The sequence below is a fragment of the Dendrobates tinctorius genome, unplaced genomic scaffold (assembly GCF_039654945.1).
Source record: "Dendrobates tinctorius isolate UK_male_01 unplaced genomic scaffold, ASM3965494v1 ptg000059l, whole genome shotgun sequence".
In the NCBI taxonomy this organism is placed as follows: domain Eukaryota; kingdom Metazoa; phylum Chordata; class Amphibia; order Anura; family Dendrobatidae; genus Dendrobates; species Dendrobates tinctorius.
The window spans coordinates 10,441,965-10,502,912 of NW_027361727.1; the positions used below are offsets into that span (position 1 = coordinate 10,441,965).

At 47.8% G+C, this 60,948-nt stretch overlaps 1 protein-coding gene across 1 annotated transcript; it reads right to left on the reverse strand.

Moving 5' to 3' along the window:
• Nucleotides 1–43,585: 43,585 nt before the first annotated feature.
• Nucleotides 43,586–57,711, reverse strand: CTR9 (CTR9 homolog, Paf1/RNA polymerase II complex component). The gene is made up of 25 exons (XM_073578387.1): nt 57,524–57,711; nt 55,798–55,896; nt 54,794–55,033; nt 54,507–54,624; nt 54,330–54,419; nt 53,539–53,687; nt 52,945–53,052; nt 52,605–52,712; nt 52,286–52,522; nt 51,876–51,965; nt 51,666–51,794; nt 51,247–51,430; nt 50,641–50,729; nt 50,372–50,557; nt 50,115–50,202; nt 49,333–49,481; nt 49,109–49,225; nt 48,093–48,238; nt 47,928–47,999; nt 47,713–47,848; nt 47,406–47,555; nt 46,187–46,353; nt 45,884–45,965; nt 45,615–45,730; nt 43,586–45,393 (listed from the first exon to the last, which is right to left on the reverse strand). Exons 1-25 carry the CDS (start codon nt 57,566–57,568, stop codon nt 45,000–45,002), a joined length of 3,489 nt encoding a protein of 1,162 aa, XP_073434488.1. The 5' UTR covers nt 57,569–57,711; the 3' UTR covers nt 43,586–44,999.
• Nucleotides 57,712–60,948: the final 3,237 nt, after the last annotated feature.

Consider the following 60,948-nt stretch of genomic DNA (forward strand, 5'->3'; position numbering starts at 1 on the left):
CCATCTCTCCTCAGCAGCCTCCCATCTCCTCTCCTCAGCAGCCTCCCATCTCCTCTCCTCAGCAGCCTCCCATCTCCTCTCCTCAGCAGCCTCCCATCTCCTCTCCTCAGCAGCCTCCCATCTCCACACCTCAGCAGCCTCCCATCTCCACACCTCAGCAGCCTCCCATCTCCTCAGCAGCCTCCCATCTCCACACCTCAGCAGCCTCCCATCTCCTCAGCAGCCTCCCATCTCCACACCTCAGCAGCCTCCATCTCCACACCTCAGCAGCCTCCATCTCCACACCTCAGCAGCCTCCATCTCCACACCTCAGCAGCCTCCATCTCCACACCTCAGCAGATTGCCATCTCCTCACCTCACTCCCCTCTGCAACTTCCTGCAAGTCCTCACACACTGCCCGCCTCCTCTGCCGATTTCAGCATCTTCTGGCTCCCAGAAACGATACATGTTGCTGCTCTGCTCGAGAATGAAGAAGAGCGCGCAGTGTGTCACATGACCTGCGTCAGGACCATGATGCACTTGGTCCTGCTGCTGCTGCTTTAAAGGTACAGCACCGATTTCTGGCCGCTGCATTCACTAACAACACTGTAGGTGTATCTTTAAATCACCGCAGTGTTGTTATGTATCTGGCTTGCAGCGGCCATGAACTATTGCACCTGTAGCCCAAACAGCAGTATCAAGAGATCCGGGCCCGGTCTGCCAGCGCATCCGGGCCCCTCTTTTTGCTACTGTTCATGGGGCCCCATACAGTAGTAAGGGCAGTAATCCCCTGATGGCGGCCCTGGGTAGGGGGGACAGGAAGCGGAATGCCGGGGTGTTGGCCAAAAACAACAAAAAAGGGAGACTTGGTAGAGGCTTCACTGGGATGGTTGTTGTAGGCGAACTCCGCCCAAGGGAGAAGAGAGACCCAGTCATCTTGGTGAGCATTGGAAAAATGCCGAAGATAAGATGTGAGCGCTTGATTGACTCGCTCGACTTGGCCATTCGACTGGGGGTGATATGCTGAGAAGTCCAAGGTTATCTTCAACAATCCGCAGAGAGCTCGCCAAAAACGGGAGGTAAATTGCACTCAACGATCCGCGACAATATGCTGAGGGATCCCATGGAGGCGAAAAACATGAAGCAGGAAGATTTTCGCCAACTCGACAGCGGTAGGCAAACCTGGCAGTGCAAAGAAGTGGGCCATTTTGGAGAACCGATCCCCGACCACTAGGATCACGGTACATCTGGAAGATGGAGGCAAGTCAGTGACGAAGTCCATGGCAATATGAGTCCATGGGTTGGCAGGAACAGGTAGCGGATGCAGGAGTCCCGAGGGAGGACGTCGAGGAACCTTGTTCCGGGCGCAAGAAGGACAGGAGGCGATGAAATCTTGGACGTCTCTGCGAAGCGAAGGCCACCAGTAATGGCGAGAGGCAAGCGAGAGAGTCTTTCTAATTCCAGCATGACCGGAAAATCTTGAGGAGTGGCTCCAGCGGAGAACCTTAGATCTATCTCCACTCCGAATGAAGGTCCTACCAGACGGTGGGGAGATCAGGCTTACTGGTGCCACGGTAAGAATTTTGGCAGGATTGATGAGATGAGTGGGACCCTCCTCCTTGTCGACAGACAGGAATGACCGTGAAAGAGCATCCGCCTTGATGTTCGTCTCCCCAGGTCGGAAGTGGAGTTCAAAGTCAAATCTTTCAAAAAAGAGTGACCATCTGGCCTGCCATGGGTTGAGCTTTTGGGCGGACCGAAGGTAGGCCAAATTCTTGTGATCCGTAAAAATGATGAACGGATGGAGAGCACCCTCGAGAAGATGGGAGACGCCATTCTTCAAGAGCCATTTTTATGGCCAAGAGCTCTCTCTCTCCCACAGCATAATTGCGTTCAGGGGCCGATAAAGCTTTGAAAAAGAATCCGCAAGTGACAGTGCGACCCGAGGAAGACTTTTGCAGCAGAACTGCGCCTGCTCCCACCGCAGACGCGTCGACTTCGAGTATGAATGGCCTACTGGCGTCCGGGCGATGAACTACAGGAGACTTGGCGAATTCTTGCTTCAAGACTTCAAAGGCAGTCTCTGCATCCGGAAGCTAATGGTTGGGATCTGCTCCTTTGCCGGCAAGAGTGGAGATGGGTTTAGTCAAGGAAGAAAAATGAGGGATAAATTGCCTGTAATAATTGGCAAAACCCAAAAAGCGTTGAATGGCCTTAACTCTGAGAGGGCGAGGCCAACTGAGAACTGCCGAGACTTTTTCTGGATCCATCTCTAATCCCGATTTCGAGACGATGTAGCCAAGAAAAGGCAATGAAGTCTGCTCGAAGAGGCACTTCTCCAACTTGGCAAAAAGGTGGTTCTCTCTGAGACGTTGGAGGACTTGGTGAACGTCTCGACGATGTGAAATCAAATCGGGGGAAAAGACCAAGATGTCATCTAGGTAGACCACGACACAGGAGTAGAGGAGGTCTCGAAAGACATCATTAACGAGTTCTTGAAATACTGCAGGTGCGTTGCAGAGCCCAAAGGGCATAACCAAATACTCATAGTGTCCATCTCGCGTGTTAAACGCGGTCTTCCATTCGTCCCCGGAGCGTATGCGAACCAAATTGTAGGCACCTCGTAAATCAAGTTTAGAAAACACACGAGCCCCCTTCAAGCGATCAAAAAGCTCAGAGATGAGTGGCAGTGGATACTTATTCTTCACCGTGATCTGATTTAAGCCACGATAATCGATGCACGGACGCAGGGACCCATCCTTCTTCTTTACGAAAAAAAACCTGCTCCTGCAGGGGACGGGGACTTTCGAATGAAGCCTCTGGCTAAATTGTCTTGGATGTATTCAGACATCGCTTGTGACTCTACCGAGGAGAGAGGATAAATTCTACCCCGAGGCGGGGTTGAGCCAGGATCGAGCTCAATGGGGCAATCGTAGGGACGGTGCGGAGGAAGAGTCTCTGCTTCCTTCTTGTCAAAAACATCCAAAAAATCATGGTACACTGACGGCAATCCATGGGGTACAAGGGGAGGACGGTGGTTACCTACGGAGCGCACCGACAGCAGACACCGAGTCCGACACGACTCCCCCCAGCGCAGGACGTTACCACTATGCCAGTCCAAAATGGGCTCGTGGAGCCGCAACCAGGGAAGACCCAGCAGGATGGGATGAGAAATACCTGCTAACACGTAAAATGTAATTTTCTCCTTGTGCAGAACCCCTACCTGTAACTCCACCTCATGGGTAACTAGGGTGACTGTCTCCAACAGGGGTCGACCATCTACGGAGGCGAGAACCTGAGGTTTTTGCAAGGGCCTCACGGGGACGGAAAGTTTACTCACCTCCTCTAACCGAATAAAATTTCCGGCGGCACCCGAATCCACATAGGCCACTAGGGAAGACCGCTTACCCCCGACATGCAAGAGGACAAACAAAGTGAGAGGGAGAGAGGTATCACATACACCTAGGGAGGCCTCTCTTACCTGGCCTAGGTGGAGAAGTTTTCCGGACGTTCCGGACAGGTTCGGATGAGATGGGCACCGCTACCGCAGTAGAAACACTGACCGTGGAGGCTCCTCTCCCTTCGACGCTGGTCAGAGAGTTTCAGGCGGTCCACCTGCATAGGTTCGGGTGCCGGAGGTGAAGGAAGATTTCTAGCTCGAGGACTGGGAGGTCTGCGGACAGAAGAAAATGGACGAGAGGCCCTTCTCTCCCTAGCCCGCTACTGAAACCGGACATCAATCCGAGTGGCTAAGGAGATCAGATCCTCTAGGACAGTTGGGGTATCGCAACCAGCGAGCTCATCCTTTATGCGACTCGAAAGGCCCCGCCAAAAGGCACCCACCAAGGCTTCATTATTCCAACCTAAGTCGGAGGAAAGGGTCCTAAATTGAATAGCATACTGACCCACAGTTAGAGAACCTTGGCACAGGTTGAACAAAGCCTCTGTGGTAGAGGCTAAATGGCCCGGTTCGTCAAAAACCAGACGAAAGGTGTCAAGAAAAACGGAAAGCTGAGTGACTACTGGATCATCTCGTTCCCAGAGAGGATTGACCCAAGCCAAAGCGTCCCCCTCCAGGTGAGAAATGATGAAGGATACTTTGGCTCGGTCTGTGGGGTACTGTTGGGGGAGCAATTCAAAATGGAGACGGCACTAATTAATAAAACCCCGGCATAATTTGGTGTCCCCGCTATACCGGGGAGGTTTGGCTAACCGCGGAGGATGGGAACCCGCAGCCAGAGGGGCAGACGCGGCCCAGTGCAAAGCGAGCAAGCGACCGTCTACTGAAGCCATATAACTGAGGATATGTGATTGGGTGTCTCGCTGCTGAGCCAATTCCTGTTGCAAACCAGCCAACTGGGCAGCGTTACCAGGATCAGAGTACTGAAGGGCGGACAGACGCTAGTCCATAGTTTTCATAAAGGACATCATGCGCGTTGGATTCTCCCGAAGGAAAACTAACTCCTTTTGAGCGGCCGTGGCTCCAGCGGGGTCCATGGCCTGATTATGCTGCTACAGCTGTAGCTAGTGAGAAAGAGGACAGAAAAAGGTAGCCGGAAGTGGACCCTCTGGGTCACGGTTCCAGAGCCCCCCAGGGGCGAGTACCCAGGTGAAGACCACCCCCTATACAGGGAGCATTAGGGACAAACCTCCAGGGGATAGAACCGCGACAGCCGGAACCAAAGGGGCGACCAGGCAAAAATAGATGGGTAGGGAGGCACAGCAGTATCCGTAGAGTTTGGACACCGAGACACGCTGGGAGCAGGCAAGGTACCGGTCAGGAGAGCCAGGGAACACAAGGACTGGAGGCTGCAATAGAGAAAGCGCACAATGAGAAGTAAGGAGTAGAGGGACGGAGCACAGGACGGTGCAGAGGGGGACCAGGTGGAGGCAGGGAAAGGACACAGATGGCACGGACAGAGACTGCGCAGGCAGAGCGCAGCAAACAGGTACAAGGAGTGGAAGCAGCGCGCAGACAGACACACAGGAGAGGGGGCCTGAAGATACAGCGAACGCCGCACGGTGCAGGGTCACCGCATACGATAATCAGGCATCTTACCTGTCCCGACGCCAGGCATATGTAGTGATGGGGGCCGCCATGTTGGGGGCGGAGCCAGCGCGTCACGCTACCCATGAGGCAGTGCGCCGGAAGTTAGGCTGTGGGAAGGTGCTGGACGCCACTGGAGCCGGAGACCGGGCGCGGGGACGTGCTGCAGGACAGGAGCGCGCCGGGTGGAGCGCGCCGAGGGGTGAGGGGACGCAACAAGAGGGCAATAATGACTTCACGTGATCTAGACTGTATGCTTCTGTTAATACATCCTAGAATTGCATTTGCCTTTTTTGCTGCTGCATCACACTGTTGACTCATATTCAGTCTGTGATCTATTAGTATACCCAAGTCTTTTTCACATGTGCTGTTGCTTAGCCCTATTCCTCCCATTCTGTATATGCTTTTTTCATTTTTATTGCCCAGATGTAGTACTTTGCATTTTTCCCTGTTAAAAACCATTCTGTTAGTTTCTGCCCACTTCTCCAGTTTATTTATATCTTTTTGAATCCTCTCTCTCTCTTCTCTAGTTTTAGCTATCCCTCCTAGCTTTGTGTCATCAGCAAATTTAATCAGTTTACCCTCAATTCCTTCATCTAAATCATTGATAAAGATGTTGAACAATACAGGGCCCAGGACAGAGCCCTGTGGTACCCCACTTGAGACATTCTTCCAACTGGATGTGCAGCCATTTATGACCACTCTTTGGGTCCGATCACTAAGCCAGTTATGAATCCACCTAACAGTTGCCTTGTCCATTCCATACTTAGTCATTTTTTCAATAAGGATTGTATGAGATACTTTGTCAAATGCTTTGCTGAAGTCAAGATATACTATACAGCATTTCCTTGATCCACCCAATCAGTGATTCCGTCATAGAAGGAAATTAAGTTAGTCTGACATGACTTGTTAGTTACAAACCCATGCTGACTCTGTTTAATCACTTCATTCTTATCCAGGTATTGACATACATGTTGTTTAATAATTTGTTCAAAGATCTTTCCTGGTATAGAAGTCAGACTCACCGGCCTATAGTTGCCTGGGTCCACCTTCTTCCCCTTTTTGAAGATAGGAACAACATTTGCTCTTCTCCAGTCTTATGGGACTTCTCCTGTTCTCCAAGAATTTTCAAAGATTGTGGAGAGGGGTTCAAAAATTTCTTCTGCTATCTCCTTCAGCACTCTGGGGTGTAATTCAACTGGACCTGGAGACTTGAATTCATTTAGGTTAGTTAAGTGTTTCCTCACTATCTTTCTGTTTATAGATATCCTGGATTCTTCTATTCCATTAATAGGACAGTGAAGAACAGTTGATGTTACATTTCCTTTCTGAGAGAAAACAGATGCAAAATAGGAATTTAAAAGTTCGGCCTTCTCAACATCCTTTTATTACCATTTCATCATTTTCATCCTGTAAAAATCCTATAGCATCTTTGACTTTTCTTTTACTTTTGACATATCCCCAAAATCCTTTATTATTGCTTTTGACATCTCTTGCAAGCCTCAATTCATTGTCAGCTTTAGTAATCTGATTTGTGCCCTGCAGGTTCTGCAGACAGCATTATATTCTTCTTTAGATATGCCTCCCACTTTCCATTTTATAAACATTTCTTTCTTCCTTTTTAGCATGTGCTTAAGTTCTGTGTTCATCCATCCTGGTTTCCTTAATTGCTTCCTATTCTTCCCTCTTTTTGGAATTGTTAACAATTGTGCTTTGAGAATTTCATTTTTCAAGATTTCCCATCCTTCCTGGACATTTTTGTCTTTAAGGATATCCAGCCATTGGATCCCTTCCAATTCTCTTTCTGAATCCCTTAAAATCTGCCTTTCTGAAATCTAACCTTGACGTCTGAGTCTTCACAGGTCTTCCTCCTCTAGTTATCCAAAATTCTAAAATAGCATGGTTGCTACCTCCTAGGGTCCCAGCCACTTTTACCTCCTCAACCATTTCCTCCCTGTTTATAAGGATTAGATCCAAGGTAGCAGTTCCCCTTGTTTTCTCCCCTACCTTTTAGAAGATAAAGTTGTCAGCAAGAGAGGATAAGAATTTCCTTGACCTGTTAGTTTTGCCTGAGAGAGATTCCCAACAAATGTCTGGATAGTTGAAATCTCTCATGACAACTATGTCATATTTTTTGGAGAACTTGGCCATTTGATGCATAAAGAGTTCATCCATACCTTCAGCTTGCACAGGCGGCCTGTAGTAAATGCCTACAATGGTGTCCTTTCCATTGTTCTGTCCTTGTATTCTTACCCAAACAGTTTCCACAGAACTCCCAGTCTCTGAAGCTTCAATCTCTGTGCAGATATACGCATTTCTAACATACAATGCGACACCTCCTCCTCGTTTATCAAGTCTGCTTCTTGCAAATAAGTTGTATCCTTCTAGTCTTGTATTCCAATCATGTGTATTGTCCAACCAAGTTTCAGTGATTCCAGTGACATCATATTTCTTTTCCTGTGTTAGTAGTTCCAATTTTCCTTGTTTGCTGCCCATGCTTTGTGCATTGGTATAGAAACATTTTAGTTTCTCCAATATTTTTATTAATTAGATTCTTTTGTCTTTGTTCCTCCTTTCCACTTCTAATAGCAGAGTTCTCAATAGCATTTGTCAGGTGTATGGCTTTTTCAAAGTCTCTGCAGATGGTTTCCAGGTCGTTTCTTGCAGTGTCATTTGTCCCCACATGTAGTAGCAGGAATACTGAGGGTGAGTGTGCACGACGGAGAACAAGCACATAGTGAGGGTGAGTGTGCACGACGGAGCACCAGCGCATACTGAGGGTGAGTGTGCACGACGGAGAACAAGAGCATAGTGAGGATGAGTGTGCAGGACGGAGCACCAGCGCATAGTGAGGGGGTGGGGTGAGTGTGCACTACGGAGAACGAGCGCATAGTGAGGGTGAGTGTGCATGACGGAGAATGAGCGCATAGTGAGTGTGCACGATAGAGCACCAGCGCATGCTGAGGGTGAGTTTGCCCAACGGAAAACAAGCGCATAGTGAGGGGGTGAGTGTACGCGATGGAGAACCAGCGCATATTGATGGAGTGAGTGTGCGCAACGGAGAACGAGCGCATAGTGAGGGTGAGTGTTATGAGCTCATTTTCTGCTCCACCAGCTGGGAGTTCTCCTTCCGTTCTCCCTCTGGTGGTGATAGGAGGTGGTGAGGTGTTGTGAGTTCATTTTTCCCTTCATCGTTGAGGTCTGATGAACTCCCTCCTCTGGTGAAGGAAGGTAGTGAGGCTGATTACCAAACACCTGGGCAGCTAGATGATGACTGGTTGGCTGGAATTGAGGACTGGATATAAGGCAGCCGACACCCCTCTGCCTTGCTGGTGATCCTGCTGGATTCTTGGAGACCAGTCTGATTCCTGCGTCTCAAAGCTAAGTTTTTCTGCTCTGCTTTGTACACTTCAGTTTTGTTTTTTGTTTTGCCTTGTTTTTTGGGAGTTCTGCCATCCCCAGCCGGGGGTAAGCTGAATTCCATTTTTGTCTCTGATCTGTTGATCTTTTGCTCTGTCTTCAGAATATACCTGAGTGCTGATTTAGTCTTTTGAAGCCTAGCTGTCACGTCGCCGTCAGACTCGGGGCCGGCTGTTCCGCCCTCAGCCACTAGGAGGCGACGGACTGTCATGCCGCCCTCAGGCTCGGGGCCTGCTGTCCAGGCCTCGGCCACCAGGAGACGCCAGACTGACATGTCGTCGTCGATCTCGGGGCCTGCTGTTCCGCCCTCAACCACTAGGAGGCGCCGTGGCTCGCGCCCGAGTGAGGGCGGCAACAATGAAAGGGCTTCTGCGCAGGCGTCTACTGGACGCAGACTCCGCTCCTCTGTCAGTCATGAAGGGGCTGGTGCATCATCATCAGGTCTGGTCCTGGGGGCGGTCCTGATGACATCACCAGCCCGGGAGCCTGTGAGGGACGACCTGATCCCTCAAATACCTTGGGACTGGGCTTGCAAGCCGCCGGATATATTCTTGGTTCCCCTACGTGTTACCTGTGATTGCCTATCGTTAACTCCGACCTCAGCCTGAACTTCTGACTACTCTGTTGCCTGCCGTTTTTGTACCTTGCATTTCTCCCGATTACTGACGCTGACCTTGGCCTGGATTCCTGACCCCCTCTACTGCCTGACGATTTTGTACCTCCACTACTCGCCTGGTTTCCGACTCCATTTTTGTCTCCCTTCCTGCTTTTCTATTGCGACCGTTCTGCTCTGGCACTCTGCTCCTGTTCAGACAGCGCTTCCTGGGCTCTGCAGTAAATCCAGATCCCTGTATAGGGGTAAAGGGTGTCGGTGCTACTCGGGGCGCTGCCATTATTCAGGAGGGGGTTAAATTTGTTACTGCTAAGATAACTATGTCAGTAGGAGCACTACATACTGAGCTTATTTCCTTTTTTGTGTTGGACAATCTATCTTCTGCAGTCATTTTGGGGATGCCGTGGCTACGTCAACATAACCCTGTCATTGACTGGCACCTGGGTGATGTGGTGCGCTGGAGTTCGCAATGCCAGGATAATTGCATGTCTGTAGCAGTAAATCAAACCAAGCTAAGAAAACACCCCTTCATACCGTTTGCTCTCAGGGATTATGGAGATGTCTTTTCCGTTATAGAGTCTGAGAAACTACCACCCCACAGAGAGTATGATTGTCCTATAAACCTAATTCCAGATGCCCGTCTTCCAAAAGGGAGAATATTTAATCTCTCTGGTCCAGAGCGTCAGGCCATGAATGAGTACATACCGGATAGCTTAAGAAAGGGGTTCATTAGACCATCTATTTCACCAGTTGGAGCTGGGTTCTTCTTTGTAGAGAAGAAAGATGGTGGTCTCAGACCCTGCATTGACTACCGGGAATTAAACGCAATCACTATAAAGAACCAGTACCCGGTTCCACTCATCCCTGATCTTTTTAATCAGCTAATTGGAGCCCGTTGGTTTACTAAACTTGACCTCCGGGGGGCATACAGTCTAATCCGCATAAGAGATGGCGATGAGTGGAAGACAGCGTTTAATACACCTCTTGGTCACTTTGAGTACCTAGTAATGCCTTTCGGACTCAGTAATGCTCCTGCAGTGTTTCAGCACTTTGTTAACGATATTTTCAGGGACATCTGTGGTGTGTTTGTCGTTGTGTACTTGGATGACATTTTGGTTTACTCCACTGACCCTGTGACACATGCTCAACACGTCCATTCGGTACTGCAGAGACTGCGGGAGAACTCCTTGTTTGCTAAGTTGGAGAAATGTGTCTTTTTCGCTGAGGAGGTACAATTTTTGGGGTACATGGTCTCAGGCAGGGTGTTCCGCATGGATCCTGCCAAGATCCAACCTATTAAGGCGTGGGTGCAACCCAAATCGCTGAAAGCACTGCAGCGATTTTTGGAATTTGCCAATTACTACCGTAAGTTTATCAGGAGTTTCTCTGAGATTGCCAAGCCACTCACGGATCTAACCCGGAAGGGGGCGGACGTGGCCAACTGGAATCCCGAGGTCATTCAAGCATTTTCTACGTTAAAAGAGTGCTTTGTGGCCAACCCGGTTTTAGTACAACCTGACTTAGACCGCCCATTTATTGTGGAGGTGGATGCCTCCGAAGTCGGAGTGGGAGCAGTGCTATCGCAAGGCACTGCAGCCCTCACTCAGCTGCGCCCATGTGCTTTTTTTTCCCGAAAGTTCTCTGCCACAGAGAAGAACTATGATATTGGTAATCGGGAATTACTTGCAATCAAATGGGCCTTTGAGGAATGGCGTCACTTTCTCGAAGGCGCCAAACACAAGGTCACCGTCATTACAGACCACAAAAACCTGACCTACCTGGAGTCAGCTAAAAGACTGAATTCCAGGCAGGCCAGGTGGGCCTTGTTCTTTTCAAGGTTCGATTTTTTTAATCACCTTTCGCCCTGGTACGAAAAATGTGAGGGCCGATGCCCTCTCTCGCAGTTTTTGCCCCACACAAGCCGAAGACTGTGAACCCGTTCCGATATTAACCAATGGGATCGTCATGTCGGCAGTTTCCTTGGACCTTCTGGAGGAGATCCGTAGGTCTCCGGAACGAGCTCCTGACACTACACCCCCCCAAAATTGTTCGTTCCGAATACCTTTCGCCTTCAAGTTCTTAAAGAGTCACATGACTCTGTTCTGGCAGGCCATCCTGGGCTCAATAATACCACCAGGTTGGTAACTAGGAACTTTTGGTGGCCGACGGTGGTCAAGGACTGTAAGAACTTTGTTTCAGCATGTGAAGTCTGTGCCCGCGCCAAATCCCCCCATAATCGCCCTGCTGGCTGGCTTCAGTCCTTGCCCACCCCTGAGAGTCCATGGACCCACATCTCCATGGACTTCATTACAGACCTGCCGACCTCAGATGGGAAAACATGTATCTGGGTGGTGGTAGACAGGTTCAGCAAACAATGCCATTTTATTCCCCTGTCTGGCTTACCTAACTCCGAAACCTTGAGCAAATTGTTCCTTGTGCACATTGTACGTCTTCATGGTGTTCCGTCAAATATTGTGTCCGACAGAGGTACCCAGTTCGTCTCAAAATTCTGGAGGGCGTTCTGTAAACGCATCGGTGTTGAGTTATCCTTCTCCTCGGCCTACCACCCCGAAACCAATGGGCAAACCGAACGTGCTAATCAAGCTCTGGAGCAATACCTCCGTTGTTACGTGTCAGGACACCAGTCCGATTGGGTAGAACATCTGCCATTGGCTGAGTTTGCCTTAAATAATTGCTACCAGGACTCCATTAAAACTACCCCTTTTTTTTGTAACCTTGGATTGCATCCGCGCTTTGGGTCGTTCTCGGCTAGGATGTCGGATCTCAACTGGGGTAGAGAAAAACATACATCGCTTGAAAACAATATGGTCTGAAGTAAATACGAATTTTAAAGGGGCTCAGGTTAGGCAGGCTTCAGCTGCAAACAAACGACGGTCCAAGGGGCCACACTTGGGGGTTGGGGACAAGGTTTGGCTTTCTACTAAAAACATCAAACTGAAAGTACCGTCTGCCAAACTGGGTCCCAGATTTATCGGCCCATATGAAATTATAGAAGTGGTTAACCCGGTAGCCTTCCGTTTGAAACTTCCGCAGTCATTTAAATTACCTAACGTGTTCCACAAGTCTCTCCTCAAACTGTATCGCTCCCCAATTCACCCTGTCCAGTCCCCTCCTCCTCCTGTTTCGGTCGGAGGGTCCTTGGAGTATGAAGTCCAGGTTATCCTTGACTCCCGCATTGTGAGAGACTCCATACAGTATCTTGTACACTGGAAGGGCTACGGCCCGGAGGAGAGGTCCTGGGTCCCCGCAAGGAACATCCATGCCAAGGCATTAATTAGATTTCATCTCCTTCACCCTGACAAACCGGGTTTTGAGGGTCCGGAGGCCCCTCCTGGAGAGGGGGGTACTGTCACGTCACCGTCAGACTCGGGGCCGGCTGTTCCGCCCTCAGCCACTAGGAGGCGACGGACTGTCACGCCGCCCTCGGGCTCGGGGCCTGCTGTCCAGGCCTCGGCCACCAGGAGACGCCGGACTGACATGTCGTCGTCGATCTCGGGGCCTGCTGTTCCGCCCTCAACCACTAGGAGGCGCCGTGGCTCGCGTCCGAGTGAGGGCGGCAACAATGAAAGGGCTTCTGCGCAGGCGTCTACTGGACACAGACTCTGCTCCTCTGTCAGTCATGAAGGGGCTGGTGCATCATCATCAGGTCTGGTCCTGGGGGCGATCTTGATGACATCACCAGCCCGGGAGCCTGTGAGGAACGACCTGATCCCTCAAATACCTTGGGACTGGGCTTGCAAGCCGCCGGATATATTCTTGGTTCCCCTACGTGTTACTTGTATTGCCTATCGTTAACTCCGACCTCAGCCTGAACTTCTGAGTACTCTGTTGCCTGCCGTTTTTGTACCTTGCATTTCTCCCGATTACTGACGCTGACCTTGGCCTGGATTCCTGACCCCCTCTACTGCCTGACGATTTTGTACCTCCACTACTCTCCCGGTTTTTGACCTCTGCCTGGACTCTCGACTCTGCCTCTGCCTGCCGTTTCTGTACCTCCACTGCTCGCCTGGTTTCCGACTCCATTTTTGGCTCCCTTCCTGCTTTTCTATTGCGACCGTTCTGCTCTGGCACTCTGCTCCTGTTCAGACAGCGCTTCCTGGGCTCTGCAGTAAATCCAGATCCCTGTATAGGGGTAAAGGGTGTCGGTGCTACTCGGGGCGCTGCCTGTCTGCAGCCCAGACTTGCAGACGGACGCGACACTAGCGACTTCAGGGCCTGTTTTTCCTATCAGTCGGTTGGCACATTTTGGATAGGGTTTTTGCGGATGGCAGACAGCAGCTTTCCTATCCTGTCCTATTTTAGTTAGCTTGGGCCCCATCATTTACTCAACCTATCTTTCTATCTGTGTTAGTGTTTTCATCTTGCTTCACCGTCATTATATGTTGGGGGCTGCCTATTGCTTTGGGGTCTGCTCTGGGGCAGTTTAGTTTTTCCCCTTTCTGTCTTTAGGCTATGTAGTTCTCCGGCTGTGATCGAGGGGTCTAGGGCACCGTAGGAACCCCCCACGGCTACTGCTAGTTGTTGTGGATAGGTTCAGGGGTCTGCAATCCGATAGCTGCCAACCTCTCTGGTTTTTCTGGACTTAGCTAGTATTTTGTTTTTTCCTCCTTCGGTGACTCATCATAACAGTGAGGTTAGTTTAATTGGTAATGGTCTGCCACCTGACGAGGAGGATAATGATTGGATCTCTGGAGTATCAGACTGGATATAAGACAGCCAGCGCCCTATCCGGGTGCTGGTGATTCAGTCTGCTTCTCCCCTTTCTGTCTTTAGGCTATGTAGTTCTCTGGCTGTGATCGAGGGGTCTAGGGCACCGTAAGGAACCCCCCCATGGCTACTGCTAGTTGTTGTGGATAGGTTCAGGGGTCTGCAATCCGATAGCTGCCAACCTCTCTGGTTTTTCTGGACTTAGCTAGTATTTTGTTTTTTCCTCCTTCGGTGACTCATCATAACAGAATCACCAGCCATACCGCAGATCCTAGGGTACTCAATAGCAGGAGAGAATTGTAAAAAAAAAAAGTGTGTCAGAATTTTTTTTTTTTTGTGTGCATATTTTTTCCTCTATATCTCTGAGGCCGTAGGGGGAATTTTTCTCTCAATGAAGATGAAGCAATTGTCTGATCGTGTGGAGCAGCTCGCTGCTGAAGTGCGGGGAATTTCCGCCTATCTTGCTCATTCACATGCTGCTGATCCAAAGATTCCTACTCCTGATGTGTTTTTTGGGGATCGGTCTAAATTCTTGAATTTCAAGAATAATTGTAAATTATTTTTTGCCTTGAAGCCTAACTCATCGGGGAACTCCGCACAGCAGGTTAAAATTGTCATCTCTTTGCTGCGCGGCGATCCCCGGGATTGGGCGTTTTCTTTGAAACCTGATGATCCTATTCTGAATAATGTGAACACATTTTTTCAAGCCTTGGGGTTGTATGATGAACCTAATGCTATTGATCAGGCTGAAAAGACCCTGTTGGCATTAAGCCAGGGTCGGGATTCGGCAGAGTTGTACTGTCAAAAATTTTGAAAGTGGGCGGTCCTTACTACCTGAAATGATGGTGCCTTGGCAGCCCTCTTTCAGAAGGGTTTGTCAGAAACTGTAAAGGATACTATGGTGGGATTTCCTGTTCCCTCTGGTCTTGACGATTCTATGTCATTAGCCATTCAGGTGGATCGGCGTTTACGTGAACGCAAAACTACACGAGAGATGTTGCCACCTGTTGAATAAATGTCTGAACCTATGCAATGTGATAGAGTTTTGTCTAGGGCGCAACGTCAGGAGTTCAGAAGGCGTAATAAGCTGTGTTTTTTTGTGGAGATGCCTCGCATATTATTTCTGTCTGCCCTAAAGGAGAGAAACGTTGTGCACACACGTTTTCTGTGGGTGGTGTTCAACCTAAGTTTCTTCTGGCAATTACTCTGATCTGCTCCCTGTCCACATTTTCCATCAAGGCTTTTGTGGATTCGGGAGCAGCTCTGAACCTGATGGACTTGGATTTTGCTAAACGTTGTGGATTTCCTATGACACCTCTGCGGACGCCTATCCCTTTGAGGTGTATTGATGCTACTCCTTTGGCGAAGAATAAACCTCAGTTTTGGACCCAGGTAGTAATGCGGGTCGCCCCAGACCATCAAGAAAATTGCAGATTTTTGGTGTTGCATAATTTGCATGATACCATTGTTCTGGGGTTTCCCTGGTTGCAAATCCATAATCCAGTTCTGGATTGGAAATCTTTGTCTGTGGTGAGTTGGGGTTGTCGGTGTGCCCTTAGTGATGCTCCTGTTTTCTCCACCTCTCCCCAGTCGCATGATGTTCCTGACTATTTGGCTGACTTTTATGATGTATTTAGTGAGAATGAGTCTGCGTCTTTGCCTCCTCATAGGAGTTATGACTGTGCAATTGAGCTGAACCCGGGGTGTAAATTCCCCAAGGGTCGGCTTTTCAGTTTATCTGTACCCGAGCATGAGGCTATGCAATCCTATATTAAGGAGTCGTTGGAGAAGGGTCATATTAGACCATCCTCTTCACCCTTAGGTGCTGGGGTTTTTTTCGTGGCTAAAAAGGATGGTTCATTAAGGCCTTGTATTGACTATCGTGCCCTCAACAAAATTACTGTTAAATATCAGTATCCGTTACCCCTGATTTCTGATCTATTCTCCAGAGTTAAAGGTGCTTGCTGGTTTACCAAGCTTGACCTCAGGGGGGCGTATAATCTTATTCGCATTAAGCATGGGGATGAATGGAAGACGGCGTTTAATACTCCGGAGGGACATTTTGAGTACCTGGTGATGCCTTTTGGGCTCACTAATGCCCCTTCTGTCTTCCAGTGCTTCATGAACGATATATTCCGAGACTTTGTGGATAAATTTTTGATTATCTATCTGGATGATATTTTGATCTTCTCCAAGAATTGGGACTCTCATGTGGAACATGTTCGGACTGTGTTCCGGATTTTGAGGGAGAATTCCCTGTATGTCAAGGGATCGAAATGCCTTTTTGGGGTACAGAGGATTTCATTTTTGGGATTTATTTTGTCTCCGTCAACTATTGAAATGGACCCGGCCAAGGTACAGGCCATTTATGATTGGGTTCAGCCCACTTCTTTGAAGGCCCTCCAGAAGTTTTTGGGTTTTGCTACTTTTTATCAGAAATGTATAGCTAATTTTTCTGGTATTGCCAAGCCATTGACTGATTTGACTAGGAAGGGTGCTGATGTGCTGAATTGGTCTCCGGAGGCTGTTTCTTCCTTTCAGGAGCTGAAGCGAAGATTCACTGTCAAGGCAGATGCCCTCTCTAGGAGTTTCCTTGCTGATTCTCCTGTTGTGACTAAGCCTGCTACCATCTTAGGCGAGGGGGTAGTTCTTTCTGCCATCTCGCCCGATTTGAGACGTGCTCTGGAAGAGTTTCAGGAGGACAAACCTGACCGTTGTCCCAGTGGAAAGTTGTATGTTCCTGACCAGTGGAGGAAGAGAGTGATGTCTGAAGTTCATTGCTCTGCATTGGCTGGTCATCCAGGTATTTTTGGTACTAGAGATCTGGTGAGTCGGTCTTTTTGGTGGCCCGCCTTGTCTCATGATGTCAGGAATTTTGTGCAGTCCTGTGGGACTTGCTCCCGGTCTAAACCTTGTTCTCGCTCTAGTGGCTTGTTGATGCCTTTGCCGGTGCCCAGGAGGCCATGGACCCATATTTCAATGGATTTTATCTCTGATATGCCTGTCTCTCAGAGAATGACTGTTATTTGGGTGATTTGTGATAGATTCTCTAAGATGGTCCATCTTGTACCACTCCCTAAGTTGCCATCTTCCTCTGAGTTGGTGCCCTTGTTTTTGCAACAGGTGGTTCGCTTGCACGGGATTCCTGAGAACATTGTATCTGACAGAGGAGTTCAGTTTGGGTCTAGATTTTGGAGGACTTTCTGTTCTAAGCTGGGAATTCAGTTGTCCTTCTCCTCTGCGTTTCACCCTCAGACCAATGGGCAGACGGAGAGAACAAACCAGACTTTGGAGTCGTATTTGAGATGTTTTATTTCTGCCGATCAGGATGATTGGGTTTCATTTTTGCCCTTGGCCGAATTTGCTTTAAATAATAGAGCTAGTTCTGCCACTTTGATGTCACCTTTTTTTTGTAACTTTGGGTTTCACCCTCGATTTTCTTCAGGGCAGGTGGAGCCTTCTGCCTGCCCAGGTGTTGACACTGTGGTGGAGAGAATGCACCAGATCTGGGACCAAGTAGTGGATAAGTTGTCTCTCTCCCAGGAAAAGGCCCAGCGGTTTTCCAACCGGCGTAGGACCGTTGGTCCCCAGTTTAAGGTGGGTGATATGGTTAGGTTGTCATCAAAAAATATCGCTATGAAGGTGGCTTCTCCTAAGTTTAAGCCTAGATTTATTGGACCTTACAAGAATTTGGAGATTATTAATCCGGTCTCTTTTCGGTTGGCTCTTCCTGTCACATTTAAAATTCATAATGTGTTTCATAAGTCCTTGTTGAAGAGGTTTGTTGAACCAGTAGTTCCTGTGGTGGCACCTCCTGACCCTGTATTGGTTGAAGGTAACATAGAATATGAGGTAGAGAAGATACTGGATTCCCGTCTGGCTAGACGGAGACTCCAGTATTTGGTTAAGTGGAAGGGTTATGGTCAGGAGGATAATTCCTGGGTCTTTGCCTATGATATTCATGCCAAAAGATTGGTGCGTTGCGTGCCTTTCATCGGGCTCACCCGGATCGCCCTGGTGGCATGGATGAGGGTTCGGTGACCCCTCCTCAAGGGGGGAGGTACTGTTGTGAGTTCATTTTTCCCTTCACCGTTGAGGTCTGATGAACTCCCTCCTCTGGTGAAGGAAGGTAGTGAGGCTGATTACCAAACACCTGGGCAGCTAGATGATGACTGGGTGGCTGGAATTGAGGACTGGATATAAGGCAGCCGACGCCCTTCTGCCTTGCTGGTGATCCTGCTGGATTCTTGGAGACCAGTCTGATTCCTGGGTCTCAAAGCTAAGTTTTTCTGCTCTGCTTTGTACACTTCAGTTTTGTTTTTTGTTTTGCCTTGTTTTTTGGGAGTTCTGCCATCCCCGGCCGGGGGTGAGCTGAATTCCATTTTTGTCTCTGATCTGTTGATCTTTTGCTCTGTCTTCGGACTATACCTGAGTGCTGATTTAGTCTTTTGAAGCCTAGCGACTTCAGGGCCTGTTTTTCCTATCAGTCGGTTGGCACATTTTGGATAGGGTTTTTGCGGATGGCAGACAGCAGCTTTCCTATCCTGTCCTATTATAGTTAGCTTGGGCCCCATCATTTGCTCAACCTATCTTTCTATCTGTGTTAGTGTTTTCATCTTCCTTCACCGTCATTATATGTTGGGGGCTGCCTATTGCTTTGGGGTCTGCTCTGGGGCAGTTTAGTTTTTCCCCTTTCTGTCTTTAGGCTATGTAGTTCTCCGGCTGTGATCGAGGGGTCTAGGGCACCGTAGGAACCCCCCACGGCTACTGCTAGTTGTTGTGGATAGGTTCAGGGGTCTGCAATCCGATAGCTGCCAACCTCTCTGGTTTTTCTGGACTTAGCTAGTATTTTGTTTTTTCCTCCTTCGGTGACTCATCATAACAGTGAGGTTAGTTTAATTGGTAATGGTCTGCCACCTGACGAGGAGGATAATGATTGGATCTCTGGAGTATCAGACTGGATATAAGACAGCCAACGCCCTATCCGGGTGCTGGTGATTCAGTCTGCTTCTCAGGTCTTGGACTTCAGCTCTGCTCCATTCTTCTCAAGTTAAGTTTGTTTTTTGCTAATGTTCACACTTGCTCTTGTTGGTCAGCTCAGTTTTTGTGTGGTCAGCCAGCCCGGCTGGGCTGTGCTGAATCTCCACTCTTATTTATCTGTATTTGCCAATTTGCCTTTTATTAGATTGGCCTCTTTTTTGCTCTGTCTCAGAATATTTCAGAGTGCTGATATAGTGGGAGAAGTCTAGTGACTTCAGGGTTAATTTTGTTATCAGAAGTGTTGGACATAATTTTGGGTAGGGTTTTTTGGCAGATTGCAGACAATATCTTTCCTTTCCTGTCCTTTCAAGTTAGTTTGGCCCCATCGTTTGCTCAGACTATTTTTCTACCTTTGTGTTTTCATCTTGCTTCACCGTCAATACATGTGGGGGGCTGTCTTTCCTTTGGGGTCTGCTCTGGGGGAGTTAGTTTTCCCTTTTCTTACTTTAGTCTTATTTAGTTCTCCGGTTGTGACGAGGCGTCCAGGACCATCGTAGGCACGCTCCACGTCTGCTGCTAGTTGTGTGTTAAGATCAGGGGTCTGCAATCTGCATAGTTACCAACCTCTCTGGTTTTCTGAGACTTAGCGTGTGTTGTTTTTCTCCTCGGTGACCCATTCATAACAGGTGAGTGTGCGCGACAGAGAACGATCGCATAGTGAGGGTGAGTGTGCGTGACGGAGAACCAGCGCACAGTGAGGGGGTGAGTGTGCACGACGGAGAACCAGTGCATAGTGAGGGTAAGTGTGCACGATGGAGAACGAGCGCATAGTGAGGGTGAGTGCGCAACGGAGAACGAGCGCATAGTGAGGGTCAGTGTGCACGACTGAGAACCAGCGTACAGTGAGGGTGTGTGTGCGTGACGGAGAACAAGCGCATAGTGAGGGTGAGTGTACGCGATGGAGAACGAGCGCATAGTGAGGGTGAGTGTGCACGACTGAGAACCAGCGTACTGTGAGGGTGAGTGTGCGCGATGGAGAACAAGCGCATAGTGAGGGTGAGTGTGCGCGATGGAGAACAAGCGCATAGTGCGGGTGAGTGTGCACGACAGAGAGCGAGGGCAATGTGAGGGTGAGTGTGCGCGATGGAGAACGAGCACATAGTGAGGGTGAGTGTGCGCGACTGAGAACCAGAGTACAGTGAGGGTGAGTGTGCGCGACGGAGAACAAGCGCATAGTGAGGGTGAGTGTGCGCAATGGAGAACAAGCGCATAGTGAGGGTCAGTGTGCACGACTGAGAACCAGCGTACAGTGAGGGTGTGTGTGCGTGACGGAGAACAAGCGCATAGTGAGGGTGAGTGTACGCGATGGAGAACGAGCGCATAGTGAGGGTGAGTGTGCACGACTGAGAACCAGCGTACTGTGAGGGTGAGTGTGCGCGATGGAGAACAAGCGCATAGTGAGGGTGAGTGTGCGCGATGGAGAACAAGCGCATAGTGCGGGTGAGTGTGCACGACAGAGAGCGAGGGCAATGTGAGGGTGAGTGTGCGCGATGGAGAACGAGCACATAGTGAGGGTGAGTGTGCACGACGGAGAACGAGCGCATAGTGAGGGTGAGTGTGCACGACTGAGAACCAGCGTACAGTGAGGGTGAGTGTGCGTGACGGAGAACAAGCGCATAGTGAGGGTGAGTGTGCGCGACGGAGAACGAGCGCATAGTGAGGGTGAGTGTGCGCGACGGAGAATGAGCGCATAGTGAGGGTGAGTGTGCACGACGGAGAACGAGCGCATAGTGAGGGTGAGTGTGCGCGTCAGAAAACGAGCGCATAGTGAGGGTGAGTGTGCACGACGGAGCACCAGCGCATACTGAGGGTGAGTGTGTACGACGGAGAACAAGCGCATAGTGAGGGTGAGTGTGCACGATGGAGAACAAGCGCATAGTGAGGGTGAGTGTGCAGGACGGAGCACCAGCGCATAGTGAGGGGGTGGGGTGAGTGTGCACTACGGAGAACGAGCGCATAGTGAGGGTGAGTATGCATGACGGAGAATGAGCGCATAGTGAGGGTGAGTGTGCACGATGGAGCACCAGCGCATGCTGAGGGTGAGTTTGCCCAACGGAGAACGAGCGCATAGTGAGGGGGTGAGTGTATGCGACGGAGAACCAGCGCATAATGAGGGGGTGAGTGTGCGCGATGGAGAACCAGCGCATACTGAGGGGGTGAGTGTGCGCAAAGGAGAACGAGTGCATAGTGAGGGTGAGTGTGCACGACAGAGAACGAGCGCATAGTGAGGATGAGTGTGCGCGACTGAGAACCAGCGTACAGTGAGGGTGAGTGTGCGCGACTGAGAACCAGAGTACAGTGAGGGTGAGTGTGCGCGACGGAGAACAAGCGCATAGTGAGGGTGAGTGTGCGCAATGGAGAACAAGCGCATAGTGAGGGTGGGTGTGCACGACAGAGAACCAGCGTACCGTGAGGGTGAGTGTGCGCGACGGAGAACGAGCATATAGTGAGGGTGAATGTGCGCGACGGAGAACCAGCGCATGGTGAGTGTGCACGACGGAGAACCAGCACATGGGGGGAAAAACCCTTTACATGGGTTAGTGGTGCTGGGAAACCTCTTTAACGTGGGTTCACCTTTAATGCATATGACGGTTCTGTCCACATAAGATTCGATGGTGGTTGTCGGACTGCTGGGGCCCGCACTAATCACCAGCACCGGACACTTTCATTCCAGTCAGAAGGGAGCGGCGGTGCACTATATGCTTGACCACCGCTCCTTTAATTCACTATAGGCTTGCCAGAGAAGGCAGAGTGCGGCGCTGCAACAGTCCCATAGAGAGTGAATGGTGGAGCGTGCGTATTTCCACTCCATTCAAACTAGGATAGAAGTGCCCCATTCTGGCGATTGGTTGGGGTCCAATCAGTCGGAAAGCCGCTGCCTGACACCTCGGCCTACTGCAGGAGATCAGTGTGATCGGCCGTCCAAAATCGGATATGTCGCATTGACATCTCTCTTAACAATCAGGAAAACTGCTGCGCATCTGAAATCTGCAGCATGTCACTTCTTTCAGTGCTTTTTTTCACCATAGAAAGCAATGAGAACATGCATAAATCAGCACAAAAGCGCAACTGCGCGCATTTGCTGAGTTTTTGGCTGATAAAACTAACTTTATTAAACATGCACTGTAGACAAATGACACAAAAACAAAGACAAAAATGCAGCTTTTTATAAGCAGCTTCTTTACTGCCAAGAGAGCAGGTTTTGCCAGCAGAAAAATTAAAAAACACAGCAAAAATGCAATGTGTGAACATACCCAAAATGTTATATTGGGAGAAATTGTAGCAGAATCTGTGTTGGCATCTAGCTCCTGCTCCTTCTGTAGAATTTTATAAGCACCAACTGCCAGCTCCTATCTCAGTAATGGGAACATCATTCTTCAGTGAAAACTGATTCTGCTCATGATATAAGAACGAAGATCAGAAATCTAATGTGAATGAGGGCCAACTCTCCCCTAAATGCAGATCCGTTGTTACCACTGGAAATCAGCAGTGATCGGCAGCCGCTTTTTCCCTTCTGTCTCTTTTGAATGAACGCTATTTAATACGTATGGCTATCTTAGGGTGTGTGCACACGCTGCGGATTCTGCTGCGGATCCACAGCAGAATTGGCCCTGCGGATCCGCAGCAGTTTTAGCTGCGGTGTACAGTACCTTTAAAGTGAATGGAAAACAAAAACCGCAGTGCCGACGCTGCAGAATTTTCCATGCGGTTTTGCTGCGATTTCAAAACCGCAGCATGTCACTTCTTTTTGCGGATTCCGCAGCGGTTTGGCATCTGCTCCATGGCAGGTGTCAAACCGCAGGGGAAACCCGCAGAGCAAACCGCAGATAATCCACAGGTTTTACCTGCGGATTTTGTGAAATCCACGCGGAAATTTCTGCAGGTGATTCCGCAGCGTGTGCACGCAGCCTTAATCAGATATCAATGAAAAGAGATGACAAGTAGCGAACGTGCTGGGATAAGATATTATCTGAGCATGCTCAGGTGCTAATCAAGTGTCTTTAGTGTCCTCGAATAATATGTTCGAGTCCCCGTGGCTGCATGTCTCATTGCTGTTAGACAGCTGCAACACATGCAGGGATATCCTGTTTGTTAGGCAATCTCTGCATGTGTTGCTGCTCTCAAACAGCCACGAGACATGCAGCCTCGGGGACTTGAACATATTATTCAAGCACGCCGACGTCACTCATTTAGCACCAGAGCATGCTCAGATAACACCTTATCCCAGCACGTTCGCTCATCACTAATGACCAGGTGTGAGCTGCAGCCCTTACATGTTTTGCACCTATGTGAATAGTTTTGAAAAAAGGTGCAAATGTCTTAAAACTAATTATAATGTAGTCTATATGTGCATCAGCCTCAATGAGGAGGTATAAAGAATAAATATGTGAATAAGTGTCTTACATGTTGTGCCACAATTAATTTACATTTCTTGTGTTTTTAGGTTTTAGGGAGCCCTGGCAATTATCTCCATGAGGTCGAGACTGCGGAAGGCTGTATGCCCACAAAATTCTGAAAGAACATCTGGATCAAGAGAGGTAAAAAGACTTCAGGAAACTTTTCATTGAGTATTAGGCTGGGGTCACACTGGCGAGGAATATGGATGAGTGAGAGGCGTTAAAAGCACGCATTACACACGGACCAATGATTCTCTATGGGGCAGCTCCCACCAGCCGTATAATTCTCAGGCATATTCCACAGTCCGAGCCAATCACAGCATGCTGCGACTGTCAGCGTACTACGCCCGTAGTACGCCAATGCAAGTCTATGGGTGCGCTAAAAATACGCATTACACACGGACCACACATGTGACTTGCGAGAAATACGCACCCAGTGTCCTTTAGAAAACCGCCAATTCAGTGCGCAATACAGTAAACTCACACTGACAGGTTTAATAAAGAAATGAAAGAATAGATTCAAGATTCAAGATTCAAAGAAGCTTTATTGGCAGGACTAAATACACATTAGTTTTGCCAAAGCAAGTGTACAGAAGGGAATAGGGATAGGGACTGTAGGGATGTTGGGAAGGGGCTGTAGGAAAGGTGGATGGGGCAGATCCAGGATGGGGCTATAGAAGTCCATGGCATAGGGAAGTTGGATGGGGGATTGGGGCTATCCAGGGTGGGGGCCATAGAAGTCCATGGCATAGGGAATAGATATAGACACATAGAAAAGATATATATACTGTATATATACACACACACAAAAGTTATTGAGACAAACCTATATATATATATATATTTCACAGAGTTCTTCGTAGCAGAATAGCCGCTAATTCATTTGCCAGCTTTTGTCAAATCATTCCCCAACCCGACATGAAATGACACATGGTTTACATTCAGTAAACCATTTCATGTTTTGTTTTGTACGTCTTTCATTAGTAATTAGATGAGGGTTGATGTGTAAAATTTGGCAGGTGTAGGTGTTAATTTAAGGGGTTAATTTGTTGTAAAAAAATGTGTGGGCTCCTGCGGTAATTTGTCAATGCGGGAGCCCACACATTTTTTTACAACGAATTAACCCCTTAAATTAACACCTACACCTCCCAAATTTTAAACATCAACCCTCATCTAATTACTAATGAAAGACGTACAAACAAAACATGAAATGAAATGGTTTACTGAATGTAAACCATGTGTCATTTCATGTCGGGTTGGGGAATGATTTGACAAAAGCCGGCAAATGAATTAGCGGCTATTCTGCTATGAAGAACTCTGTGAAATATAAAAATACAGTGTATATATATATATATTCTATGTGTCTATATCTATTATTTTGTTTCTGTTAGAAACCCTGTCATAGGGCTCCATTATATGTCCATTTTGCAAGCCGGCGAGAAAATCTCAGCATACGGATGCCATACGGATTACATACGGATGCTTACATGCGCAAAATACGCGACCACACCTTGCTTACGGATGACATACAGAGCACTATTTAGGGGTCATTCATCCTTATTACGCCTGTAAACTACGGACCGTATTTTGCATCGGTTAGTGTGACCCCGGCCTTAGGCTGGGTTAACATTACGTTTAGCAGCCCGCTCAGCGCATAGCGTTGACGGGCTGCGTTAACGGTATAGCATAATGTGATCTCGTTATGCTATACCCGCTAGCACAGATGAATCATTTGCGCTAGCAGTGATGGAGCCTCAGACGCTGCAGCCCGCGTCCGAGGCTCCGTCACTGAATGACGGCACATCGCGAACGCGTGCCGCTTTATGGCATGTGTCGCGATGCGCCTGACAATGGGGCTCAATGGCAGCGTTATTTATACCGCGGTGTAACGCAGTCCGTCAACGGACTGCCTAAAACGCAGTGTGACCCCGGCCTTTGGCTATGTTCACACCTGGTGTTTTTTTTTTCTGCAGAAAAGAAACTGCTTTTTACTGTACCAAAAAAGCTATGAGATTTCAGAAATTTCTGGCACAGGCTTGAGTAATTTTTTAATCCTGACTCAGTTTGAGCACTGAAGCGTTTTTGATTTGATATCTGTCAATTCTTTCAACGTGTTTTTTTTTTTTTCACTCCTTTTTTTTTCCTACATGTTTTTTTCGTGGATTTTAGGTTTGGGTGTCCATTTGAAAAAATAGGTAGCCCTGCATTGTTCTCTTCAGAGCACTGGTCGAGCCTCATGTATACAAGACTATGTAGGTCCAATAAAAATTGGGCTCCATGTGGTTCATCTGTGTAGCATCCAATTTTTATAGATATGTTGACAGTATTAACCCCTTTCTGACATCTGATGTACTATCCCGTCCACGGGACCCGGGTCCCTATGACCAGGGACGGGATAGTATGTCATCGCTATCAGCGGCACCGCCGGGGGGGAGCGCCGCTGATCTCGGCTGGGAGTCAGCTGATTATCACAGCTGACACCCGGCACTATGTGTCAGGGGTGGTCACGGACCGCCCCCGACACGTTAACCCCTGGCACACTGCGATCAAACATGATCACAGTGTACCGGAGGATCAGGGAAGCATCGGCAGGGAGGGGGCTCCCTCCGTGCTTCCCTGAGACCCCCAGCGCAGAGCGATGTGCAGCGCTGGGGGCCTCCTTCCCTGCAGGTCCCCAGATCCAATATGGTGGCGGGGACCTTCGGGGGCCTGCAGGGAGGCGGCTTCCTCACTGCCTGCAAAGCGGGCCTTGTGCAGCGCCTGTAAGATCGCTGATCTGTCACAGCGCTGTGTGATGTGTCAGATCAGCGATCTGACACATGACAGTGATGTCCCCCTCTGGGACAATGTAATAAAGTTAAAAAAAAGTGTAAAAATAATTTATAAAAAAATCGCTAAATTAAAAAAAAAAAAGAAAATATTCCCTAATTCATTTTTTTGAGATAAAAAACAAAACAATAAAAGTACACATATTTGGTATCGCCGCATCCGTAACGACCCGCCCTATAAAACTGTCCCATTAGTTAACCCCTTTAGCGAACCCCTTGAAAAAATAAAAAAACAAAGCAAAAAACAATGCTTTATTATCATACCGCCGAACAAAAAGTGCAATAACGCGCAATCAAAAAGACGGATAGAAATAACCATGGTACCGCTGAAAACGTCATCTTGTCCCGGAAAAAACGAGCCACCACACAGCGCCATCAGCTAAAAAATAAAAAAGTTATAGCTCGCAGAATAAAGCGATGCAAAAATAATTATCTTTTATATGAAATAGTTTTCATTGTATAAAAGCGCCAAAACATAAAAAAAGACATAAATGAGGTATCGCTGTAATCGTACTGACCCGATGAATAAAACTGCTTTATCAATTTTACCGCACGCGGTGAGGAGAGCCTTAAGATCAAATACTCAAGTGTATTATTTCACCTTACATGAGCTTTTTCAGATCAAAGTGTGACACTAAAGATGGCTGGAATTTCCTGTTTGGCCAAACCACCCTGTGCTTCATGGATCCACCCAAGCTGACGCCCACTGTGATGACCTCATGGATCCGCCCAGACCAGCTCACTGCCCAACCCACTAACCAATGGAATACATCTGGACACTCCCATTTTAGAGTTAACCAAGCCCCTTCACAAGGGACATAAAAACCTGTTTGAATCAATAAAGCTCTCTCTTTTTCGCTTGCTCTCTCTTGGAGCTGTGCCATACATTGATCAAGAGAGGTTACATCCAATTGTGTGGTGTGATTTCTTTTAGTGCGCACTGATCAATACCCATTGGGCCAGGAGCAGGCAACTAGGGAACATTATTTATTGTTCAACCTAACAGCGGAACTGTGTAAACGCACCCCCCAAACGAAATTGATGAAATGCTAGTTTTCGCTCATTCTGCGTCCCAAAAATTAGAATAAAAAGCGATCAAAAAATGTCACGTACCCGAAAATGGTACCAATAAAAACGTCAACTTGTCCCGCTGACCAACAGCCGTGAGACATGCAGCCGCGGGGACTCGAACATGGTATTCGAGCACTCCAAAAATACTCGATTAGGGCATGAGCATGCTCGGATAACACCTTATCCAAGTACGCTCGCTCATCATTAAGCAAATTGGTTGCATTTTTATGTTATTTCTCATTTTCACTGTAGCAACAAAGGAGCAGAATCGCAGATCACCCAAAGCGAGAAGTCTGGGGTGGTGGATGAGGATGACGACACAGAAGATGACAGTGACCTGTTTGTCAACACTAATCGAGTCTACTATGAAGACAGCAAAAAGGAATCCGAGAGCGAAGAAGAAAGCGAGGACGAAGAGGAAGAGAAAGAGTGAAGATCTGGTATTAATATATTAATATGTTGTAATATTTCCAGAGAGCAAAGACTCGAGTGCCTGAAAAAGAGACCTGATGCTGCCACTGCGGCAGGATCATCTGTGATGGACACATCTACAACTGAGTTGTAGGGCATGTTACACACCTGTGAGAATGGATAAGGCATTAATGGCAGAAATAAAAAGAAATCACAACTAGATCTAAATGCTACATCCCAAATAAGCAAAAAATAAATCATATAAGGGATGTGACATAGGGCCGACGTAACAAATCCACCATGAATCAGAGTACGGACCAAACAAGATTAAAGTGCATCACTCCACTCTATATTAGGCAATCCCTGCATGTGTTGCTGCTGTCCAACAAGCTCAAGACATGCAGCCGCGGGGACTCGAACATATTATTCGAGCACACCGAAGACACTCGGTTATCACCCGAGCATGCTCAGACAACACCTTATCCCAGCATGTTCGCTCGTCACTATTCTTTACCTTTCCTACAGTTTGGGTCTATTTCATCATTTTGTGTTCAGTTTGTCTTGTGGTATTCATTGATGTTTCCTGCTCGTGCTAAATGATTCAAAATCCGCATGCGGTTCATGAATCTTTGCACCACATTTTTAAAAAAATGCTCCTTGTAAATTTTTTTTTTAAGGGCAAAAAGTCGCATGTCTTGTTATAAAACGTTAGCGACTTAAAAAAAAAAATAAAAAAATAAAGTCACAATTAATTGGCTGAAAACATCACACCCCGCCCACAATGATAAGCGTAAAAAAACTGGGAACACATATATAGAGTTAGGTCCATATATATTTGGACAGAGACAACATTTTTCTAATTTTGGTTCTAGACATTACCACAATGAATTTTAAACAAAACAATTCAGATGCAGTTGAAGTTCAGACTTTCAGCTTTCATTTGAGGGTATCCACAATAAAATTGGATGAAGGGTTTAGGAGTTTCAGCTCCTTAACATGTGCCACCCTGTTTTTAAAGGGACCAAAAGTAATTGGACAGATTAAATAATTGTAAATAAAATGTTCATTTCTAGTACTTGGTTGTAAACCCTTTGTTGACAATGACTGCCTGCAGTCTTGAACTCATGGACATCACCAGACGCTGTGTTTCCTCCTTTTTGATGCTCTGCCAGGCCTTCACTGCGGTGGTTTTCAGTTGCTGTTTGTGGGCCTTTCTGTCTGAAGTTTAGTCTTTAACAAGTGAAATGCATGCTCAATTGGGTTGAGATTAGGTCACTTGGCCATTCAAGAATATTCCACTTCTTTGCTTTAATAAACTCCTGGGTTGCTTTTGCTTTATGTTTTGGGTCATTGTCCATCTGTAGTATGAAACGACGACCAATCAGTTTGGCTGCATTTGGCCGGATCTGAGCACACAGTATGGCTCTGAATACCTCAGAATTCATTCGGCTGCTTCTGTCCTGTGTCACATCAATAAACACTAGTGACCCAGTGCCACTGGCAGCCATGCATGCCCAAGCCATCACACTGCCTCCGCCGTGTTTTACAGATGATGTGGTATGCTTTGGATCATGAGCTGTACCACGCCTTCGCCATACTTTTCTCTTTCCATCATTCTGGTAGAGGTTGATCTTGGTTTAATCTGTCCAAAGAATGTTTTTTAGATGTTTTTTAGCAAAGTCCAGTCTAGCCTTTTTATTCTTGATGCTTATGAGTGGCTTGCACCGTGCAGTGAGCCCTCTGTATTTACTTTTATGTAGTTTTCTCTTATTATTATGCATTTATATAGCGCCATTTATTCCATGGAGCTTTACATGTGAAAAGGGGAAATATAGACAAGTATAATAAACATGTGTAAGACAAGGGACACACAAGTACATAAGGAGAGGGGACCCTGCCCGCGAGGGCTCACAGTCTACAGGGATGGGTGAGGATACAGTAGGAGAGGGTAGAACAGGTCGTGCGGTGGTTCAGTAGACCGAGGATCATTGCAGGCTGTAGGCTTGTCGGAACAGGTGGGTCTTCAGGTTCTTCTTGAAGGTTTCCGTTGATGGTGAGAGTCTGATGTGTTGCGGCAGAGAGTTCCAGAGTATGGGGGAAGCACGGGAGAAGTCTTGTATGCAGTTGTGGGAAGAAGAGATAAGGGGGGAGTAGAGAAAGAGATCTTGAGATGATCGAAGGTTGAGTGCGGGTAGGTACCTAGAGACCATGTCACAGATGTATGGAGGAGACAGGTTGTGGATAGCTTTGTATGTCATGGTTAGGGTTTTGAATTGGAGCCTCTGGGCAATAGGAAGCCAGTGAAGGGCCTGGCACAGGGGGGAGATTGGGGAATAGCGGGGAGACGGGTGGATTAGTCGGGCAGCAGAGTGTAGGATGGACTGGAGCGGAGCCAGAGTGCTAGAGGGGAGGCCAGAGAGTAGGAGGTTGCAGTAGTCGAGGCGGGAGATGATAAGAGCATGCACTAGTGTTTTTGTAGTTTCGTGGTTGAGGAATGAGCGGATCCGGGAAATATTTTTGAGTTTGAGATGGCAGGAGGAGGCGAGGGCTTGGATATGTGGTTTGAAAGAGAGCGCAGCGTGGAGGATCACCCCAAGGCACCGAGCATGCGGGACTGGGGAAAGAAAGCAGCCATTGACATTGATGGATAGGTCTGGTGGAGGGGTAGAGTGAGATGGGGGAAAGATGATGAATTCTGTTTTGTCATTGTTCAGTTTGAGAAAGCGAGCAGAGAAGAAGGCTGAGATAGCAGACAGACATTGTGGGATTTCAGTCAGTTGGGTCCAGATAGGTAGATCTGCGTGTCATCGGCATAGAGGTGATACTGCAAACCGTAGGATTCTATGAGCTGTCCCAAGCCAAAGGTGTACAGTTGTGGCCAAAAGTATTGACACCCCTGCAATTCTGTCAGATAATACTCAGTTTCTTCCTGAAAATGATTGCAAGCACAAATTCTTTGGTATTATTGTCTTCATTTAATTTGTCTTAAATGAAAAAAACACAAAAGAGAATGAAGCAAAAAGCAAAACATTGCTCATTTCACACAAAATTCCAAAAAATGGGCCAGACAAAAGTATTGGCACCCTCAGCCTAATACTTGGTTGCACAACCTTTAGCCAAAATAACTGCGACCAACCGCTTCCGGTAACCATCAATGAGTTTCTTACAATGCTCTGCTGGAATTTTACACCATTCTTCTTTGGCAAACTGCTCCAGGTCCCTGATATTTGAAGGGTGCCTTCTCCAAACTGCCATTTTTAGATCTCTCCACAGGTGTTCTATGGGATTCAGGTCTGGACTCATTGCTGGCCACCTTAGAAGTCTCCAGTGCTTTCTCTCAAACCATTTTCTAGTGCTTTTTGAAGTGTGTTTTGGGTCATTGTCCTGCTGGAAGACCCATGACCTCTGAGGGAGACCCAGCTTTCTCACACTGGGCCCTACATTATGCTGCAAAATTTGTTGGTAGTCTTCAGACTTCATAATGCCATGCACATAGTCAAGCAGTCCAGTGCCAAAGGCAGCAAAGCAACCCCAAAACATCAGGGAACTGTAGGGACCGTGTTCTTTTCTTTGAATGCCTCTTTTTTTCTCCTGTAAACTCTATGTTGATACCTTTGCCCAAAAAGCTCTACTTTTGTCTCATCTGACCAGAGAACATTCTTCCAAAACGTTTTAGGCTTTTTCAGGTAAGTTTTGGCAAACTCCAGCCTGGCTTTTTTATGTCTCGGGGTAAGAAGTGGGGTCTTCCTGGGTCTCCTACCATACAGTCCCTTTTCATTCAGACGCCGACGGATAGTACGGGTTGACACTGTTGTACCCTCGGACTGTAGGGCAGCTTGAACTTGTTTGGATGTTAGTCGAGGTTCTTTATCCAACATCCGCACAATCTTGCGTTGAAATCTCTTGTCAATTTTTCTTTTCCGTCCACATCTAGGGAGGTTAGCCACAGTGCCATGGGCTTTAAACTTCTTGATGACACTGCGCACGGTAGACACAGGAACATTCAGGTCTTTGGAGATGGACTTGTAGCCTTGAGATTGCTCATGCTTCCTCACAATTTGGTTTCTCAAGTCCTCAGACAGTTCTTTGGTCTTCTTTCTTTTCTCCATGCTCAATGTGGTACACACAAGGACACAGGACAGAGGTTGAGTCAACTTTAATCCATGTCAACTGTCTGCAAGTGTGATTTAGCTATTGCCAACACCTGTTAGGTGCCACAGGTAAGTTACAGGTGCTGTTAATTACACAAATTAGAGAAGCATCACATGATTTTTCGAACAGTGCCAATACTTTTGTCCACCCTCTCTTTTATGTTTGGTGTGGAATTATATCCAATTTGGCTTTAGGACAATTCTTTTTGTGTTTTTTCATTTAAGACAAATTAAATGAAGATAATAATACGAAAGAATTTGTGTTTACAATCATTTTCCGGAAGAAACTGAGTATTATCTGACAGAATTGCAGGGGTGTCAATACTTTTGGCCACAACTGTAGATGGAGAATAGTAGGGGTCCTAGGACAGAGCCTTGAAAAACACCAACAGACAGGGGGTGAGGTGAGGAGGTGGTGTGTGAGAGGGAGACACTAAATGTTCGGTCTGTTAGGTATGATGAGATCCAGGATAGGGCCAAGTCTGTGATGCCAAGAGATGAGAGAGTCTGTAGCAGGAGGGAATGGTCTATGGTGTCGAAGGCGGAGGACAGGTCCAGGAGAAGGAGGACAGAGTACTGTCGCTTGCTCTTGTCGGTTAGTAAGTCGTTAGTGACTTTAGTTAGGGCAGTTTCAGTTGAGTGATGCGGTCGGAAGCCAGATTATAACCGGTCAAAGAGAGAACAGGAGGAGAGGTGGGAGGACAGTTCAAGATATACATGCTGTTCCAGTAGTTTTGAGGCGTAAGGGAGAAGAGATATCGGGCGATAGTTAGACACAGAGGATGGATCAAGGGAGGGCTTTTTAAGGATGGATGTGATTGAGGCATGTTTGAAGGATGACGGAAAGACACCATTTGTAAGTGAAAGGTTGAAGAGGTGTGTTAGAGATGGGATGAAGACTGTGGCCAAGTTAGGGATGAGGTGAGACGGGAATGGGTCGAGGGCACAAGTGGTGAGGTGTGATCTTGACAAAAGGGTGGGAAGCTGATCTGTCATGGTGGAGAACCTGACTTTCGCAGAACAGGATTGAGCGGCTAAGAGGGGCATTGGGGGCTGCGGGCCAAAGTTTTGTCTGATCTTGTCGATCTTCTGCTTAAAGAAAGAGGCAAAGTCTTCAGCAGAAATGAGAGGAGGGGGAGGAGGTGCTGTGGGACGGAGTAGAGAATTGAAAGTGTTGAAGAGTTGTTTAGGGTTGTGAGACAGGGAGGATGTGAGAGATGCGAAGTAAGTTTGTTTAGCGGCAAAAAGCGTGGACCCAAAGCTGGCAAGGGACTGCTTGCGCTGAAGTGCTCAGTAGAATGGGTTCTCTTCCATCTCCGCTCAGCGTCCCTGGAAACCCATCTCAGTTCTTTGGTCAGGCTGGTCAGCCAGGGCTGCCTGTTGATTGTTCGAGTTTTGCTCTGCGTGAGGGGGCAGCCGAATCAAGTGTTGCTGTTATTGTGGTGTTATAAAAAGTGGCAGCAGCATCTGTGTCATGAAGGGAAGCTATGTCTGTAAGAGGGAGAAGGGACTCAGAGAGTGATTGTAAATTGAGGTGTTTGAGATTCCTGCGAGGGTGAGCGAGTTTATGGAGCGGGGGTTACGCAGTAGGAGAGGAGAGGGAAGAGAATGTCAGTAGGTTTTGGTCAGACAGGGGAGGGGTGAGTTATTGAGATTAGTGAGGGAACAGAGACGGGTGAAGATAAGGTCCAGCATGTGACCATCTTTGTGAGTGGCCGCAGAGGACCATTGAGTGAGGCCAAGGGAAGCTGTGAGCGATAGAAGTTTAGAGGCAGCTGGGGTGGAAGTGTCAATGGGGATGTTGAAGTCACCCATGATGATGGTGGGGATGTCAGCAGAAAGGAAATGGAGTAGCCAGGTGGTGAAGTGGTCGAGAAAGGTGGAGATGGCTAGTTCTGGGGGGTGGTAGATGACAGCCATTTAGAGGTTGGAGGGGGAATAGATGTGGACGGAGTGCACCTCGAACGAGGGAAGAGTAGCGAAGGGTGGCAAATGAATTGGGGTAAAGGAGCAGGTATTGGAGAGTAGCAAGCCAACTCCACCACGTTTGTTGCTGGGGCAAGGGGTGTGAGAGAAATGGAATCCGTCATAGGAAAGCGCAGCTGGAGAGGCTGTGTCAGAGGGAGTGAGCCAGGTTTCAGTGATAGCAAGGAAGGAAAGTTTGTTGGTGATAAAGAGGTCATGGATAAACGATAGCTCCTATGGTAGATTTGGATATTTATACGCCTACCTCCTGGAGAGTGTTGTTCACATGGTTGGCTGTTGTGAAGGGGTTTCTCTTCACCATGGAGATTATTCTGCGATCATCAACCACTGTTGTCTTCCGTGGGCGCTCAGGTCTTTTTGCATTGATGAGTTCACCAGTGCTTTCTTTCTTTCTCAGGATGTACCAAAGTGTAGATTTTGCCACTCCTAATGTTGTAGCAATTTCTCAGATGTTTTTTTCTGTTTTTGCAGCTTAAGGATGGCTTGTTTCACATGCTTGGAGAGCTCCTTTGACCGCAAATGTTTACTTCACAGCAAAACCTTCCAAATGCAAGCACCACACCTCAAATCAACTCCAGGCCTTTTATCTGCTTAATTGAGAATGACATAACGAAGGGATTTCCCACACCTGTCCATGAAATAGCCTTGGAGTCAATTGTCCAATTACTTTTGGTCCCTTTAGAAACAGGGTGGCACATGTTAAGGAGCTGAAACTCCTAAACCCTTCATCCAATTTTAATGTGGATACCCTCAAATGAAAGCTGAAAGTCTGAACTTCAACTGCATCTGAATTGTTTTGTTTAAAATTCATTGTGGTAATGTTTAGAACCAAAACTAGAAAAATGTTGTCTCTGTCCAAATATATATGGGCCTAACTGTATATCCCTATATACAATATATACAGAAACATACACTACAATAACCACAAATCACAAAGCCCAAGTTCGGCACCTGCAGCCCTACATCACTGTATACTAATCACAAAACAAAAATCTACAGTGTCAGCAGCAGCCCACCACCAGGAAAGGAGATGACCAGACTAGGGCACACTAAAAGAAAAGCCCCTCCAGAGGAGAGCGGCCCTACGTGTGCCCAGTCTCCCATACTCCAGAGAGTGCACCTTCACCAGGTCACTGAGTATGGTCCTAAACACATCGTCTACAGGGAGGATTTTCCGTTGCGCCGATACTAAGCACTGTGCGTTCCACGTGTGATACCTAACCACTGCGCTAACTAGAAATAAGGTGCAGCGGACCCGACCACCAAGGTCTCCGAATGCTCCATAGGCCTATTCCGCATAGGAGAGACCGGCCAGCTGAGACCAGCCAATGGAGGCGCCCACCCGATTGTACACCTCTGTATTGAAGGGACAATGAAGCAGGAAATGGTCCATGCTTTCCAGCATGGTACCACAATGCTCTCGAGGACAGTTCCTGTCCTCAGAGCTCCTACACTTCAGATTGTCCCTCACACAGTTTCCCATGGAAACAGCGCCAAGCCAAGTCCCAAAACTTCGATGGGATCCTGATAGAATTCAAAAGATGCAAACCCACCCCAAGATCCCGACTTGGGCAATCCCTGAGCACCAGAGGCCTCTGGAAATGGGTCAACAGAACCCTATTGTCAAGGAGTTTCCTTGGCAGAGTCCTGATCTCCCACATTCCCAGACCCCACCAACGAATTTCCTTCAGAACCAAGGTAGAGTAAGCCAGAAGATGTCCATGCGGTGTGCAAAGATCCTTCACTTGCCCTTCTGTCTCCCATTCCTGGAAGAAAGGCTGAAACTATCCCCTACAGGAGAATAACCACGGAGGAGCCCTCTCTTTCCAGAGATTTGCAATATTGATCTTAATGAAGGTATCCACAAGGAATACCACAGGGTTGACCATACCCAACCCTCCTAGTCGCCTCGTACGGTAAGTAACCTCCCTCTTGACCAGGTTCAGTCTATTTCCCCATAACAGTTGGAAGAACAAACTAGACCCGAGTCCAGAGAGACTCCAGCAAGATGCACACACTGCCCAGCTAAATCAGTAAAGGGAGCAGGTAAGTTTTGATCAGGTTTACCCTTTCCCTTAGGGTCAAAGACCAACCCTTCCATTGGTTCACCTTCTGAGTGGCGATCTCTAGCATGCTGTCCGAATTTTGTTTGGGGTAATCCCCCTGGTCAAATTCGATGCTAAGGACTTTTGCAGAGACTTTGGGTCCTGGAAGGGTGTCTGGGAGATCAAATCCATGATCTCCTCCCAGCCAGAAACTCTCACACTTATCCCGGTTGATCTTGGACCCGGATGCCTCCGAGTAGCGATCTGCCTCTGACATCAGCCACCCTGCCTCCTCGTGAGAGGAAACAAAAATAGTGACATCATTGGCATACGCCACCACCATCAGAGTGGCTTCCGGTGCTGCCTGGTCCATCCCGATCCCGGCCAACGGTCCACGCTCCACCCTCCTAAGAAGTGGGTCAATCGCAAACACGTACAGCAGCGGGCCCAAGGGACAACCCTGGCGAACACCAAATCCAACCGTTCACAAGCGGGAAACTCTCTGCTCCACCATACAAGGTTTTAAGCCAATCAACAAACCCCCCCAGGAGGCCATATCTCAGAAGGACAGATCAGAGGTACTCGTGATTAACCCAAACACTTTTGCCTGGTCCAGTGACAGCATGTACCCCTTCCAGTGACCAGCCCTACCCTGCTCCACCGCCTCCTGGGCACAAGAACACAGCACTAAATTGGCTGCGACCTGGAACAGAGCGAAAGGAGTCGGGGTGTAAATTTCACCAGCTGATTAAACAGCACCTTTGCTAGAACCTTCCTGTCTGCTATGGGAACACCAATTCTCAATGTAAGATGGGTCTTTACCCTTTGACAAGATGATCAGGGCAGACCTCCTCATTGACTTTGGCGCCCGAGGAAAGACACTCATTGAATATGTTAAGCCATCTGGACCGGGTGATTTTTTTTGGGCAGGTGATTTTTTTTGGGCAAGCCCTTCAATCGCCAACTTAATTTCCTCTTCCCTGATAATCTCTGTCAAAACGTCACGAGGGGTCTACCCCTGGTTCGGGAACGGCTTCAGCCAGGAAAGCCGACATCTCATCAAAATCAAGGTCCCTCTTCCCCAAGAGGTGCGAGTATAAGGATCTGACAACCTCCAGGATCCCTGATCTGAATCGCCTCAGGGACCCCGTAGTGTCGACCAGTCCTGTAACCACTTTACTATTCACTGACATCTTGCAGTTTCTGTAAGGGTTGGGCGAGCGGTACTTCCTGTAATCCCTCTCAAAAACCAAAGATGCGTGTCTATTGTACTGACACCTCATGAGCAAAGATTTCACTCTGGAAATCTCGCGGCTACCTCCAGTTTAGACAAGATGCTTGAGTTTCCTCCTCAGACCCTGATACAGGCGGTACCTGCTCAGACTCATGAGGCTCGAGAGCTGGTGGAAGAATCTCGCCACCCTTTTCTTGAACATCTCCCACCACTCTAACTTACTACCACAAAGATCCAGTAAGGGTACCTGGCTCTGAAGAAAATCCTCAAAGGACTGTCTTATGTTTGCTTCTTCTAAGAGAGATGAATTGAGCCTCCAAAAGCCCCTTCCCATCCGGAGGGTCTCTGTAACATTCAGAGAAAACAAAATTAAACAGTGGTCGGAGAACTACACCTCAACAGACACTGCTGAAGAGACAGCTTCCTCCTCTAAATAAAACCTATCTTTTCTGGACCTACAGTTACCTCTATGATAGGTGAACCCCTCGTGGCCTGGGGTGTGCCGAATATGGACATCCACCAGACGAGCCTCACTAGCTATACTATTAAGGGCGACACTATCATAACTCAGCTTGTCTCTGGAACCTCCTCTATCCCGGGGCCTCATGACAGTATTGAATTCACCTCCAAAGACAACCTGCTGACTTGTAAAAAGGTAGAGCTTGATCCTCATAAAGAGACACTTTCGGTCCCACTTAGATTGGGGAACTTAGATGTTAATGAGCCTGAGCTCTGATCCCTTCATGAGGACATCTAAGATCAGGCACCTTCCATTTGTAACTCAATAATCCGTCGGCATTCCACTGGTGTGGTAAAAAGGACCACTCCGCTATACAGCTCGGCCGCAAGAGACCAATAGGATGGCCCGAGTCTCCACTCCCTCTTGGCTTTAAACACATCTGCCATGTTTGGTAGCCTGGTCTCTTGCAAAAAGAAAATGTCAGCTTCAACACGGCTGAGAAAATCAAAGGCCGCAAATCTGAATGTATTTGACTTTATGCTGGCGACATTAATGGATGCCAGCTTCAACGGAGTGGGTACCGCCATCATTGGTGATTGAGTTAGATGGCTTTCTTCTTCCCACTCCCCTTATCCTCTGCCTCAGAGGAGGAATCCTTCTCCCTCTTTAACGACACAGAGATGTCCAGTCCCACGTGTTTTTTTCTTTTTGTCGTCCTCGTAACCAGACTCTGGGCCACTCCCTCCCTCCAAGGACCTTACATTCCCAGAAGAAGGAGACTTGGCACACCCCCTGTAATCTCCACTGAAGCTGGAACCTCACCCTCAGCGTCCTCCTCAGAGGAACAGATGTTCTCAAGGGCTTGGAACCGGTTAGAAAGACCAACCAGAGGGGAGTCAGTTTTTCCTTCCTTAGGTACCTTGGTCAGAGCGGGAGAAGATGTTTTATCTCCTTTCTTTCTCTTCTTTTTGGTGCCGAGCTTACGCTTGTCCTCTAGCCACTGCCTATTATCCACATCCATACTTTCATAATGGTAGGATTCGGAGGCAGTAGCAGTTTCCTCCGTGGATCCTCCTGACCTCCTCATCCAACTCATCATCCCTCGGGGCCTCAGCATCCAGGACAGGGGTCACCTCAGTAGCCCGGGGCTCGCCCAGCTCTCTCTTCTGTCTGCGCTTGTCTATACACCTCAGCTGAGCAGGCGTCTTTTTATTGCTTTTCCTCCTTGGCAGATGATGATGGGCAACCGTACCACCTGAACGCTTTAGTTTTACTATAAACGTCCAGGCCCCTGACCAGATACCATACTTGTCACGGTTTTTCTTTGGCATCTCCACCACTTCTCCATATTGGCCAAGCCACGTCACGATGTCATAACAACAAAGCGACTCGTTACAAGTCATCACAGTCACTTTGTTGACTTGATTTTGGCGAGACACCGCCTGGATGGCAAAGTCTCGCCAACCGGGCTCATTTTTTGCCAACTCATAATTCGACCAGAAGATTCAAGCCCCTCTGGCCGAACAAAGCTGACATCAAACTCAGGCGTGGAATAGGGATGTATCAAAGTGTAGATGTCAATAGCCTTGAAGCCCATCCTCAGCAGGCGCTCCACAACCTTAGACCTTGGAGGACACGCATCACTGCCCCTCCATTGAAGACGGACCACATTCCTACGCACACTACCTGGCCCAGCTGTCGGGAGGGACCACACTGTATTTCCCCTATTTTGCTCTCGGAAGGCCCAGAGGCCATGCCTCTCTATCCGGAAGGATAGATCAAACTCTTGACCCACTACTATTAGTGATCTCTCCCCCTTTTTTAGAGCCTCCAGGAGACACCGCTGCAACATGCCGTCCCCAGAGCCCGGAGACAAGGAGGATGCCCCATTTCCCCCGGAGGTGACAGCGGCATAACTCCTGATGGGTTCTGCCACCACCAGGGGGGCAACCGGACCAGTGACCACATCAACACCACTATTACCCACCTCCATAACCCCCTCACCCTCCACCAAACCAACAACCACACCACTAGACAAGGAAATTTCCTCATCCACACCTCCCACCACATTCTCTCCTGCTGGACCAGTGACAACAGAGGGTGGCATTTTGACCTCCGCATCATCAGGCACAAGGGGCTCAGTCTCCTCCACAGAACTGGAGGCGACCTCACCCCTGGACTTAAGGGTGTGCTCCGCATCATCAGTTGGTAATTTTCGTTGTTTCACTAGGCGCCGCTGATCTTTTGCCGCTGTGAGGCGCCACTGATCCTTTACATCAGGATCTTGCTGACCAGCGGCGACAACGCAGAACAGGATTTTGGGAGAATCTGAACGCCCAGCCCTGACAACCCCCTCACACTGTGGCCGCTTCTCAACTAAGTGATCAGCGGCAACAGCATTCAGGGGCGCCGAGGCTACCAGAGCTGCCCCTGACACTGGGCCGCTCCCCCCTCCCACTGAGGAGCGCACCACAGTATCGTGGCCTAACCGTATGCCCACCGCCGGGCCGCCCTCACTGTCCAGCCGCTCGGCTGATGCACCTGCTGCTACGTCCCCGCTACTACAAGCAGAGACGGAGCTCTGCGCTTCACTACAGTGTTTTGTACTCTCCCCGCGCCTTTGCACCGGATCCACAGCAGAACCTGGGCTGGACAACGGGGCTTATACAGCGAGCTGACCCTGCAGCTGACTCAGGGGGTACAGGGAGGGGTGTTATGAATGGGTCACCAAGGAGAAAAAAGCAAAACAAGCTAAGCCCCAGAAAACCAGAGAGGTTGGTAACTATGCAGATTGCAGAACCATGATCTTACCACACAACTAACAGTAGCCGTGGAGCGTGCCTACGATGTTCCTAGATGCCTCGTCACGGCCGGAGAACTACATGAGCCTAAAGCAAGAAAAGGGAAAACTAACTGCCCCAGAGCAGACCCCAAAGGAATAGATAGCCCCCACACATGCACTGACGGTGAAACAAGATGAAGGTACAAACACAGGCAGGAAAATAGGCTGAGCAAATGATGGGGCCCCAACTAACTAGACAGGAAAAGAAAGATACTGTCTGCAACCTGCAAAAAACCCTTCAAAAATAATGTCCAACACTTCTGATAGCAAAATTAACCCTGAAGTCACTAGACTTCTCCCATTATATCAGCACTCTGAAATATTCTGAGACAGAGCAAAAAGAGACCAATTTAGTAAGGGACAAAAAGCCAATTGGCAAAATACTGATAAACAAGAGTGGAAATTCAGCTCAGCCCCCAGCAGGGGCTGGCTGACCACACCAAAAAACTGAATAGACCAACAAAATCAAGTGTGAACATTAGCAGAAAAACTTAGCTTTAGATGACTGAAACAGAGCTGAAAACCAAGAGCTGACAAGCCAGAAGGAATCACCAGCAACTGAATAGGGCGTCAACTGTCTTAAATCCAATCTGAGAATCCCAAGATCCAATCATCATCCTCATCCTCAGGTGGCAGATCTCCACTGATCAAACCAGCCGCACCACCTCCCGACACCACCAGAGGGAGTTCAGAAGGGGAACCAGAGAATGAACTCACAACAGAGGGGGGCATATACATAACTCACCGCTTCCTGGAGCATTGGCTTGGTCTTCTTTACCTTTTTATTCTGGCCCCCAGGTGCCTCCTCTGGTAAATCATCACCAAGGTGGAAGTTCTGAAGGCACAGTGGGGACTCCAGGAGCTTTAACTCCATTAGTGGCCGCTGTTATCACTGTCCTCCCCAGAGCCAGCAGAACTGCGACTAGATGCCTATGTCGCCTGTTCTGCAGGGAGCTCGCTGCACGTGGCCTGCAGGTGACTTTGCAGGCTGCTAGGTGGCGCTTTCTGCTGGTCATCATCATCATCCACCTGGCTCTCAGGCTGCAGCCCCATCTGCCTTTGCTCTCTGCTATCAGCCATTTCTCTGAATCTGTTCTCATTCAATAGTTTTTTCTTTAAATGGTCCACTTTTTTCTCTAAGGAACGCTTTCCCCACTTCCAGCTCATTAATATCAAGCTTCAGTCGCTTTACCTCCACCTGGAATTGGGTCTTCCTGGGTTGGAGAAACCTGCAGCTTTGGCGCTTGTGCAGCATAGCTCCTCCTGGAGCCTCCTGATGGTCTTACTCGCCTCTTCAAACTCACTGAGGTGGCTCAGGACCCAGGAGGCATAGGTGGACACAGACTCCTTGGGTTTCTGCAGCCCCCAACCATCCTCAGTGAGGTCGGCCTCGCCTCAGTGAGTACTCAGCTTTCCTCCGGAAGGACCACCATCTTGCACGCTGTTAGCAGGCTTCTCCTCCATGTTGGAAGCCTAGCGGTTCCTCTGGGTCTCTGGAGACTTGGGAGGGGGGGGGGAGTAGGAGCCACATTGCTGTGACTCCTGGTGGAGTGTCTCACCCCCGAGTCCTCTGATGTGCAGGCCAGTTCCTGGTTTCTTCTGCCCCCCGCCGGCCTGGACCGGGAAACAGAAGCCTGGGACTTGGCTCCTTTACTCATCCCAGGAAACCCACTCCTCCCAGTGTAAGAGAGCAGGTCCCTGGGTGGAGAGGTGTTTGTTCTCTGAAGGTCAGCAATACACAGCAGGATCATTGGCGACCGCACCCACAATTACCAGAATGAGCAGCAGCTGAGCAGAGCCGCACTCACTATTCTGCTGGTGCAGTCACTGTGTACATACATTACATTACTGATCCTGAGTTACATCCTGTTATTATACCCCAGAGCAGCACTCACTATTCTGCTGGTGCAGTCACTGTGTACATACATTACATTACTGATCCTGAGTTACATCCTGTTATTATACCCCAGAGCTGTACTCACTATTCTGCTGGTGCAGTCACTGGGTACATACATTACTGATCCTGTACTGATCCTGAGTTATATCCTGAATTATACTCCAGAGCTGTACTCACTATTCTGCTGGTGCAGTCACTGTGTACATACATTACATTACTGATCCTGAGTTACATCCTGTATTATACTCCAGAGCTGCACTCACTATTCTGCTGGTGCAGTCAATGTGTACATACATTACATTATTGATCCTGAGTTACATCCTGTATTATACTCCAGACCTGCAATCACTATTCTGCTGGTGCAGTCACTGTGTACATACATTACTGATCCTGAGCTACATCCTGTATTATACCCCAGAGCTGCACTCACTATTCTGCTGGTGCAGTCACTGTGTACATACTGTACATTACTGATCCTGAACTGATCCTGAGTTACCTCCTGTATTATACTCCAGAGCTGCACTCACTATTCTGCTGGCGCAGTCACTGTGTACATAGATTACTGATCCTGAGTTACATCCTGTATTATACCCCAGAGCTGCACTCACTATTCTGCTGGTGCAGTCACTGTGTTCATACATTACATAACTGATCCTGAGTTACCTCCTGTATTATACTCCAGAACTGCACTCACTATTCTGCTGGTGCAGTCACTGTGTACATACATTACTGATCCTGAGTCACATCCTGTATTATACCCCAGAGCTGCACTCACTATTCTGCTGGTGCAGTCACTGGGTAGCATGGTGGCTCAGTGGATAGCACTGCAGCCTTGCTGTGCTGGAGTCCTGGGTTCGAATCCCACCAAGGACAACATCTGCTAGGAGTTTGTATTTTCTCCCTGTGTTTGCGTGGGTTTCCTCCCACATTCCAAAGACATACTGATAGGGAATTTAGAGCCCCATCGGGGACAGTGATGATAATGTGTGCAAACTGTAAAGCGCTGCGTAATATGTTAGCGCTATATAAAAATAAATATTATTATTACATTACTGATCCTGAGTTACATCCTGTATTATACTCCAGAGCTGCACTCACTATTCTGCTGGTGCAGTCACTGTGTACATACATTACATTACTGATCCGGAGTTACATCCTGTATTATACTCCAGAGCTGCACTCACTATTCTGCTGGTGCAGTCACTGTGTACATACATTACTGATCCTGAGTTACATCCTCCAGAGCTGCAATCACTATTCTGCAGCTTCACAACTAAGATCTAGCATTTTCAATTGGTTATTACGTATTATTCGATCCCTCTAAATTTATTATTTTACATTATACACCATCCCGTCAATTAACTACAATCCCCATCATCCCTTATCAGCTCTCCAGAAACTTGAGAACACTTATCAAAAACCAATAGAAAGTGACACAATATTCTCACATTTATTATTTTTACAGTTTTATGGAAATCAGAACATTTTTCCCTTTAAATAAAGTTTTCACAGGGATACATTGTGAAGAGAACGTTCTAAAAAACATTTCCACAGAGGGGCAAAAAAAAAAAAAAAAACAACTGCATCCTCCTATGGATGTGGACATTTCATTTTTTTTCCATGTATTATTAGTGGGGGACTGGCGGGCTGTCAAGTCCATAAAACTCAATAGGACTCCGTTCATTTACTGCTTATCCCCTTTAATTCTTCCAATACATCCTAATGGCAGGTTATTTCCCAGCAAGGCGTCTGCACTTTTGTAATTTACATCTGATTAAAATTTGCAGATGTTCTTGAGATATTCATACTTTTTGTGACAGCTTGTTGCGTAGGAGACCGACCACCCCTGCTGTCTAGCTTGTAACCACTGCAATGAAGGAGGCCGGGATTAGGAGGTAACGTTGCACTCCAGCGATCCTGGCTTTTAAAAAAAAAAAAAAAGTGCTCACAAGCAGACAGAAAACTTTGTAACCACTGCTCATATTTTGCAAACCCGCAACGGTGGTCGGTCTCCAAGGTAACAAGCTGTAAACAAAAGTGGTAATGTCTCAAGAGCAGCTGAAAAACTTAATAAGCAGTAAATAGAAGTGTAATCTATGAAGAACGATCCTTTAATAGTAAAACTCCTACCCTGAGTTTCATTATTTTATGCCCTAGTCACATACAAAGCTGGAATCTCAATTCTGAACACATTACAGTACCAGGACAAAGATGCTTTATAAATGCACCCATCCGTTGTCGGTGTGGGGAGAGCGGACCCATTAAAGGAATCCGTCGCCCCCAATGAGAGCCCAGTCAGACACGGAGGTTGCAGGAGGGGGTACGGGGAGGCCACACTCCATGATCCGCCTGTTGATGTTTTTTGGGAGATTGGGACCTTGAAAGGCCCAGTCGCCTCTTCAATCCGTGGAAAAAAATAAAAAAAAAAAACACAGAAAAAGGTAGAAAATAAAATAAAGTCGGGGTTCAGAGGCGAATAAATAAATGCAGTTACGGAGACCATGAAGGAAAGGCTAAAGACTTGCACTTACTCAACATTACATTTTTAACTTATTAAATGGAGTTGAGAAGTTAATCTTTGCTTTAAAAAGAAAAAAAAATTATGCACTTTGAGATAATCCCAAAATGTTAACTTTCTAGAGATCATCCCTAAAAAACAAAACAAAAAAAAAAAAAAAAGCAACAGAATGATTGAAAACTGCTGAATTAACAGTCACAGTCACCAAGTCAGACATAACCCTGGGATTTTACAAAACGCCAAAAGTGGCAAAGTTTACAGCTGAAACCTTTGTCCAGGCTTTAGAAAATTCCACATTTTAATATTTACAATAAACATTGAAAGTTTCACATTTAGTCGCTGTCATCATCCGATCCGCGCTCGGACTTTTCGTTGTTGGATGCTTCTGGTTCGGACTCGTTTCCGGATCCTCGGACAGATCCCTCGTTGACTGACTCTCTATCTGACTCTGGACTCCGGGAAGCGGCACGTGACTCGTTATCAGATCCCCCGGATCTGCTGTGTCGGGGGGACTGGACTGATTCGTTATCAGATCCAGAATCTGTCCTCGGTCTCTTCCGCGCCCAGGTGTTGTCATCAGAGTCATCACCTGACTGCTGGGATCTTTGGCCGCTGCCCGCATCGCTTCCAGATTTGTGTCCACCGTCAGAATCGCTGTCAGACATTATGCGTTTCTTGGAGGGTCGGGTGTCGACGTCTGAGTCGCTGTTGCTGTTTTGGATGTTTCTTAAAATAAAACAAGAATTTTTGTTACTGTTGACCACAGCAATGAATGCAGATTTGGGTGTGACTTGAGCAAGGTCTGGCACTGGTTATAGGGTCTCCATAACAAACAGACTCTGAACAAACAAGTACATGAAGCCAGGTCACAGTCACTGATACTGATTCCCCATGACCAGCACTTTTAGGTGAAGCGTCCCTTTAAATCTGATTTAAGTTACTCTTACCCTTCGTCGGCAATTTTAAGTTTGTCCTCATCTGAAGAGTCATCGCTGGAGGAGATCATGGCTTTTGACTTGATCTTCCCTTTCATGGAGGCCGGCATCCTTTCCACTTTGGCTGGCTGAGAAAGGGATATAAAAAGTTGCGGTAAGAGCTGCCACGACAGCGAGCAAGTTATTATACAAGCGGAGGGGCGCACAGCGTAACCCCATGGGGCCGACATGTTCAATGCATGCGCTGAGAGCAGACGCAGGGTGCAGATGGTCTTATTTACCTGTTTCTTTGGTGGTCTCTTTTTGGCACGGGGACGTTGCTCCTCCTCATCATCATCTGAGCCATCGCCAGACTTCTGCGGCCTGATGGTAAGAGAGGGGGCAAGAAAGCTGAGTGACTGGTAATACTGCACCCATAGGGGAAGTCACACAGCTTTTACACATGTCTGAAAGGCCAATCTGCCTGCTAAGAAGCTTGTCTTGCTTACAAAAAAAAAGGACGACCAGAGGGCTTTCCCAGAAGACCCCCCGATGTTCTCCATAATGTCCTATACAGAGGGTTGGGTCTGCATCGCGGAACTCACCTCTTCCTTCGCTTTTTCTTCTTCTCGCCTTCATTATCATCTCCTCCCTCCTGCTCGCCTCCGCTGCTGCTTCCGCCACCCTTCTTCTTCCTCCGCTTTTTTGGAGGAAGGTCCTCATCAGAGTCATCATTGACAAACTCCTCAAACTCCCCGTTCTTTTTGGATCGCTGAAGGGGAAAAAAAACAACATGAAGCTTATGTTCAATGCTGCCAAGAACCTAAAGTTCACATAAAGCAGAGGCCGACACTGCCCAGAGCCTACAGCACATGTGCAGCAGAGGCCGACACTGCCCAGAGCCTACAGCACATGTGCAGCAGAGGCCGACACTGCCCAGAGCCTACAGCACATGTGCAGCAGAGGCCGACACTGCCCAGAGCCTACAGCACATGTGCAGCAGAGGCCGACACTGCCCAGAGCCTACAGCACATGTGCAGCAGAGGCCGACACTGCCCAGAGCCTACAGCACATGTGCAGCAGAGGCCGACACTGCCCAGAGCCTACAGCACATGTGCAGCAGAGGCCGACACTGCCCAGAGCCTACAGCACATGTGCAGCAGAGGCCGACACTGCCCAGAGCCTACAGCACATGTGCAGCAGAGGCCGACACTGCCCAGAGCCTACAGCACATGTGCAGCAGAGGCCGACACTGCCCAGAGCCTACAGCACATGTGCAGCAGAGGCCGACACTGCCCAGAGCCTACAGCACATCTGCAGCAGAGGCCGACACTGCCCAGAGCCTACAGCACATCTGCAGCAGAGGCCGACACTGCCCAGAGCCTACAGCACATCTGCAGCAGAGGCCGACACTGCCCAGAGCCTACAGCACATCTGCAGCAGAGGCCGACACTGCCCAGAGCCTACAGCACATCTGCAGCAGAGGCCGACACTGCCCAGAGCCTACAGCACATCTGCAGCAGAGGCCGACACTGCCCAGAGCCTACACTACATCTGCAGCAGAGGCCAACACTGCCCAGAGCCTACACTACATCTGCAGCAGAGGCCGACACTGCCCAGAGCCTACACTACATCTGCAGCAGAGGCCGACACAGCCCAGACCCTACACTACATGTGCAGCAGAGGCCGACACAGCCCAGACCGACACGGCCCAGAGCCTACAGCACGTGTTTCACAGAGCCCAATGCTGCACATAAATCACGTACTACGGGCCCAGCATCAAGTGCCATCTGGACCTGCATGATGTCACCATACAAGACTCACCCGGCCGCCACCACCGCCTCCTCGCTTCTTCTCTTTTGGAGTCTCCATCTCTCCAGTGAACTGCAGGATGTTCTTGGTCTTTTCCACATATTGTGCCCTTTGCTCCAAGAGTTTCTTTTGCTCCTCGATCTCTTTGAGGCGTTTCTCTTCCTGAAAGTTTTTAAAAAAAAAAAAAAAAAAGCTATGGATCAGGGAACAGGCGGTAACTTATCAACACAACAAGCCCATCATTCACCGTCACCCGCATCCCTCTGCCTCCCCAGCTCCCCTCTTAGTTGTTATCCTGTGTGAGGCCAAGGACACCCACCTGTTCCTTCAGCAGCTTCTGCCGCAGAACCTCCTTCTCCTGCTCTTGTTTGGCTCGCAGCTCCTTCTCCTCCTCATCCTGCTTGCGAGCTCGAGCCACGTGATACTGAGCCTGACTCAGAAGATCAGAGCATTGCCTACAATGTGGACAACGTGTTATAGTGAGGCAACGGTCCACATCCATGAGATGTTGTTCTCCATCCCTGCAGCACATACCTAGCCTCAGACGCTGCGAGCGCCAAATCAAACCTCATCTTGTCACCAACTTTACTCAAGTAATTGAAATATCTGCAGAAGAAACATCAGAAGGTCAGATTTCGCAGACGCTACATGGCCAATATGGTCGTGGCCCTCAAGACTTAGATCCCATGCTCCTCTCACCGGTGGGCGAGTTCCAGCTCTTTCACAGCATTCAGTACTTCCTTCAGGTTGCTTTTCTCGTCTTTCAGCACAGATGTCGCCAACCTCTGCAGCACCAGAGCCACATTAAACATGAGGACGGTGTCATTAGGGGCCACGTGACGAGCCTGCAGGGTCAGAGGAGAACAAGTCAGGAATCAAGAAAAGTACCGTATTTTTCGCTTTGTAAGACACATTTTTCCTCCAGATCTTGGTCCCGAGACCACCATCTGCGGCCATATTCCTGGAGTCCAGTCCACCGCACAGGGAACAGTGGAAGTGCCGGGGCTCTGCCCTGTCGCAAAATGTCAGTAGAGCCCCGGGCAAGCGCCAGACACCCACGCAGCACCGCTGGGCACCGGAGACACCCTCAGCACCGGCCAGCATATTCGGGCACCCGGAGACACCCAGCAGCAGCACCGGACACCGCAGCAGCACAAGACCCATGCAGCAGCACATCGGAGCCCCCCTCATCACTGCCTGCATCATCACCTCACTCCTGCTTCCTCCAGCAGTGACCCCACTTCACCGCAGCCACCATGCCCGGTAAGCAATAAGACGCATGGATTATAAGATGGACCAACATTTTATAAAAAAATATTTTTTCTTATTTTTCTCCTCAAAATTTGGGCTGTTCTTTCTAGATATTCTTGCTGTCAATGTCTGGAACCTTTCTTCTTTCTATTCAGAAACCGAAAACCCGTCCTGACATGGGCCTACACCTGATGAAGGTCGAATTCAGAAACACAATGTGGGTACAGACTCCTCGGCCGACCGTGGGTCTCCTGACATGGAATAGCGACATAGACATACGTGACACCGAGTACAGGTCAAGAGAGCTGTAAACTACAGTCCGGACTTGGATGTCTGAATTCGACCTTAGTTAGAATTGCTCAGCATGGGTCCACCGAACACAAAGAAATGACAGTGAATAGAAACTGATGAAAGGTAAAGTAAGGAATGGAACAAAAATCACACAGGACATATCGGGCGCTCACCTTCAGCAGAATCTGCTTACATTCCTGCAGTTTCCCGCATTTGAACAAGGCTCGCGCCAAGTAGAGCAGGACCTCAGTGTTCTGGTGCTTGTAGAACTTGCGCAGACAGTTTTCATACTATGGAAGGCAAAGTACAAAACGGTCACCTCCGAACTCCGGCTCAATCATCGGAAGCGGCCCAGACAACAACGAGCCAGGAAGGAAAACCCAGAGACTCGGCCTACCATCTGCACGGCGCTGATGTACTGCTTCTGCTCCACGTAGATATGGGCCAAGTTCAGCCAGACGTCACTGATCTCGGCGGTGGCTTCTCTGACCTGGGCGAATACATCACGGGCTTCTCGCACGTATCCTTTGTGCGCCAACACGGCCCCTTACATGAAAAAGGTAAATATGTGACTCCCTTTTCAATGAAGCATGCGTCCGCCATTGACCTTCAGTCTACAGTTGAGATGCAGAATTAATCACCAGATCTGCAATTAAATCCTCTAATTTACAATGACACTCCACCAGCAGAATAGTGAGTGCAGCTCTGGAGTATAATACAGGATGTAACTCAGGATCAGTACAGGATCAGTAATGTATGTACACAGTGACTGCACCAGCAGAATAGTGAGTGCAGCTCTGGAGTATAATACAGGATGTAACTCAGGATCAGTAATGTAATGTATGTACACAGTGACTACACCAGCAGAATAGTGAGTGCAGCTCTGGAGTATAATACAAGATGTAACTAGGATCAGTAATGTAATGTATGTACAAAGTAACTGCACCAGCAGAACAGTGAGTGCAGCTCTGGGGTATAATACAGGATGTAACTCAGGATCAGTAATGTAATGTATGTACACAGTAACTGCACCAGCAGAACAGTGAGTGCAGCTCTGGGGTATAATACAGGATGTAACTCAGCATCAGTTATGTATGTACACAGCAACATCTGGGAACAGAGGGATAACGTCTGTGATCAGATCAGTCTCATGTATTAGACAATAACCTCGGTACATACCTATACCATTTGCTGCATACAGATTCTTGGAGTCATTTCTCAGCACCTGTTTGTAGATCGCCAGCGCACGATCCTGGTGTCGCTTTTCCTGTGGGGACAGAATAACTTATCTTTGCTAATAAAGACAAATGCAGGTGTGTGTGTGTGTGTGTTGGGGGGTTGTTTGTATTGGAAAATAACAGGCTGAAAATCCAAGCCATTTGCCCAAACCAATTTTATGGTGGGGTTGCGCTATGGGGGCCAAATGACCCACTTACCTTTTCCCGATCTCGGGTGGGTTGGTGTAGCGTCTGCAGCCACACGTTGCCCAGTGCCAGCATAGAATAGGTGTCATTCTGGGTGGATGGTTGCTTCAAAATCCTTTCAAACTTCTTTTGTCCGGGTCCCCATTCCTGTTTGGCCAAGTGCAAGTTTCCAATCAAGGACCAAGCGTCAGGGTGATCCTGAAAGCAGCAATGGAGACCGGTTTATAACTAGTCTCGAGTCTTGACCGCCAGTACTCGGCAGGTTGGTCACTGGACTCTACCTGGTTAATCTGAAGAGCTTCTTTAAACCAATCTGAAGCCTCGTAGAAGTTTCCTCTGTCTCTTGCCATGGCTCCAAGACGCAAGTAACCTGAGAAAAGAAAAAAAATGTGCAAAACGGTAACCTCTTGATGCCACATCACTTGGCGATAAGTCTATAAGGCGCGAGTATGGCAGAGGTCAGCTGTATACGATGCAGTAGCTGAAAGCAAAGAAAGCTCCAACCAAAACCAATTAACCCATTAAATGCCTGAGTCAACATCTAATCTGAGAGGGGGCTCCTTGAGTGCAGGTGCTGAGCGTCTTCAGTGTGCTCGAAAAATAGGTTAGAGTCCCAGCAGCTGCATGTCTAGCTGATGTTCGACACCTGCAACACATGCAAAGATTGTCTAAAAAAACACAGGTAATCCCTGCATGTGTTGCATCTAACAGCCGCGAAACATGCAGCCGCGGGGACTCGAACATATTTTTTGAGCACGCCGAAGTCACTCCGTCAGTACCCGAGCATGTTCGGATAATCCCTTATCCCAGCACGTTCGCTCATTGCTAGTTTCTACTCCTATTAGAAAAGAAGAGAAATGGTGAGATCACGGCGATCGGGAACTCACAGTCCACATAGTTGGGATGTTCCCTCAGGATGTTCTTGTACAGCTTCTCTGATTCGTGAAACTCGCACAGCGCCTCATACAACCTCGCCAGGTTATAGTTGGTGGTGACGGAGATGGCGCTGTAGTAATGTTCGTCATGTTCAGCTTCTGCTTTAGCACGATCCAGGGAAACCAAGAAGTATTTCTGTGAACAAAGAAACATAATATATGATCCAAACGTAACTCAGTTTCCCCCTGGAATAATTTTATATACCCTTGAAATGTTTGCGTAAATTTAGCGGAACACTTTAATTTGCGCCAGAAAGTCACACAAAAAAAAAAAAGGTTGAAACAGAAAGAGTGTTTATTATTTTGTGTTAAATTTATGAAAGATTTGGTGCAAAAAAACCAAGAGAAAAACAAACAAAAAAAAAAGATACCTTCGCTTCTCCAAGGTTGCCCAGACGGTAGTGCAGGGCTCCCACGTTATTCAGGATCTCTGGAGGAACATCCGCCTGCACCTTCTCCTGTAGGATCCGCGTGGCTGTGCCGTAAGCGGACAGAGCATTCTGTGGGAGAAGATGGTGGAAGACAGTCAGACATACAGACTATCTACCTCTCCACCTTCCTATATGGACAATAATCCTTACCAGGATGTCTGTCTGCTCCAAGATCTGAGCGAGCTCGATCCATGCCTCCACATCATCCGGGTACTGCTCAGTAACCTTCTTCAGGTGACTCTAGAGAGAAGCAGTGACTGATGAACTAAGAGAATCTGGCTGAGGACCCCTATAGAAGCCACAATGGAGGGGTGCTGTGTACGAGGGGTATACTATATATAAATGTTCTGAAGAAAATAGCAGAGCTGGGATTAAGACTGCTATCAATTTTAGACAACTGCTGGATGAACATTAGATTGTGCGACAGCTATCTGACATACTGGATACTTTTCTCCCCCGACATCAGAGACCCCCATACACAGACCATCGGCTGACAGTGTAACGTGTATGGTTGCCTGACAACGTGCAGCGTCTCGGTCTAGGACATGCTGCTTCCTCACCTTTGCAATGTCCCTCTTCTCCTGGTCCTCGGAGGCAGCGTACAGTGACCCCAGGATCTTCATGGTCTCGTAGTTGTTGGGATAGGCCTTTAGCACCTTTTCGAAGCACTGAGCTGCATTCTCTTTATCGCCTCGGTAAATATACATCTGCCCCAGTCCGAAAAATGGGAGCACAAACGAGGCCGCGGCAAACTGTGTGGCCTGATAGTAGTACTGAAACGCCTGATCGTAATCCTCCTGAGACAACAGACATACTCCGAGTGAGGGATGGCACAAACCTGATAAACAACCCCCCCAGCCATCACAGCAGCCCCCATACCTGCACGTGGAAGGAGCGGGCCAGCTGGTAGCAGCTCTCCGCCTGCATGGCTTCCACTTCAGTGTTGTGAAACGCATGGAGGGCCAGATGCTGAACTTTGCTGTAATCCTGTAGGAGAATTAACCAAAATCATGAGAATACTGCACCACACAAGTCACGTTCACAAACACTTCTTAATGTCCGGAAACACCCCCCCCCCCCACACTGGAGATACGCGATGAGTTATGGATATTGTACATCATTCGTGCTACTGAAGAACGTGACTGTTGGCCTCCTCCGCAGCTGGTAACAGGAAACTAAAGATAGCGCCTTTTCACTAAATACTACAAATAATTCTCACCTTCTTGAAGAAAAAGTGATTGGCCAAATGATTGAGCACCATAGGGTTGCTGGGGTCAATGGTATACGCTTTCGACAGCAGCTGGACGCCATTTTTTATGGAATCGGCCTGTGGAAAATAAACACGATTTTTTTTTTTTAATTAGCGGTGCTACAGATTGGGAGAGAAAATGTAAAAAAAAATTATAAAAAAGTCAACCTATATCCCACCCAAAAATGGATTTCATACAATCAATTTTAGTGATAGCAGCGGAAGGTTAACGCTCGCCAACAACAAAACGTGGTCAAACGTGAAAAAAAAAAATCAAATCAATAATCAGCAGCCGGAAATAACGGTGTTAAGAATAGACAAATAATAATAATTTACAAATTGATATACGAAAATGCAATTACACAAAACAAGCGTAGGCGGCTCCCGGACACTATTCATATTGGCAAGCGTGCAAAAGGAAATTGTATGGATATTCATAAAGTGCCGTGGATTATACGCTCCAAAATTGGACCTAACGTGAAGCTCTATCTTTATGGCAGCCATCCCCGAGTGACATATTGGACAACTTTAGTGTCCATACATAAGACACTTTGCGCCACTCACCTCCTTGTTGTTAAGCTCCAGAACTGCCAACCCCACCAGGGCACCCACACATTTGGGGTTCAGGTCCAGCGCCCGTCCAAAGGCCAAGCGAGCTTTATCCATCTTGTTGAGTTTTACAAAACAGTGTCCCATTCCTAATCTCACGCCAGCTGCGGAAACACAAGATTCAGACGCACATCTAAGAAATACCAAAACTGAGGACTTTGTGCCCCCATCTGCAGCAAAGTCTTAGTGCCCATAGTGGTGGAGGGTGTACTGTAAGGTTCAGCTTTGGGTTATCTACACCTGGGACATTTTTTTTCACCTTAAATGCATGTATTTGAGGCAAAAAAAAAAAAAATTATTTTTGCAATTGGGTTTCCATTAAAAATATTGCATCATTTGTCTTTTACAGGCTCTTTGTTATGCTGTATTCAACTTTGATGTGGTCATAAATCAGCTAAGAGCTCAAGAAGTGACAGTTATAAACATTCCCATTACTGTCAGAATGAGCTCACTGATGGATTCTCTGCTAACGCATACTGCAACCAGCAACAGACAATGCAATACAGAGGCTACAGAAGGAAAACGGTGCAAGATTTTTAATGAAGCCCAATAATAAAAATTATTATAAGGAAAAATGCATGCATTTAAGAAAAATAGTCCGCTAAAAAGGTGGACAAGCTCTTTAACAGCAAACTAAGACCAGTGACGCACCATCACTCATTGCTCTCAATGCGGCCCTGACATTGACCATCCTACAAGAACACCGACCATAGATCTTCCTCACTATGGGACACTAGTGGTCTTACCGGGGCAGCCGGGGTTGGTACGCAGAGCCTTCTTATAGTAGGCCAGGGCTCCTCTGTAGTCCTTCTTGTTAAAGGAGATGCAAGCCTTTCCTGTAAAATTTATAAAAGAAAAATGAGTGTGAAAAAAACAAAAAACTCATGAGTAAAACTAACATGGCCGCCATCTGTTAACATTACCGAGCAGAGCGGGAATGTTATTCGGCGACTGGTTGAGAACGAAGTGAAACTGGGCGTCTGCCTGGTCCATCTTGTCTCCCTCCAGCAGGCAGAAGCAGGCTCTGCCCAGCAAGTGGTTCTGGAAAATACACGCATAATGAAGTATCCCGAGCTGAGCGATCCATTAGCACTCACCCAGTGAAGACTATGGTCCATTCGAGCAACTACATCAGGGCCAGGTTCTCAACTACAAATCCCAGCATGCCCTGAAGGTGCAGGACTTCAGGTTCTGGACACGCTGCACTCACCTGGTCGTACATGATGATCTTGTCGGCCATTGTGTACAGCAGGGTGGCCTGGGTGATGAGCTCCTTCTTGCTGTCTTTATTCTTCTCTTTCCGGGCCTGCTGGACATAGTAGGCTGCCAGTGTATCCAGACAAGTCATCTGATCTTTCTCATGGTCCCGGTAGTCTAGGTTGCCATCTATCCGTGCCGCCTCCAGCAGCTTCACAAAGTCTTCTGTCTTCCCCTGCTTGAAATACTCCAGCTGGAGAGGACGACACATCGGTAATAAGAATGCATGTCGCATCGCAAGTAAAGCTTCCTCTCTGAACGGGATTAGTAGAGAACGGGCAAAATCTTTTCACACATCCTAAAAGGGCCAAGGAGGGGAAAAGGGTATCGTGGATGACTGGTCAGGAACATCTCTGTACTTATGCATGAATGGATCCGATACCTGAGATATATATAAGCCACTAGGGGTGCACTCACAAGATGAGTAGACTCGTGTATGGAAATAGCAGTGGTTTCAGGGATTCACCTTCATGGGTGATGTACAAATGGCACCAGATCTAGATTTCTTTTTCCAGTTGTCCGCCATTGGCTCACGTTCTTTTTTTTTTTTTTTTTTTTTGGCAAATAACTGATACCCGGCGCTGTATCCTAAAGTTCTTACTGCGTCTGAATATTTTTGTCGGTGACCAGTGGGAAGGACTTGTAACAGCTCGTTATACAGGCTAATGACACATGGGTTGGTGGCCATTGGTTTTCTCCCTCTGACACTGAACTAGTTTAAAGGGACGTATCCTGGCCACTGTGAAGTGCCAGTGGTCACTATTTTTCAGCTGTTGTGAAACTACAACTCCCAGCAAATGTGGGCATGCTGGTAGTTTTATAGTTTGCACTCCTGATGAATAATTGGACAGGTGGCGCTGTAACTTGGGGTGCCAGGTTATTGCTTCAGACCATAGTGCCGCCATATTGTAACCAGAAACCCTCAGGTCACCAGTCCATGCAGCGTTGGATACTCACAGCCAAAGCGATCCATATGTGCAGCTGGGTGTGCTCCTGCTTCAGGATACTGATCACCTCATCCCCCTCCGGTAACTGATCGAAGTCGAGCTCGATGACCTGCAGGGAGGAAAGAACGTAAAACAGCCATTTATATACAGGTGAGATACAATGACATGAGGCTGTGGGACTTATCAGAGTGTGGGGGGTGCATGCCGTCATTATCAGTGCTGCATGTCCATTTCCCAGCAGATATATTATTCTGCAGATCTCGTGCCCATAAATCCAGATGGAAAAATCAATGTCATCATACATGTGAACAAAACCTATAAATGATCTCCGTCTGTGCCCCTGAACAGAGCAGATCAGAAATGAAGGGGCACAGACCTCACATGTGCACTTGTGCCCCCTTCATTTCAGTAACGGGTGGGATACCTACCAGTCAAAACCTCTAACAAAGGTATTAGGCCCAGGGTGATGTGAAAATCAATGGCTACAGGACGCCGCACAAATCATCTTCCAGACCTGCATCGTTCCTCTGATCTTCGCAATGTCCCCTGCGCCGGTCTATAGACAATGTCACGTAACCGATGCAACTGATCTGTGACCACTGATCGTCTGCATCTTTTACATTGATGTCAGTGTGGAAGAAACCTTGTTCTTCCAGTTGGACAAAATTGTCTTTTATTGGCTGATGAGGTAACGAGATATTGCCCAAGTTAGGATCAGAAGAACAACAACAGTTTGGGAGACAAGTATACAATTGTTTTATGGTGCAATAATACAAGGTTGTCCACTAGCATTAAAAAAAAATAAATACTCAAACCCCAGGTGCTACCCCATAGTGCGTAAAGCATTCCCTGACAGTCTCTTACTTTCCTCTTCCGGGGAAGCTTCAGGTTGCCACCGACTGGCTGCAGCGGTGACACTCCATCCACGGTGGAAGAGATCAATATGAGACTGCTTCTTCCAGCCCACACCAAAGTGACTAATGCTTGGTTGCCCTCCAGAACAGAAAGCCAGACGTTCCATGAAGGGTATGAGAGGAGAGTGTATGGGTTTTTTTTTTTTTTAAAGCACTCCCATTGACCCATTATTTTAATATTTAGGTAGTGGACAACCCCTTTAAGAGTACATCCACTTTCCTTATAGGAAATGAAGCCGTTGCTTGTGACTTCAGTTATGGTCACCCACAGCGGATGAGCGGCCAATCTTACAGGCATAAAATCCACAGCGTATTATAGTGGCCGTAACGTGGGGAAGATTTTTTACTAAATGGTATCTACAAGCTCAAAAAAAAAAAATAATCCTTGTAAAAATTGACCGGTAGGGAGGGCCTCAACCTATACAGAGATGTAGAATTTGTCTGGTTTTTTTAATCACTGAACCTCCCCCCTCCCAAAAAAAAAAACAATTAAAATGTCACATGTTCCCTAAACTGGAGCCAATAAAAGGTCACCCGGCGCAGCCCACGGGGAAAAAACTTTGTTACTGGTCTCAGAGAACGGAAGCACAGGAAAAAAAAAAAGGAAAACATCTAAAATTTAAATAAAAAGAGCTAAAAGAAAGAAATAAAAAAGTGCAAAAAATGTCAGCATCACAAACACAGGACCGGGCAGTGCGTGATGGCTGCAGGATGTACAGGGTTAATTCCTGGTATTTGGAGATGTGGGGGGGGAGCACCGCTCGAGCAGGTGAGAAGTTCAGCACTGGGGTGAGCTCCTCCCCTCTATACTCCCGTCCTCACCTCGTCAGTGTCCCGGAGAGGGATCTCTATGGAGCCGCGGGACATCGTTGCCGCTTCCTCAGTTCCCACCGTCCAACCTGCGACCTAGAACGAAGCTGTGTGTGACGGAAACAGAAGACAGAACAGAATGCTGGGACATCAGTCACATGACCAGGAAGAGGCGGAGCTTCTCTCATTTTATTTTCCGTACACAACCATTGAGAACGGTGGCCCGGCGGGGTCAATCTAATGCCTGCCCGGAAATACCCGAATGCGTCACTTCCGGCGATGACTTATGACGCTTTGAAGTTAAATGTGTCGCTTGTAAGGGGTGAGGCGCCATTTTATTGGTTGTATCCCGCTATATTCTTATTTCCTATAAATAATATTTAGTATTATTGCAATGATCAGAATATGAGTGACCTTCACAGGCTTCACTAACAACAGATAGAGAATCCGAACCCGTATAGGTTGTTGGTGTTATCTAGTATAATCAGTCATTTAGTAGGGATGTTTTTTGCTGTCTTCATGGACCACCTTTGGGAAGTATTTTATTTATTTATTTATTTTTTTAATTGTTCAAATAAATTGATGAAACACAATTGCAAAAATAGTAAAATGTACAAAGATAAAAATATAATATATATTTCCTTTTGGAAAAATTGATATCTCAGGTGGAGAGGAGGGCCGCTTTATGGTAAATTCAGTTTTCACAGAGTAAGATCAATACAGCAAAGTAATAAAACTGGAATGCGCTGTACATGAATCAATTATACAGGCGTTTGCGCCCAACCACCCTGGATTTGGCAGGACTGTCCCATCCCATCTTTGTCAGCTGTTCGCCCGGCTTCTCTACTCACCTTTCCATCATTTTCATCACTTCTGTCGCTCCTCTTCCTCGGTGGGCCGCTTCTCTCTGTTGAGTGTGTGGCGCCCCTGAGGCTCAGTCGCCACAGAGGTACTGCACCTCCTCCTGAGGTGTGGTGTCCCACCATCCAGGTAAGGTGGAGACTCCTGACCACGCTCCAACACCTGCTCCCCACACCACAAAGTAGTGTAGAAAAGCACCTTCGGCGGCTCCCTGCTTGGAGTGTAGCATAGCACCCCTTGGTGGCTCCCTGCTTGGAACACAAAACGTGCTGGGAGGTGGGTGGAGTTAGATGACATTTCAAGGAGCGGGAAGAGTTTAAGTCAGTGAGTCAGTAGTTGGTGAGAGAGAGGAGAAGATCCCTAGAGAGAGGGATAGATGGATGGAAGTGCTGCAGCAGATCCCAGTGATCTGGGTCTGCTGGCACGGGAAAGAGAGAACGAGAGAGTAACATAGACTGAAAGCCTGACTCTCCATAGAAGGAAAGGATTAGTATGGAACGTGAGGAGTAAAAGATAACAGAGGATGTTGGTGAGAAGAAGAGAACCCTTCCTAGAAGTTCTAAGCGCAAGGTCGGGGCCCGGTCCCCGAGGTTGTACGGATACTAATGGTCCTGCAGCAGACACAGGAGGAATAGAAGTAGTGACCACTTTATTCCAACACAAGACTTGTGGGCACAACAGCAACTGGATAGTGAGCCGGGACTTAGTAGCAAGGAGTCCCCGAAGCAGGCTACAGCTGTCTGCCGTACAAGTAGAGTTCATAGGAACATCAGACAGGAGGAACTCCAGTGTAACTCAGTACTGTGAGTACTTCATCTAAAGGCGCTATAAGAGGAGACGTTCAGAAAGGCACAAGTTGGCGGAGTGTTGGAAAGGAGTATTCCATCTGGCCTGGGGGGTTGACGGAGTCCCAGACCCGGAGGACCCGGCACAGAAGCAGGCACCTGTTTGTGCAACAGACTGTGAGTAAAGCTTTTGAACTACATGTCCTGGTGTCCTCCACTTATTCCTGCGTCAACCTGCCTGGCACCGCTGCATCCCCTGCGCCTGACACTACACCACCTAAGTGTCACCATTTCTACTCTGCCCTGGGACAGCAGCCCTACCTGTGGAGGGCTATACCATCACTGCTGCACCACACCATCTGTCCCAGAGGATCTGTCTGCAGCGTCGGCCTAACATCTACATTGCCGAACACCACAGGTGGCATCACGACTTATTCATTCACACTGAACATTTACCATGGGCGCCCAGGGCCACGGGCCAGGTCACAGCTACCGTGACAACTCCCATTGAGATCCACCTGGCCCAGTACCGAGTACCCTACAGCCCTGGGTGTGAGGGCGTCCCAACTGCATGAATTAAATCATACATGTGCTGCTTCTTCTCCCTCCTGTTATCAGTCTCCCCAGAACTCACATGTCAGTGTCTGTAGTCTGTTGCTTTACAACAATGCTGCTCATAGGAGAATTTGCTTATCTTGACCTCTATATTGCAGGCAATGAACCCAGAAGCCGAGTATACATATCTATAGATATACATTGTGTATATAACAATATATTTCTATGGTCCCTGTATACTGAGATGAATAAAAAAATATTTTTTGTTCCTATAAAAGTAGTAAAAAATAATAAGCAATTCCAAAAAAAAAAAATTCTGTGAGTCTCCCAGATCTTCAACCCATGACCTTGGCATTACAGACACAGGTGTTTTAAAGGGAATCTGTCACCCCATTTTTGGCCTATGAGATGCGGCCACCACCATCAGGGGCTTATCTACAGCATTCTGTAATGCTGTAGATAAGCCTCAGATGTAACCTGAAAGATAAGAAAAACAAGTTAGATTATAATCACCCAGGGGTCCGGTCCAATGGGTGTCGCGGCCCGGTCCGGCGCCTCCCATCTTCTAGCGATGACATGCTCCTCCTTACTTCTGCCGCGGCTCCTGCGCAGGCGTACTTTATTTGCCCTGTTGAAGGAAGAGCAGAGTACTGCAGTGCGCAGGAGCCAGGAAAGGTCAAAGAGGGCCGGCGCCTGCGCACTGCAGTTCTTTACTCTGCTCTCAACAGGGCAGAAGTAAGGAGGAGGATGTCATCGCTAGAAGATGGGAGACTTTTGTGCACTTGATCTGTATTTCAGGCTCTGACTACAGGCAGATTATACTGATAGACATACACTGCTGTGTACAATGGATGTAATTTTATTAAAGAGGGGAAATAAAAGATTTTTTCATCCTATAAAATTCCTAAAAAAAAAAAAATGAAAATACCTGATAATGAAAAAAAATCTAATTTTAATGCGTTGTTTTTTTTCTTAAATAAGCATTTATATTCATGGTACAGGGTCAATTTTACTCATAATATTTGATCTAAGCTAAATCAATTCCTCCCAGGAAGTTGTAGAGAGCGCTGCAGATTTACGTCTGCACAGCGATGTCAGCTCTGAAGCTGCTGTTATGGAAAAAGGATTCAAGATATTAACACATGAATGGGGCTTCATAAGTTCAATTTGACCAGTATGGACAGCCATATCTTATGTAAAAGGTCCCTGTCAGTGATATTCAAAGAGATTCTCAGA

Bases quoted from the DNA above. Each gene is read 5' to 3' on its own strand.
- CTR9 (XM_073578387.1), bottom strand. From the start codon at position 57,568: ATGTCCCGCGGCTCCATAGAGATCCCTCTCCGGGACACTGACGAG. The intron at 53,688-54,329 runs GTAAGACCACTA...GTGTTTCCGCAG, and splicing joins TACCAACCCCGGCTGCCCCG to CTGGCGTGAGATTAGGAATG. The intron at 50,730-51,246 runs GTGAGTTCCCGA...TTCTTTTCTCAG, and splicing joins ACATCCCAACTATGTGGACT to GTTACTTGCGTCTTGGAGCC.